General features: G+C 39.3%; 5 protein-coding genes and 2 pseudogenes across 11 annotated transcripts in view; 2 read left to right on the plus strand and 5 right to left on the minus strand.

Moving 5' to 3' along the window:
• The first annotated feature begins 1,274 nt into the window (after positions 1–1,274).
• Positions 1,275–27,376, plus strand: LOC149113899 (uncharacterized). 6 transcript variants are annotated; one of them, XM_089286540.1, is made up of 7 exons: positions 1,275–3,533; positions 9,453–9,545; positions 9,957–10,232; positions 13,773–13,865; positions 16,360–16,449; positions 20,503–20,595; positions 24,180–27,376. In XM_089286540.1, the coding sequence occupies exons 1-7, from the start codon at positions 2,273–2,275 to the stop codon at positions 25,574–25,576; spliced, it is 3,303 nt and encodes a 1,100-aa protein (XP_089142666.1). In that variant the 5' UTR covers positions 1,275–2,272; the 3' UTR covers positions 25,577–27,376. The 6 variants fall into 6 exon arrangements, with proteins under 6 accessions (XP_089142666.1, XP_089142667.1, XP_089142669.1 ...); XM_089286541.1 differs by lacking the exon at positions 16,360–16,449; XM_089286543.1 differs by lacking the exons at positions 16,360–16,449; positions 20,503–20,595.
• A 12,361-nt stretch (positions 27,377–39,737) lies between these two features.
• The window catches only part of LOC110041374 (uncharacterized), a 66,973-nt gene continuing 34,621 nt past the window's right edge, over positions 39,738–72,089 (minus strand). Inside the window, exons 2-3 of the mRNA XM_089286560.1 lie at positions 41,082–41,400; positions 39,738–40,681 (exon numbers count right to left, since the gene is read on the minus strand). Coding sequence (XP_089142686.1) covers positions 39,946–40,681; positions 41,082–41,137 — 792 coding nt within the window. The 5' untranslated portion in view covers positions 41,138–41,400 and the 3' untranslated portion in view covers positions 39,738–39,945. The remainder of the gene's footprint in view (positions 40,682–41,081; positions 41,401–72,089) is intronic.
• LOC149113900 (uncharacterized) lies at positions 46,564–47,820 on the minus strand (annotated as a pseudogene).
• On the minus strand, positions 47,751–49,023 carry LOC149113901 (uncharacterized). The gene has a single exon (XM_089286551.1). The coding sequence runs from the start codon at positions 48,714–48,716 to the stop codon at positions 47,895–47,897; it is 822 nt and encodes a 273-aa protein (XP_089142677.1). The 5' UTR covers positions 48,717–49,023; the 3' UTR covers positions 47,751–47,894.
• LOC149113902 (uncharacterized) lies at positions 49,625–51,322 on the plus strand. The gene is given in 2 exon segments (XM_089286552.1): positions 49,625–50,406; positions 50,408–51,322. Coding segments are annotated over 2 exon segments (555 nt in total). The 5' UTR covers positions 49,625–50,079; the 3' UTR covers positions 50,636–51,322.
• Positions 62,492–64,683, minus strand: LOC149113903 (histamine H2 receptor-like). The gene has a single exon (XM_089287702.1). It carries the CDS (start codon positions 64,510–64,512, stop codon positions 63,556–63,558), a length of 957 nt encoding a protein of 318 aa, XP_089143828.1. The 5' UTR covers positions 64,513–64,683; the 3' UTR covers positions 62,492–63,555.
• Positions 66,950–72,089, minus strand: part of LOC149113904 (cytochrome P450 4F1-like) — an 11,585-nt pseudogene continuing 6,445 nt past the window's right edge. The window contains exons 9-13 of the transcript XR_016206362.1: positions 71,502–71,604; positions 70,206–70,336; positions 69,590–69,703; positions 68,883–68,982; positions 66,950–68,025 (exon numbers count right to left, since the gene is read on the minus strand). The product of XR_016206362.1 is annotated as a cytochrome P450 4F1-like (transcript). The remainder of the gene's footprint in view (positions 68,026–68,882; positions 68,983–69,589; positions 69,704–70,205; positions 70,337–71,501; positions 71,605–72,089) is intronic.

Genomic DNA, 72,089 nt, shown 5'->3' on the forward strand with positions numbered 1-72,089 from the left:
GTCTATCGCGACCGAAAAGTAAAACAAAATAATTGCTAGTTTGAGTTTCGCTTGAATTGTAAGCAACACTTGATGTTTCACTGGCATCAAGGTCCAATAACTTTACGTTCGTAGATACTGCTAAGTTTTACTCGTGTAAAAATCCAGTAAATTCTCTGTTGTCGATGAATGAGAGCGCCCGCCGATGCGTGTTTTGTACAGTCAGTAAACATGACAAATTGTACTTCCGCCGCACTTTCGTGTGAAAGCGTACATCGAACTCAAACAATAACTCTATAGTTTTTAAATATGTTTAAGATTGATAAATGTTTGAAAACATATTAAAAGCTAAGCTAAAAATATGTGAATAAAGCAGAAATAATCAGCGAAGTTTCGATGACGCTTTCTTTAATCAACTTCGAATAACGATTTCGATTTTATTGATCGAGTTATCAAAAGTCGTTGTCTATTTTCATTTTTCGCAGTGTAAAACTTCACTATGCTTATGTTGAAGAACACACATGATGTTAGTAGCCTTTTTTGCGTTCGTGAAATTTGTCGAAGCATCTCAGCACAAAAGATAACGAAAGAAATCTTTGTCAAGATTTGTTGACAACTGAAAACACCGACTCGGACTTGAAGGTGCACGAGCTGCACTATGCAAATGAGCTAATTGTACGCGTCAGACTTTCCTTTCAAAAACTTTTGCAAACTCACCAAAAAAGCAGAAGTTAAACAATAAGAAACCATCAAAACAGGTTTTGGTTATGATTAACCATTGTCTGAGAAACTCACAAATTAACTCGATACCAGAGTAGAGAGTTTTCTTGCTATATTCTTAAGTCAAAACAAACGCAAAAGCATACGCGTAAGCTTACAACTAGCAGATAACTAGCAGATCTTATTATTCATTCCCAGCGCGAGATTGAAGTCTTGTTTTCGACCCTGAAAAAACCACCTTTTCCGTTAGCTCAGAGCATAAAACTACATATAAGCGCCCTGGTTCGCATTCGCTGCCTTATCCCCTGCCATCGCTGTGAAAAATACGCAAGATAATCTCTCAAGGTCTCTCAACTCTCACCATTTGATCACGCGACGTGACAGCATCCACACGAGAGCCCACGACATGTGCGTGGATCCGCGCGGATATATGACGTCAGGATGGCGCAATTTGTTCTAAAAATAGAAAAATTGTCCCATATCATAGGTACGCGCGAATCCCGAGACTTACGGTCTCCGTCCCCGATTATGGCTCCTGGTGATAACAATTGAGTTTTTAATTTCGAGGGGTCTGAGTTTTCGTGACACCCGTTTTCCCCGGCTTTCCCTAGACTACCTCCAAATTGTACGGCCCCTTGCGAAGACTGGTGACGATCATATCGAAGAAAGCACCGAATATAATGAAGTAAGCACCGAATATAATGAAGTAAGCACTGAATATAATGAAGTAAGCACCGAATATAATGAAGTAAGCACCAAACAAGGAAGTACCGAATATAATGGCCTTTGCACCGAATATAAGGAAGAGAGCACCGAATACAAGGAAGAGAGCACCGAATATAATAGTGTTAGTACCCGTAATAATGAAGAAAACACCAAACAAAGTTAGAACCGAATATAACGAAGAAAGCACCGAATATAATAAAGACAGCACCGAATATAATGAAAAAAGCACCGAATATAACGAAGAAAGCACCGAATATAACGAGGGAAGCACCGAATATAATGGAATAAGCACCGAATATAATGAAGACAGCACCGCATATAAAGACATAAGCACCGAGTATAATGGAATAAGCACCGAGTATAATGGAATAAGCACCGAGTATAATGAGTTAATCACCGAATATAATAACATAACTACTCAATATAATGACATAACCACCCAATATAATAAAAAAAAGTATCATAAGACAGTTCTGGCGTTCCATACTGGGATATGATACACATATCACTGTCGGTGACGAGAGCTAGTTTCCAATCCAGTCTCTTCACTATCCATGGGAGCATGCATGAGAAGCCGACAAAAGTATGCATTAGATAACCCTGGGGATACGGCTGATGTCTACAATAGTTCTTTCATTCTTTAAATCCTTCACACACGAATGGCGGTCAGGAATTGAACGAGACAAACAAACTGGATGCATAATGCATAGATTAAGAGGAGGAAACAACTCCCACATCTCCGAATATCAGAGTTTGTTATCGCAGAACAAGTTTAGATTACTCTTACACAACCGCATTGTGCCTGTAGAAGCTCGCGTAGAAGCTGTGAAGAAGTGTATTAGCCCAGATGATGGATTGTGGGCAATCATCAAGGAATGCTTGCCCAAGTAGTTATTCGGAAGAACAGAAAGTTGACAAAATCTGCAACGTCATGTTTCTGTGCAACGAGTGGAAGTCGTCAAAAGGTGGTTTGTCCACCTTCAACAGAGAGTTTGCTGTCAATTTGGCGAAAACATCGAGTGATAGCATCAAGGTTCACTGTTACGTCTCGCAGAGCGATGAGTTGGATAGAGAAGACGCCAAACAACACGGAGTTAATTTGATCACGGCTCAGAGTGTTCCTGGATCTTCCGATCCGTTGGACTGGTTGAAAATTCCACCTCCGGAACTTCCATGTCCTGACATCGTGATAGGCCATGGAAGAAAGTTTGGAACCCCTGCGTTCTTCATCGTCCGAGCGACAAAGTGCAAATGGGTACATTTCGTCCACGTTTTTTGTGAAGACCTAGGAAAATTCAAACGAACGGAAAGCGATGCAGTGGATACAATTGAAGAAAATGAGAAGAAACATAAAGATGAAATTGCTCTGTGCAAAGTAGCAGATGCAGTGGTCGCTGTGGGTTCACGACTACAACAGAAGTACAGCAGAAGTCTGCCAAATGTTAAAGTAGAGATGATTACTCCTGGGATTTTGGAAAAGTTCTGCAGTGAATCAACACCGCTGACTAAAGTGGTAAAGAAATTCAATGTTTTTATGTTTGGCCGAGCAAGCTTTGAGGATCTAACTCTCAAAGGTTGTGACATTGTTGCAAATGCCATTGGCTCCCTTGGAAAGAAGTTTGAGCTGACATTTGTTGGCTCATCTACAGGTGAACACCGAAATTTAGAACAGTGGTTTCTTGACAACTCATGTATAAGGCGCAACCAGTTAACAATCCGTAGTTATTGCAACGAGCAAGATGAGCTTAAAATGATGTTCCGTGAAGCAGACCTAGTAACATTACCATCTCGCACTGAGGGATTTGGATTGGTTGCCCTGGAAACCATTTCTGCTGCTGTCCCTGTTCTTGTGTCTGATGAGTCTGGAATAGCCGCTGCTTTAGAGGAGGTAGAGGGTGGAAATTCTGTTATTGTTGAAACAGATGATGTAGAGGAATGGGCTCAAAGGATCAAGCAGCTGTCCAGCCAAACACCTGAAGAGAGAGAGAACAACGCCAAGCTGCTCAGAGAGAACTACAGGAAGACCCACTCTTGGAGCACAGAATGCGAGAAGTTCAAAAGAGTGATTCATAATTTAGTGGAAGGGATACATGTTATTATTCCAGATGGTATGTATAATTTGCATTAAGATTTCCCTCCTTACACTGTCCTTACTAAATCTGTTTTGTCTGCTTATGCGCTGATCAGTTTGAAGCTTCAACATCCCCCCCACCCCCCCCCCCCCCCGCCCAATTTGAACCCCAATTTGAACCGGAAATGTCAAGTGTTTCCAGCGGAATACATATGGTTGTTCTAGGTATGGAGAAGTTTGAGGCAAAAGAAGTCGCTTTTGTTAGTGAAGGCTGACAAGCTGAGGGCAGCAAAAGCTTTACAGCATTTTAGAAGATTAATGTTTAAAAACTAGAGTGTATTTGAGTTGAAGCTTGAATAGTCAAGGCAATTGTTAGTCGATGTGCAGGGAGTCACGGGCGCTGATCTTGCCTTTTTCATTAGTTGTTGTCCACAGAACATGAACTGCTATTGAATAGTGAATGAACAAACTCTGTAAAATGTACAAAAACCTCTCTCAAACAATATTCAATATAACTCATTCAAGGGTATTGCATTCAGTTGCTAAATGTGTCTAGTATCTTAAATTTTTTACACTGTGGTATGATACTCTCAAGTGAAAAACGGTAACCCAACAGCAGCGCCAAAAACTAATACGTGACTTTGCGAAATTGGACACATTCATTGATCACACAAGGAATCCAGTTCAGTTAAAACTTGTTCAAAAGTAAATCTACAATCAAAATGGCGATTTACTTTCCTGTGGTGTCCACAGGACTGGTTGAAATATCTTCCTAAGAGGCTTGCACTGCTGCACTGTCCAGTTGTGATTCTTTGAGGAAAAACTACAATCCCTGTTTTCCTTTATGATCTTCAATTTACACTTTAATGTACCATCAAATCCGGCACTTAGGTAGGGCATTTGAACGCCATTTTGGCCCATGAGGACGGAATTTGAATGAGCCAATCTTCAAAAGTTCATATGTCCAGGGGTTGCCGGGGGGGGGGGGGGGGGGGATGTTGAAGCTTCAAAGTGATCCATGCATTATATATTTGAGATTAAGTTCTCCACTTGCCCATATTTTACACACCTATAATAGGGGTTCTGTTACCATTTTACAAAATAAGGCCTCCCAGGGTTGATTCATTTTTGTGCATAACTGTGACCTTGATGGTAACGCCATATTTTTTAGGAAATAAGGCTCTCAAGAGTCATTAGTGCACGGAAGAGCAGCGTAAGAACATATGATCAAGGGAGTGTGTATCAGCTAAGCATTGAGGACATACATTGAGGAAATTTTGGCTATAAAAAGAGACATTTTAGTAGCGAGAATGTTGTGTATAATCTTATATTGAAACATTGTTATGTGAACGTCTTGATCTGGAAAGGTAGTTCGTACACTTTTTGGTTTTAAGATTTTAGTTTCAGTGGTAGGTGGTATGAAGAATTTCTTCACCAACAAGATGTACACATATTTGGTGGAAATGATTTCTTCTTTTTCCTCACTTTGTGGGCATTGCAAAGGAGGATTTTCAGATACTAAATTCCAAGAAGTTGATATAGAATTAAGAAGACCGAAGTAGAGGGTGAAGGGTGTTTGAGCTTAAACTTATAACAAAAGTTTGTAAAGGACAGGAATTTACCGTCCTCTTAAAGGAGATCTTCGATTCGTATCATATTTTGGTCAAACCAACTTTTGCTACCATCAAATGTTAACCAGATAAACATTTATTCTTACTATTAGACACAATTCAATTACACAAACTAAACTTTAAAACAATGCCTCGACAATGAATCTACAACAGTCCAAATGTCCATGCCTAGACTATGGATCTACAGTAGTCCAAGTAGTGGTGTCCTTGATATTCAAAAATGTCCAAAAGAGAAAGAAATGATCTCTACCGTACAAGCGGAGGATTAAAATTCAACTTTTTTGAGCAAGCAAAAAAGTGCTAAGTTCTGATTTAATATTAGCGAAACACGTACAATAACAAATCTGACACAAATGAATTACGTAACACAGAAAAAGTCTATTCAAACACACTAATGAACTCAATTAATTTGCTGCCACACTTCTCATTTCTCTTCCCTCCCTTTCCAAATCCTTTTACGCTTCCAACTCACTCAAGGAAGGTTGCATTACTCCCTGTCTTATTAAGTGAGTGTGAAAGGGACAGTCCCTTTTAAAATAAGGACTGGGATTTTGGCGGAATCCAGCCGCAATCTTGGCGGGAATCCCACCAATATCCTGGTGAGATTTTGGCCGCCGGGATTTTGATTCCCGCCGGGATCCTGGCAAGATTCTCTCTGGGAAGTGAAATTCCTGGTGGCTAAAATCTCGCTGGCTGCCGCAAATCTCACCAAGATTCTCGCCGGGAAGCCAAAGTCCCGGTGGCCAAAATCTCGCCAGAATCCTACTGCAAATCTTGCCAAGACTCTCGCTGAGAAGAAAATTCACGGCAGCCAAAATCTTGGCGCGATCTTGCTGGGAATCTCGCCAAGATTTGCGGTGGGAAGCGAAATTCTTGGCGAGATTCACTGTGGGAATCTCAGCAAAATTTTGGACATGCTGCCACAAATTTCTTTTGGAGCCATTGTGTTTCATATAAAGGTTAAAACTTCCCAGTGTTTGTGTGCTTGATAGTAGTTAAAATACAGACAAAACTAACTTAATTAATTAAAAATGTAAGTAAGTAACAACTTAAGTATACATATAGTCATATGGCAGTTAGAATTAATACCACTTGAATACGTTTTAAAAATGTCAATGACAGAAAAACGGTGGCAATGATTTAAGAACTAGAAATTCTGGCAAAATTCATGGTGCAAAGTTTGAAGTTTACAAACAGCTGGATAGCGAGGAAAACAGACTGATAAATGACTCTACTCAAGACAACATGATTTAATTAATTAACTAACAGAAAATTTAGTCACAGTTGTTTAAAACACCCTAGCTCGTGTACAAAGATTGGTATGAGACACTTTACGCTGAAAAGAGATATACATACACAGTTCCATTGAGGCTAGCTTGAAGAAGTCTTCGTGAAATTTCTCGCACAAGCAATCACGTAATTTATAACAACTTCAACAAAACAGCTTTTCCCTGCAGAAAGGTCGTTGCTGAAGCCTTGAAGTAAACAAACCAGGCAAACAAACAATTTTCAGCTCTTCTGATGTGGATTTTTTAAGAGCACTCGAAGAAGCCCTCAAACTTTCTCAAAGCCTTTCCCTCCTACTCGCGGGATGGCGTGTGCTATGTCACACATGATTTTAGTCAGCCAGTTGTATTGCTGGGTTAACGACCTTGGTGGGAAGATTCCCCTGGCAAGTTTACGAGAAGATCTCCACTAAAGAGATTTGCCAAATGCTGTCACAAAGAAAATTTTCAAGGCCAAATGAGTGTTTATATTACAGACAATTTTCAGAGTTTGCCATTGGAAGATCATCACTAAGTGATGGTCACTGGAATGCTGAGAGCAGAGAGGTAATCCTATCTATGGACTTCTAAAATTAAAATCATGCAGAAATTTCAAAACAAAGAAGCTACCCACACAAAAGTTAACAAAGATCTTTTTAGAGCAGTCGGCTAGTCGTTGCCATTAAAAGCTCCAGTTTGTCTAGATGTGATTGGCATGTTTATAGATAAAACACGTGTGGGATTTCGTCTTTATGGCTTGCTTTCGACATGCTGAACTGTAAGATTGAGTCGTAGTAAGTATTAAAACTTTATCTAGATACGGCTCACGATAGTTTTAGGGCAGCACTTGCTTCCAGGGTCAAAATCTCAAGATCAGGCTTAACACACCCTCGCCGGGATTTGCAATTTTGCCACGAGAATGTGCCACTTCTCGGCAGGAATTTCTTTGCAAGATTTTTTTCTTGGCAAGAATTTAGTTGTCGCCGGGAATACCACCAAGATTTTGCTTCCTGGCAGGATTCTTGCCTGCATCCCCGGGGGGGATTTTTTCTTGGCGGGATCCTGTCAGTACAGATTTCTCCATGGGATTCTTGCTGAGATACACTGCGGGTATTTTTTTCCCCAGCAGGGATCCTGCCGGGAAAACGGGCCACCTCGGTGGGATCCCGGGACCTATTTTACAAGGGCAGTGTCACGAATAGTATGCTTTTCAAACTAATCTAGTTAATAATCCTCTTCATTTTATGCCTTTTCTTTGTTCCCACTTATGTAATTTATCATATTGCATCTAGATTTTTTATACCTTTCATATTACGCCTTTTTAGTGCAGAGTGCACTATTGGGATGGTTATGGGGGTTGCCTGCCACTAAGGAACTAAGTCGCTATGGCGCTATGGCGCTATGGCGCTATGGCGCTATGGCACTATGGCCCTATGGCGCTAAGGTGTAAACTTTAATGTTTGTTTAATTAATTAATTTCAATTAATTAATTAGTCTAGAGGCAAGGAAGTAATGGGAGTAGGGTGGGAAAGGTACATGTGTACTCTACGTAAAACACATTCCATTGCCGTCGCTTAACTTTAAACATCGCAGAGCTATATATTTGTTTCAGGTAACCCCTTGCTCTCCTTGTGGTACCATTCTCCTTAGAACAAAACTAATTCGCCCTAAATGCATGTGTAGATTAGTTAGGGTTCGTGGCTTCTATATTAGGTGAAGGATACATTGCATACGGAATCACGCACAAATGTTGAGTGGTTTTCCTTATGGTAGAGCTCAACATGTAAGACACATGCGTTCTAGCATTGTTAGTGTTATACACTATCTTTACATGCAGTATTTTATATATTGTGTCATGTGACCAAGGACGGCAGTTATTTTTCAGGTGGCGCCAGTTGTCCCTTTTTATTGCAAAAGTGAAACGTTACTGTGGCTGCGTAGCTTTTAGAATTACAAACAGGTCGGTTCAACAAATATCATCTGCTGTTTTCAATCTACAATAGTGTGCTTGTCAGAGTTCAAATATATTGCTTCTCCTTAGCGACTTGTTTATTTCTTGCCTTAATTGTGTCTGTAAGAGAGACCAAAAAGTTCTCAAGTTAGTGGTGTTAATACTCCTCAAATTGTGAATTTGTAACAAAAGAAACCAGGAAAATGCTCAAATATTGCTGCAGATGCCGTGGCACCTAATGAAAGGGCAAATTAATTTAATCAGTCTTTGAGGAGACTCATTCATATCAGCCAAGTAGTGCTGTTTATCTTCAATACTTTTTGTTGAAAAGCTTCTCAGCCATCAATATCGTTGTGTGTTAATTTTGAATTGTTTTATTGTTAACAACAAAGGTGGCAACAGAAAAAGAAAGTGGTATTTCGTGACTATCTGATAATTAAATTGGTTCTTGTTCATCAGTAAAAATTTGCATTTTTAGTAAAACATCGTCTCTGTTCCGTTTCTTCATCACTACATCAGATATTTAACTTTCTTTCAGTTATCTCCAAAAAACAAGGACATCTTCCGTATGTTTTGGAGAAAACAGGGGTTTCATATTACATGGCTTTGCGAGGAAAACAAAAGTATCAAGTTACAAAGTTGGCGTGAAGAGCTAAATTGTCACGTTTGTTGCTTCAGCATATTGTTGACTTTAAAATGAACGAAAATCAACTTAAAGCACCAGTAGTAATTAATTTGTGCGTAATGTTTGGACCTTGAATGAAAATACAACCTTGAAACATACACACTGCAAAGGGGAAAAGCCGTAGCAGACTACCAAGGTAGACACAAACCGGAAGTGAACCGAGTATGGGTGAGTACTTATGGGACTACTGTACCAGAGCTATCAATTGCGCTCTGCACTATCTGAGATTGTCTCACTAGTTTATAATTTATAAATTCAAATGGATGTTTTGAATTCTATTTTTAGTAATGACCATTATTTAATAAAGACCATTAATAGTTTTCTGCCCAAATGTCATACCCCATGTCATACATAAATCTCTGTTTTAAGTCTTCTTTCATGCCAATTCATGCAGCCATGTAATGAGGTGTCTCCTTCTCATCAGATGCAAATGGAGATACAGCTTCACCGTCTTCCTCAGATTACAAAGAAGCAGACAGTGACAGAAAAGGAGATTTAGCAACAGCTGGACCAAGAGGTTTGTGTTTCTCCATGTACAGTATTGCTGACTTCGTAACTGACATTTGTACTGATCATGGATTATACCTAACCTAGGTTAAAACAAATTAACCTAAGTTGAAATCATTCTGTGCTAAAATTCATTTTGGTAACTATGAGACATAAATAAATACCATTTTTTTTACCAGTTTGTCAAAGTTGTAAGCCGTTTGCACAGTGTTGTCATAACCACTAATATTTTGACATCACAAAGATATTTGTTGTCTTTGGTAAAATCCATGTATCGACAGGTTTTACTGAAAGTTATCTCCAAACATTACTGGGGTGTCTGTGATACAATATTTAAGAAAAGAGGCCCTCATTCTAAAGCATTTTGAGTGACAACAACAACAACAACAATTTATTTGTACTGAATTGTTTCTTTTTGTAGTAAAACATGGCACACCCACATTAGATGAATTAGAAGAATTGGGTGTGGAAATTGCAGAAAAGTGGATAAAGCTTGGGCGTCGCTTAGATGTCAGTGATGCAGAACTTCAAGAGATAAAGCAAGGTCATGACCAACTGTCTGAAAAGGGATACCACATGTTAAAGCACTGGAGACAAAAGAAAGGTTCTGCTGCGACCTACCAGGCTTTGTGTGATGGGTTAAAACATAGACTAGTTCAGCGCCAAGACTTGGCAGAGAAGTTCTGTTACACCAATGGTAATTATAGTCTACAATATTTAGCATGGGTGTACTGGTCTAATGGTTTTGAGTGTGCTAGAGTTTGGATCAAACAGACATTTATGCCCTGGTGTGGTCATTGTTTTATGTTTTTAGGCAATGCAGTTTACCCCAGTACCTCTCTTAATCCATGCAGATGTTACTATCAAACTTATAAAACCGTGAACACCAAAAATATGTCTGGGATGTTTATTGTGTTATAACCAATCACAAGCAAGATCCTCAGAGTACAGAAACCACAGAAAGCGGATGGATTCATGATCCATCTGTCATGGAACTATAAATTTAGTTTTTTGGTTTTCACTAATTGTCCCAAGAGACACCCTCAGCCTTCATACATGTATATTATGGAAGTTCTAAATAATCGCTATTCTTCGGTATCAAGTGCCACATATAGTACTTAGCTTGAGCAAACTTTAAAAAAGAATTGGCGAGCCAAAACGTACAGTTACTCACGCGAAGTGACAGTTGATTTGAAACAGCTATGAAATGGGGATGGTTAAAAATTTAAAGTTTTGCTCTTTTTGGTAACCTTGCTATCATCTTTGGCAACTTGATCTTTATACAATCACAATCCATAAGGTCAATGGGCCCGGTGATTTGGTGATCTAAAGACTCTGGAAAGATTGATGATGATAAAATGCAATTGTTTCCTAATTTTGGAATAAGTTATGTCTAACAGTAAACAACTTAATTGTTTACTGTTCCTTCCCAAATAAATTTGCATTAGATGTATACATATTGCAAAAATTTAATGAAAGACTTCCATTTTCATGAATATTACTCATGACTTTTTGTTGTTGTTAAAATAACGACCATAATTTGAATAACTGATTTGGATCATTTTGCTTGAGTGATTCAACTGCTGACCCTGCTGGTCATACAGTCACATCTGCTCAGCGCAATGCATAATGGTTTTTGAAAATAGTTTTTCACTTTAAAAATATCCCAAACCCTTGTTGCAAGTGTTTAAATATGATGTAACAGCAATTATTTAAATTCTTGATATCAAAAACAGAAAATTTTGAAACAAAACAAATTTGTTCCATGACTGACAGAAACTCACCTGTTTTATGTGGTTGAATGGAGGGTGTCTCTTGGGACAAAGTCAAAACCAAAAACTAAATTTATAGTTCCATGACAGATGGAATGCATCTGTTTTCTGTTGTTTCTGTGGTTTAAGATCTTGCTTGTGATTGGTTGTAACACGATAAACATTCCAGACATATTGTCATTCTCTGCAAAACAACAACATGAAATGACCAAATTCTGCATTGTCTGGAGAACGTGACCCATAACAGTTAATTTGTAAAATTCCGTTTCAAATTTATCGTTATGTTCCAAATTTAGTTTCAAGATAATTTTGACAGACTGTAAATGACTTAAGGTTTTTAATCGATGTTGTCATTGGCTTCGCCGTCGTGGTTACTTTAACTCCCAAACGTTCATGTGGTCATGTCGACGGCATTTACAGCTCCGTTATCTCTTCCCAAATCTTGTTATTCTTGGCATTTGTTATCATGTTTGTAAATTTGCTCTATGTCCATTTTTTCAACAAATTTTTTTGTTAAATCGGGAATTTCTGCAGGCAAAAAGTTTACTTTGCGCACTTTTTCACTGGGAAAGCCATATTAAAAAAAAAAAAAAACAGAGAGAGAGGATGTAAATTGGCTCAAAATACATTATAATTAATCAATATAATTCATTTTATGCTTACTTGTGGATTAGTAAATTGACTGGCTAATCTCCCTTAAAACAACCGTTTTTTAATCCGCAATTAAGTAACCCACAATTAAGAAACTTAATCGACAATTAGGCTTAATTGGTGATTAGTTTAATTGCAGTTTTGAACAACCGGGCCCTGGAGATCTTGCCACTAGACTGTGTGTAGAGTGAAGTTGACAATTGACATGTTCCAGTTCTCAGAGTTATAGACTGTTTGAATATTCCATTGACCTGAACTGAACTGAATTGAACTGGGGACCATTGTCTATGAACGGTGTTGCAAATACCATGCCTATTGTCAGACCTCTTTTCATTTTCAGGATAGTCTCAGCCTGGGTAATGTCAGCCACATGCTGCAGTTTTGCACCCTCTTCATGATGTCACTTTATAGCCCTAATCACCAAACAGAGAAATCCACATTTTCAGCCTTAATTGAATTAAAGAAAAGACACTTCTTGAGTTTCAAGTTTATCCCTTCTCACACCAGGCTATTTCCACCTGTTTCATGGTCTTTTCTCCTCCTCTCTTACTCAACGGGTTCCAGTGAAGAGAATTAGAACAATAGTGATGATGTTAATGATTGCATTAGCTCATATGATGATGCTGAACCTGTGAGTTATCTTCTCAGCAGGGGATCGGAGCATGTTGGTTTCTTTTTCCTTGGTGTTAAGGAACCAGTTTTCTTCTCCATATTAATTTGCAGTCATTTTCGAGATGGCACATAAGCAGTTACTTTTTACACACTCAATGTTGTGAAACTATTTAAGTGTGAAGTTTCGGTGATGTATGTATTGTTACTAGTCAAGAGTGCTGCTCTGACCGCTGTATTGGCTCCTCAACAAGGAAATTATAGACAATTCACATTTCAATATTCCTTAATCAATCATGCACGTGGAATATTTAAAGTTCACACAATCACGACTTCAGGATATCTGCTTTTCCTAGAGGTCTACAACATTAAGTATAGGCTTTCATGGATTGATGTTATGCTTAATGCTCCTCATCAAATGTATTTATTTCAGTTATAAGTTTCAAAATCCCTGAAAGATTGTAAGCTATCAGATGAGTATATTTAGCACATAGAATGGAGAAGTAACTGAAATTATCTCAATTCCATAGAACCCAGTTTATTTCCATGAAAAATGTTATTCAACAATTATTATGTTGTCAAATCATGTGGAATACTGTTTGATGCTTGGCTGACGAGGTTGTAGATAGAGTAGGCTAAACTGAAACTATATTCTACAAGATTGAGTGAGATACTGTTGTTTTATTATTCCACAAATTGTCAAAGAGATGCATTTTTGCAGCACAATGTAGACAATTCTTGGCTAATTGTATATCATAGGAAGGTAGAGAATTTATAATTGAAGAGTAAATATTTGAAGTACTGGATAATAAGCCCAAGTATTTCCCTCTGAACATAAATAGCTTGAAAGAAAGGAAATGAGGACCATTCGAGACGAAGGGATTTAATTTTTTGACATTGGTGGCCTCTGAATTTAAATTCGCATTACACAGCCGACTGATCAAGCTACCAGGCCAGATGGTCAAACCAGCCCCATACCCTTGAGTTAATTCTTCAATTCTAACCTTCTCTTTTCTTTTCTCTTCCCTAGTATTCAAAGTACCTTAATTAGGCAACTTAATTAGTCAGCGTGCAGTTAAAAGTTTGGTCCTGTGATGCAGGCGTTTTTGAAAAACCTCACTGAAACCCCTGCTTTAAATCATGTCAATTCCTATCCACTTTAATGAAACATGTAGCTCTGTAATAAGATCTCTTCTTCTCATCAGATGCAATTGGAGATACAGCTTCACCATCCTCTTCAGATTACATTGAAGCAGTCAGTGACAGAAAAGGAGACTTAGCAACAGCTGGACCAAGAGGTTTGTGTTTCTTCATGTACAATACATTGTTGACTTTGTAATGGACATGTGTACTGATCATGGTGCAGAAGAGCAACAAATTGTTTAGGGGAGTGTTTGATTGACCTTGCTCTGGAATGAGAAACTACTCCAGATTATTTCAGAGTAGCCATTCTGGCCATACCTCAATAAAATGATAATTCCATTTCTGGAATAATTTAATCCCTGGATGGATTCTCTTTCAGTGATGTATTGAGTTGTTTTCACCTTACGACTCATGATTTACAAGCTTTTATTGTGTTCTCCCAACATCCTGGGTGGTTTATTGTGCTGGTAAACCCATAGAAAGAGTGGTTTATTGCTTAAATCCATGAATGACTGACGAAAGGACTGTCTAGCTGTGGGTTTACGTATCAGTGTATAGTGTAAAGTTACCCAAAAAATGCACTAAATATTGATACATTGAAACAGTCTTTTATAGCCAATTATTACAAAGAACTTTAATATATATGGATTTTCTAACAAATTAACCAGTTTCGTTTCTAATCTTTGCATTTCAAGGAGATAACGAACCCATGGGTCCTACACGATTTAACACTTATTGAGTGGTTGAACAATCACAGCCCTGAAAATCTGAAAAATATACTAGGAACTTGTAAACCAAAAAGGCACCACATCATGAAAGTCTCAGTCAGATTTTGTGAAAGTTGGTTCTATTTTAACATTGTGTGATTTGGGGTATGGAGGTGAGTGTTAGGGCCTGTTCACAGGCTAGGTTACCCCCATTTAAAGAAGACACAGGCCAACAGGGGGTGGGGGGGGGGGGGGGAGGGGAGAGGCAGAGTCTATCACTCTTAAAACAACTTTGGATCGCTCAAGCAGAAAACAAACCTTGGAGAGCAGAACTGAGAAAATATCCTCCTGCCTACAGAAGCTAGCAGGGCTTGAAATGCTTTTCATGAAGGGATTGAACTATGATTTAACTACTCAAGAAGACTCAATTTGTGTCAAACTTTTTATCTGACTGTTTTAAATTTATATATAATTTTTTCTAATTTTCTATTTTATTCTTGTTGTTTCTTTGTTTTAAAGTCCCTAGTTAAGAATTCTCTTTTTATGTGTGTTTTTGCAATCATTAATTTTTGGGAAATGCGGGGGCTTAAATTGTTAGTGCAGTGGACTCAGAATTGAGCAACCCTGGCTAGGGTCATTGTGACTGTGTGGTGTTCTTGGGAAAGACTCTGTACTCTCACAGTCCTTCTCTCCAGTGGATAATATCAATGGGTACCCACAAATTGTTGAGGCAACCTGACAGGATAATTAACCTGACAGGATCTGAGATAGATGGCTATAAGCAACACTCCTATAGCTACTCCATGCTACAAAAGTCAGAGCTAAGGCCCTAGTTGGGCTTAAGAGGCTTTCCTTTTTTACCTTTCAAGACCAGTTTTAGTGATAATTTTGACCTAATAACATGAAAACTCTGTTGCAATTATAACTTTACCAAAATGTTTGTAAACTATGATTGATGGTGGAAACAGATTACGAACACTGCTTATTAAGTGATAATTTGGTAATTAAATAGTTCTTGCTTGTCATGCAATTATGAAAAAGCAGTTATTTTAAAAACTAATTTGTAACCAGGTGGTTCCATGATTAATATAAAAATGTTACAGTTGGTTAAGAAAAGCTATTAAAAATCTTAAAAACCCAACATTTTGGCTAACATAAGCCCTCTTCAGGGGTAATAAAAAATGTAATGAAGTGACAAGTTTATTTTTATTGCAAAGTTGCTAATAAAACCGAATATATTAGGAAATTAGTTCTTATCCAATAGAATCAAGGCTCTATACCCTTGGGAGAGGTACATGCTGTCATTGCAGTTGAGTGGAGTTTTGTGCATGTTAATTTACCAAGCCTCTAAGAGGCATCAGTTCCACCAACTTGTGCTGGTAGGTAATATTGTAGATGATTCCCACGAGATAGTGTGACCAGGTTGTAAAAGAAGTTAAATGCAATTTAACGGAGTTAACAAAGAGCACCTCTGTTCCTGTGGTAGACAGTGGTGTTTCTCCTATATGTGCATACACCAGGACTCCATGTGCTCTTGGACTTAGATGTGTTGGAAGCCTTCACAGCAATAGTGTTAACAATAAAAGTTGTTTTGCATGGGAGCACATCTTCAAGCATTCCCCCTCCCTTCCCTCAATCCCTCTTTCTACTGTTAATTCAGTTTGTCAGGTGCCTGTCTTCCCTCCCACGTGGGGTGTCATGGCTCGGTTTTCAGGATTTGCCAGCTATGGGAGCAGTCTCCATCTAGGAGCTGGCTGCCAATAGTGGAAGCCCCTGAATGTCTTGGGCACCCAATCTCCACTTAGCAATGCAGTTGTTAATGAATAAATCAGTGGTCATTTAGCTTGTTTAATGAAATGTTATTAACATTAAAAAAGTTGGTATACATTGCTCATGACATTAAGAATGACAGTCACACTATCTTAATTTTATATCCTCAAAGATTCTTGTAAAAATGGAGCTGTACTGGCAGAAAGACATGTGACCCACTTTGCTGACAAAAAGGACGAGAGTGGCAATGATGAAGCAACAGGTAATTTGTGCTATTTCTGTAACCGTGTGGAACCCCGCTTTATCCATGCTTTATACATGCTTTATCCATGCTTTATCCATGCTTTATCCATGCTTTATCCATGCTTTATCCATGCTTTATCCATGCTTTATCCATGCTTTATCCATGCTTTATCCATGCTTTATCCATGCTTTATCCATGCTTTATCCATGCTTTATCCATGCTTTATCCATGCTTTATTCATGCTTGATCCATGCTTAATCCATGCTTTATCTGTGCTTTATCCATTTTCATCCATGTTTTATCCATTTTGCTTAATCCATGCTTTATCCATGCTTTATTCATGCTTGATCCACATTTTATCCATGCTTTATCCATGCTTTATCTATGCTTGATCCACGCTTTATCCACGCTTTATCCATGCTTTATCCATGCTTTATCTATGCTTTATCCATGCTTTATCCATGCTTTATCCACGCTTTATCCATACCTTATCCACGCTTTATCCATGCCATTTTATCCATGCTTTATCCATGCTTTATCCATGCTTTAACCATGCTTGATCCATGCTTTATGTGTGCTTTATCCATGTTCATCAATGCTTTATCCATATTGCTTTCTCCATGCTTTAACCATGCTTTAACCATGCTTTATCCATGCTGTATCCATGCTTTATTCATGCTTTATCCATGCTTTATCCATCCTTTATCCACGCTTTATCTTTGCTTGATCCACGCTTTATCCATGCTTTATCCACGCTTTATCCACGCTTTATCCTCGCTTTATCCATGCTTTATCCATGCTTTATCCATGCTTTATCCACGCTTTATCCACGCTTTATCCATGCTTTATCCATGCTTTATCCATGCTTTAACCATGCTTGATCCATGCTTTATGTGTGCTTTATCCATGTTCATCAATGCTTTATCCATATTGCTTTCTCCATGCTTTAACCATGCTTTAACCATGCTTTAACCATGCTTTAACCATGCTTTATCCATGCTTTATCCATGCTTTATCCATGCTTTATCCATGCTTTATTCATGCTTTATCCATGCTTTATCCATCCTTTATCCACGCTTTATCTATGCTTGATCCACGCTTTATCCACGCTTTATCCACGCTTTATCCACGCTTTATCCATGCTTTATCCATGCTTTATCCATGCTTTATCCATGCTTATCCATGCTTTATCCACGCTTTATCCATGCTTTATCCATGCTTTATGCATGCTTGATACATGCTTGAGCCATGCTTTATCCGTGCTTTATCCATGTTCATCCGTGCTTTATCCATATTGCTTTCTCCATGCTTTCTCCATACTTTCTCCATGCTTTATTCATGCTTGATCCACGCTTTATCCGTGCTTTATCCATGCTTTATCTATGCTTTATCCATGCTTTATCCATGCGTTATCCATGCTTTATCCATGCTTTATCCATGCGTTATCCATGCTTTATCTATGCTTTTTCCATGCTTTATCCATGCTTTATCCATGCTTTATGCATGCTTGATACATGCTTGAGCCATGCTTTATCCGTGCTTTATCCATGTTCATCCGTGCTTTATCCATATTGCTTTCTCCATGCTTTCTCCATGCTTTCTCCATGCTTTCTCCATGCTTTATTCATGCTTGATCCACGCTTTATCCGTGCTTTATCCATGCTTTATCTATGCTTTATCCATGCTTTATCCATGCGTTATCCATGCTTTATCCATGCTTTTTCCATGCTTTATCCATGCTTTATCCATGCTTTAGTCATGCCTTATCCATGCTTTATCCATGCTTTCTCCATGCTTTATCCATGCGTTATTCATGCTTGATCCATGCTTTATCCATGCTTTATCCATGCTTTATTCATGCTTTATCCGTGCTTTATCCATGCCTTATTCATTCTTTATCCATGCTTTATCCATGCTTCATTCATGCTTTATCCATGCTTGCTTTATTCATTGTCTTATAATTTACAGGGTTGAGGTGGGGAGAAGAGGAAAGTTTTTACAAGAAGCAAAATGACCCATTTTCAAAAAGGCTAGTTCATGTTGAGAACAGCAGATAATGAAATCAGTATCAGTAAGCATATAGAAACACACCTGAGATAGAGGCAATGAACTTTCTTATAGACAAGAGAGCATATCTATCTTTGAAAAGCATGCATGGGTCCTCAAGGAAGAATATAATACTCACATGCAGTAAAATTGTTAGAGCTCCAGGTCATGTTGTCGTTCTACTGCATGTTAGGGACCAGCCAAATTTATGGGCTGTGAGGATGATTTTGCCCACCTGGTTTGACCATTAAGAGTAATGTTTTTCTTATAAAGACGTTCAGTTCAAAAATATTTGCCTGCCTGTGAAAACCAGTTGCCCTCCTGCTGAAACTATTAATGAAACCCCTGCAGAGCAGAGAGGGGTGGGTCATCAGTTTGTTAGCCCTTGGTAAGGGGTAGGTCATTCAGTTTTTTTCTTTTATAACCTTTATGAACTATACTTTACTCAGTTACATCAATAAATGTGTTATTATGTGTGCGTGGGTGTGTGCATGCATGCTTGTAGGGTCATTCAGTTTTTGGCTACCCATGGGGTGGGTCATCTTATTTTATAACACAAATTAGGACACATTTATACTTTTTTTACAATCAAAGTCTTGATGCTAATGGAACAGTTGGCCACACATAAATTTTGTACGCATCAAGCCGATATTAATATCAAATGATATTAAACCAAAACATCTTCATTCCTTCTTTATATTATGTAACTTACAAGATGTGAATCTGTACGAAAAGTAAGAAGTCTAACAGAATGAGCAAGCAGGAGTCCCTGTGCAGAAATTTTCCAACTGACTATGCTCCTTTAGCCATGTTAGTCTCCCAGGACTCCAAGCGGCCAACTTGTGTCTACATGCTATTTATCCACAAGGGTACAGGACTTATGTTCATGGATCTGAGACTCACACTCAAAGTTTGCTGGCAACCTCGTTCCCAGGGTCTTTGATCTTCCCAGCCCCTGGAGTGAGATGAGAGACCCTGAGTACGAGGTTGGTTTGTTGGTTGTGTGAGTCCCAGGACTCACTACAACCTTCTCTAGATGGATCACTATTCCATGTGAAGCGAGGCCAGAGGCAGAGAATGCAAGGGGTTGTTGTCAAGGTTTTTTGTACAGTTTACAAACATGACTTGAAAGTTGCAAGAGTAAAGGAGAACAATATTATTTTTAGATCCTTTAGTATTATTGTAAAGAAATATATCTAAAATCTAAAATTTCACCAAAAGTTAGCACACAAACATTTATGTGACTTTGTTGGATTATGCAACCAAAAATATCGTGTTTTATAGGGGGTGGGTCATGTAATTTTTCACCTTCATTGAGGGGTGGGTCACTCTGTTTTGTGCCAAATGGTAGGGGTGGGTCAAGTGTGTTCTATTCAGCACATTTTCAAATGCTCTAGCCCACCTTAGATTTTATTTAATAATCCTCTTCATTTTGTTTTATTTTCCTCTTCATTTTCATGTTTTGTATTCATATATAACTTAAACTATTTTAGACTTCCTTCATAACATAGAAATAGCGTTTTTCCTCTTCTTTTTTCTTCTTCTTGTGTGTGCATTTGTGCTCAAGTTTTCTTGCTGACCTGTATTTTATTTCTATTTAATGCTGATGTTAACTGGCTGCCTGGCTCCGCTAGCCCCTATGGTTATTCCAGGCAGCTAGTACTCTAATTTTTACTTTTAATATTTTCATTGAAATTGTAATTTTTTCTTTAGCAACAGAGAGTACAAATAAAGATTAATTATTATTATTATTTAAACCATTTCTTTGTTCCTACGTAGGTTGTATTTATACCCCATTTTTATTTACATCTTTTTATTGTTAATTGTAATGGATGTTTTGAATTCTATTTTTAATAAAGACCATAATTGAATAAAGACCATGTTAAGTAATTTTCTGCTCAAATGTCATACCCTGATGCCCTTCTGATAAAAAACCTCACTGAAACCCCTGCTTTAAGTCATGTCGATTCCTATCCACTTTAATGAAACATGCAGCCATGTAATAAGATCTCTCCTTCTCATCAGATGCAAATGGAGATACAGCTTCACCATCCTCTTCAGATTACACAGAAACAGACAGTGACAGGAAAGGAGATTTAACAACAGCTGGACCAAGAGGTTTGTGTTTCTTCATGTTCAATACATGCTGACTTTGTAATGATGTGTGCACTGATCATGGTGCAGAAGAGCAACAAAGCTGTTTAGGGGAGTGTTTGATTGACCTTGTTCTGGAATAAGAGTATATTTCGGATTATTCCAGAGTGGCCATTCTGACGTTAAATACCTCAATAAAACCCCTTAAACAATAATTCAATTTCTGGAATAATTTAATCCTTGGATGGATTCTCCTTCAGTGATGCACTGAGCTGTTTTCCTCTGTATAAAGGTTAGCAAAGGCGCAAACCTAGACCATTTGTGAGTACATGTATCAAACTCTACCAGTGGATCACAAAATTAAAATCAGTAATTTATATTAATGTAGGTTTAATTGGTCTGCATCTGATTTGCTTGAGGGCTTTCTGATATAAATTTCTTTTGATTGTCTGTACTGGGGTAACAACATGTTTAAAGATCAGGCACCTAGCTACCTCTTTTTCTACTGCACCTGTGTATATTTTTCTAGTATGACAAAGAAACCATATAAATATTGATTTTTTGATGTGACTAAAAAATACTACTTCCAGTGTTGTAATCACAAATAGAGATTTTCTAAGATTTTTTTGCCTACTTACTGTTGATTTAGAAAATCAATAACATGACAGCAAGTGGGGTTGTAGCGCGAGCAGTAATGAACTTTAACATTGCAACTCTGATGAAGGTGGACAGAAGCCATTGAAAATTTAGAACTGAAAAGAAAATTAACAGATCGCAAAAAAAATTCTTAGAGATTGAATTTTTGAATGACTGATTTCTTCTTTTGTATTTCCTTTCATCAATAAGTTCGTTTACATCATCTCGTTATGCCCATTGTTACATATGGTGCTGTAATAATAGCAAATACAGTATTTGAATTCTCCTCAATTCTCCAGTGCGTTTCCTGTCTTAAAAAAATTTCATTATCACCTTCGGGAAATGCTTTGTTAGCTTCTATTGTTCATATTTAAGACTTTTTGGAGACTTTCATGTGACAATCTTCTCAATGTAAATTATTTCTGCCGTCAGACATGCTTACCTTACTAGCTTCGAGATAATACAGCATTCCCTGTTGCATTCTTCCTCTGGGTGACATTTTAAAAGATGTTAAGAGATTTGTCCAGGATCGATTAACATTTTGGCTTTTAAGCATCATATTAGCTTAAAAGATTTTGATTTGAGCATCGTTGCTTTTAAGATTTCGATGTCCATATTTCCCAGGTTAAAAACTTTCCATTTTTTGACTCCACAAAGATATCCACAAAGGTATCTTTGTGTAAATCTTGACTGAAAACCATTATCATGCTGTGTTACTCTATGAAAACCTGCCAAATGTGTCCTTAAGAGTAGACTCTGAGAGAAAAACAATACTTGGTCCTTGAAAAGGGAGCAATTTTCTGAGTGAACCCTGTCTTGGATCATTCATCCTGATCTGGATCATTCTAAAAGAATATTGCGTCCCTTTTATCAAATGAAGCAGCCACCATTTTTATTTGTTGTTTTACAAAAGGCTGCAATTTGAAGAGGCAGTTTCATGATTATTCCGGATTGTTTCAATATTCAGCTCTCCTGTAAGATTCTTCCGAAAATTAGAAGTAGATTGAGAAAACTTCCAAGTAGCTGGTGAAGCTGAGTGGACGTCATATCCAGTGCACTTATGTCCAGGATTGAGCGCAAGTATTGTTTCATTAGTACTTCATATTTGGCAGGGTTGTTTGACATTTTCATATTACTTCATATTTTACAGAATTGTGTGTGTTTTTGAAAAACGCCCTCAACCCCCCCCCCCCCCCCCCCTTCCCTTGCTCAAGGTCTGGATCCGCCACTGATATGTGCAAAGCGTCTTTATACCCTTCATTTATACAATGCTAATCTTAAATTTAGAAAAGGTCAACGCTGGTTTAATAAAATGTGAAATGACCACAAAGAAAAGAGTTAAAAACCAGCAAGAAATTAACCACAAATCTTATACAGAACACAAATGAAAAACCACTTCTGTCCCGATAAATCAACAGAGGAAAGAAATTTCTGAACACCGGATAACGATTACAGATGTCATGCACCATATGGGGCACCCGCTGTATACCCGGATGTTTGGAATACATTCCGTTTATACCAGAATTGGATGATACATGTAGTAGCTGAATCAAACAGACAAACAGACACGGCGTAATTCCTTCACTTTTATTCCAGAATGAGGTCAATCAAAAATGAAATGCACACTAAGTACGGTTGTTAGGAATAAGCGCAATATTGTCCTGGCGATCGTTTCCTTTACATAGGCTGTAGACAGCAGCAGTCTACATGAATGGCAAACTACAGTAATGTTGTCCTTAAATTTGAACTTAACTTGCTCTTAGGAACAATATGCTAAATAAATCATTACAGTACAGTGTAATGCTACTTAATACAGTTACATACTTAAGGCATTTTCTAATTTTATTTTTCCCTTAACTGTCAAATTTCTTGCATGATCATTGGCTGATTTCTATTGTCAATTTACAATATATTCATGCTTTCGCTAGTCTAGTCCCTGAACTCTCTTTTAATTTCTACTCTCTACTGAACCCTGGTGCAAGAGGAGAGATTCAATGATACCTTGCATGCATATGTTCAGAATGCCACCATTTACGCCCCTGAAAAATAGAAATTAATATATAAGCGTGGAGCTAGTAAGATTTGTTGACACAATGGTGGGTCAGCAATAGGTGTTTTTCTGTGGTGAACCATATTTTAGCTGAGTCATCATGTCACATTACACCTAGTCTCGATTTCCGCCGTTCTCTCGGGTCTGGTCCTCGAGTGTCCTCCCCAAGGGGGAAGAGCCCGGGCTCCTTTCCCGAACAGCAACTGGTAATCGAGGCTACACATCAGGAGGAGCCCGAGAAGCCTTTTCGGGTACTGAACAAATCCTCATGCAAAAGTGGTGGACTTGTTTATTGAAAATTTTAAACGTGCATATATCACATAATCATACCTTGATTTAGGCTTGGCATGGTTTTAACACGCGTTTTCATTCTTGCACGCATAGCAACTATTTTTTGGCATGCCATCTCTCGAAAATTTAAGCACAACTGATTTCTCTACGGTCGAATTCAAATTTAGTCATGAAACATCAAACTAAAGTTGAGATTATCAAGAAGTCATGCCGTGAGAATTAAAGCGACTGTTTTGAATGCGGACCATTTCAACCTGAAGTCAGACTATTGAGAGCTGATTGACCGCACTCAAATCGTTTGAATTATATATCCCGTAAATTGGGAAACGTGCAATGTCCCCAGGAAATATAGCCTATTTCACAGTTTGACTGGTGTTTCAGCCGTTTAAATAGCATCTATTTTCCGCCATACACGTAACATGAATACGGGTGTAATCAGTAAAAATTTAGTTGTAAACATTTTGCAATGAATATCAACGCTAGGAAAAGTGATTTTGACATTATTATCAAGTAAGAAATAAAAAAATACTGGCGAGGTTCGTTTTTTATATAAATTATGTACAAGTGAGGTATGAATTTTAAACAGAGTTATATTTGTGACATTATTTGATATTTTGTAATAACCACCTAGATCCGTCTTTGAAAGGCAAGTATCAAAATGAAGAGACCGTACTACACTCTGCTTCAAAGGGTGGTAATGTGGCCATCATCGAGACAATGCTGTCACGGGGTCTTGATATCAATTCAAAAGATAGTGATGGTAACACTCCCTTGATGATCGCGGCTGTGTCTGGCAAGATGGAGGCCGTAAACTATCTTTTAGACAAGGGAACAGATGCGTCTTTGAAAGGCCAGTATGGAAGGAACTTACTGCACATGGCCTCCAATGGTGGTAATGTCGCCATCATCGAAACAATGCTGTCACGTGGTTTTGATATCAATTCAAAAGATAGTAATGGTGACACTCCCTTAATGATCGCGGCTGTGTTTGGCAAGATGGAGGCCGTAAACTATCTTTTAGACAAGGGAGCAGATGCGTCTTTGAAAGACCAGGATGGAAGGAACTTACTGTACATGGCCTCCAATGGTGGTAATGTCGCCATCATCGAATCAATGCTGTCACGTGGTCTTGATATCAATTCAAAAGATAGTAATGGTAACACTCCCTTGATGATCGCAGCTGTGTTTGGCAAGATGGAGGCCGTAAACTATCTTTTAGACAAGGGAGCAGATGCGTCTTTGAAAGGCCAGGATGGAAGGAACTTACTGCACAAGGCTTCCTATGGTGGTAATGTGGCCATCATCGAAACAATGCTGTCACGTGGTTTTGATATCAATTCAAAAGATAGTAATGGTAACACTCCCTTGATGATCGCAGCTGTGTTTGGCAAGATGGAGGCCGTAAACTATCTTTTAGACAAGGGAGCAGATGCGTCTTTGAAAGGCCAGTATGGAAGGAACTTACTGCACAAGGCTTCCTATGGTGGTAATGTCGCCATCATCGAAACAATGCTGTCACGTGGTCTTGATATCAATTCAAAAGATAGTGATGGTAACACTCCCTTGATGATCGCGGCTGTGTTTGGCAAGATGGAGGCCGTAAACTATCTTTTAGACAAGGGAGCAGATGCGTCTTTGAAAGGCCAGTATGGATGGAACTTACTGCACATGGCCTCCAATGGTGGTAATGTGGCCATCATCGAAACACTGCTGTCACGTGGTTTTGATATCAATTCAAAAGATAGTGATGGTAACACTCCCTTGATGATCGCGGCTGTGTTTGGCAAGATGGAGGCCGTAAACTATCTTTTAGACAAGGGAGCAGATGCGTCTTTGAAAGGCCAGTATGGAAGGAACTTACTGCACAAGGCTTCCTATGGTGGTAATGTCGCCATCATCGAAACAATGCTGTCACGTGGTTTTGATATCAATTCAAAAGATAGTAATGGTGAAACTCCATTGATGATCGCAGAAGGTCGTGGTAAAGCTAAAGCTGTGACGTATCTACTCAGCAGGGGAGCACGTTAGTCTTCTACTCTTCATATTTATATTGCCGCCATTTTTAAGACGGCACATTAGCAGTTAGTGGTTTCATGCTCAATGTTGTGATAAAATTAGTGAGAAATTTTGGTAACTTGTGTAGAGTTTGAACTCACATATTTAGGGTTATTAAGGCCATGACAGTAAAAACAATTCGTGTAAAAAGTAGGATATCCATGACAGTGCGGTGCTTTTTTATTCTTTAGTTAACTGTGTATATGGATATACATGAGATTATTAATTGTGACGATTTTTCATAGATATGTTTACCTTAACAGAGTTTCCGTAGATTTGTAAATGTTTAATCGATATGTTAGTGGATTTGTATTTTCTTAAAACGGAGTTTAATTTAGTGTATTCCTTTTTTACCAGAGTTTTAGTATATTTGTAATTTTTACACAAAGTATTTGTATTTGTATTTTTTCATGGATGTTATAGCAGACTGATTTGTATGTTTGTAAAACAGGTGAAAGTTTTAACGCGAAAAAAATCAGTGACCTCAAAGTTGTTGGCGAAGACTTTATTTTGTTTGTTATTACAACAGTAGTGTAGGATGGTCCTTTAACACGCTTATAGCACGCTAAGTAAGCTCGTATTTTATAAGCATTATCACGTTGTTATGGCACTGTATTTATAACTCCTTAGGGTCCTTTAGTGTAATATAATAATGATGTTCAAGACTTCACTTGGTATGTCACCACTACGACACTGATCTTTCAATGCAATAACTTAATACTTAACTGCAGTAGGACTCACGAGTATCAGTAGTTCATAGAGAGAGACCATCCGTGGGTAAAATTAGCTGCGAAAAGAACTGGTTTTTTTTTGAGATTTTATTAGTAGTTAACTTGACATTGACATTTACAGTTCAAAGTAGGCAGTAATTAAACAGTGTACATTAATCTGCTTAAAAGTTTGTAATTTTGAGCAACATATTGACAATAATTTTACTTAAGGAGACGCTACCGATTAGTAAAAATATGCGCACTAATAAGTTAACTAAGGCAAGGTAAAACGAAACTACAGGAATAGGAAGAAAAACAAAGGAAAAAAGTTTACAAAATATTACCATGTTTTATTAAACATTGTTATTTTGTTTACAATACCAATTTCGCGCGGTATATTAATTTTTTGTTTAGAAGTGCTAGAAACCTGCTAAAATAGACCACGTTTTTTCATGTAAGGAGCTATTTTGCAATAATTTGCGTATTATTCAGACTATATGTGTTCCATATTCTCAAGATTCCGTATAAGATCATGCTGTATGATAAAGTGACGGCTTCCTTAGTTTTACCAACCCGCTAGTTTTGAAATACGCTCCAAAAGGATGACATTAGAGAGCAGTGTAAACACGTGATTGATGGAGCCTGTCAGTCAAACATTGAGGGCTTACATCATGATTATGTATTTTGACTCTAAAGGGACTAACATTAGTTGGAATATAAGAATGTTGTGAGAATCTTGTATTGAAACATTGTTATTTTTATGTCATTCTTTATTTTGAATGGTAGTTGATAAACGCAATGAATGTTTTCCTGACTGAACCATGTCTTAAGATTGCTCTCTGCGGTGGGGGTGAAAAGACATATTGAACAGAGTATACATTTTGGTGGAAATTGTGTTTGCGCTATTTTTGGTTTTGTCGTTTAAAGTTTACGAAGAAAAAGTTCGTTTTTGTATTGCTCCATTTCTTGGGGTTGGGATAGACTTGATTGATCCAAAATAGAGTTTGAAAGGGTTGTGTTGAAATTGTTTGGAAATTGATTAAAGGATAAAACATAACCGTTATTATCAAGGAGGTCTTGAACGCGTGTAATGTTGCTTTCCAACCAATACTTACAGAAGAGTGGGGAGAGTGATAATTTCGAAAGGCGTATGTTGAACTTTGTCTCAACACTTCACGGAGAGACATAATGAGCCCATAATGCCCCGTCCGAGGAAAATACCCGTGATAGAACGATAGTAGATTTATACTAATTAACAATTAGATTATCACCTCATAGAAATCAAGAGCGAATAATCTAATTGTTTTAGTAGAATTCTAACTGAAATTTTGCATCAAATAACGATTCCAAATATTCCTGGTCTTAATATTAAACTTCTCGCTTTAGAGAATTCGCCCGGACTGAGTTGTCAATTTGACATTTTCAGTTGTGTGCGCGCTTATCAGTTTCTTTCAAAAAATCCGAGTTTTTTTAAATTCCAGAAACCGTGAATGTCCTTTTTCAGTCTTCTCAGGAATTTAATTATCCATTTGGTTTTAAATGTTCTTTCAAAACTTCGGAGAAACGAGAAAACGTTGAAATTTTATCGACCACACCAAGCCACTGAACACTAATGGCTGATAGTGTGCAATGGCTCAGCCAATCAGGTTGCAGCATTTGCATTAGTGTTCAAGTAGAATTCTACCTGTTAGTATAAATCTACTAGCGTTCTATATAGCGTTCTATCTGCGGGACTATAGATTGTGAGTAGCGTAGCCAGTCAGAGAACAGCATTCGTGATAGAACGCTAGCAGATTTATACTAATTAACAATTAGATTATGAGCTCGAGATTTCTATGAGGTGATAGTTGATGAGGCCGAAGGCCGAATTAACTATCGCCTCATAGAAAACGAGAGCGAATAATCTAAATGTTTTAGTAGAATTCTAACCGAAATTTCCTTCAAACAACGTTCCAACTATTTCTGGTCTTAGTATTAAACTTCACGCTTCAAAGAATTCGCGCAGACTGAATTGATTGTCAATTTAACATTTTCAGTTTTGTAAGCGCGGTTATCGGTTTCTTTGAAAATTTCAAGCTTTTTTAATCCAAGAAACCGTAACTGCCCTCCTTTTAGTTTTCTCAGGAATTTTGTTTATTCGTTTGTTTTCAAGTGTTCTTTCAAAACTTCGGAGAAACGAGGAAACGTTGAAATTTTGTTGACCACACCAAGCCACTGCACACTAATACATACACTGCACACCTCATAGAAATCAAGAGCGAATAATCTAATTGTTTTAGTAGAATTCTAAATGAAATTAACTTCAAATAATGGTTTCTAGTTATTTCTCGACGTATTATTAAACTTCGCGCCCTGGAAAGATCGCTTTGACTGAATTGTCAGTTGTGTTCGCGCGCGCGTCATCTTTTTTTTAATAATGACAAGATTTGTAAAGTCGAGAAACCATAAATGAACTGCTTTTAGGCTTCTCGGAAATTTAATTATCCATTTGCATCAAAATGTTATTTAAAACTTTGGAAAATCGAAAAAGGCGTCGCCATTTCGTGGACGCCCTCCAGCCACTGTACATTAATGGCTGATAGTGTACGGTCACTCAGCCAATCAGATTGCGGCATTTGCATTAGTGTACTAGAAAAATTCTACTAATCTGTGATAGATAATGAGTAGCGTAGCAGTGTACCCTTGCTAACAAAATAATAAATAATAATAAAAGCTTTATTTAAAACTGAAAGATCGATCAGCGAAGTCCGGGAGGAAGACGCTGTTATAAACCGATGATCAGTATCTATAAATTACATGGTAAAAAACGATAATCAATTAAACAATACTAAAAAATAATAATAATAATAATAATAATAATAATAATAATAATAATAATAATCTAAACACTACATTTATGATCAGTCTTGTCTAAATCACTAAAAAAAATTTAAAAAGTTTAGTTTTAAAAATTTTCAGACTACTGCAGTTTCGATGGTCGTTTGGGAGGTCATTCCATTCCTTGGTAGCAGCGTACATGAATGTGGACTGGCCCATGGCAGTTTTAGTTCTAGAGAGATGAAGTTCTCTATTGTCTCTCAAGACCTTACCACGGAGGTTGGATCGTAATACAAAATAGCCTTGTAGTTGCCTGGGACAGTTATAATCGTTCACGATTCTATAAACTAACTGTCGACGCATAGTACGTCGCCTATTGAATAAGGTTAACAGACCAAGCTTCTCTCTCATAAACTTTGTGCACGTTAAGTGATTTGTTCTCAAAATTATTCTCATCGCCTGATTTTGCAGCCTTTCTAAAAAATCAGAGTTCTTCTTGCTGCAAAATCCCCATACGGTGCAACCGTGGCCTAAAACAGGTAGAATTGTTACTTTATAAATCTTCAATAAAATAGCAGGGCTAAGAAAAGATGAAATTCTGTTTAAAAGTTTCAGTTTGGGATAAACCCTGGAGGCAACGTAAGACACATGATTGTTCCATGATAACGACTCATCTACCACTACGCCAAGATGCTTAAAATGCTTTTGTTGTTTTAAAATTGAATTTTCATAATCAATCAATCAATCAATCAATCAATCAATCAATCAATCAATCAATCAATCAATCAATCAATCAATCTTTATTTGTACTCATTCTGGCTAAAGAAAAAATTACAATTTCAATGAAAATATTAAAAGTAATAATTTGAGTACTAGCTGCCTGGAATAACCATAGGGGCTAGCGGAGCCAGGCAGCCATAGAATATGTTAATGTCCCTGGTGGTTTTAAGTGCATTCTGGGACGCAATAACCATGGTTTCCGTCTTTTTTGTGTTACAAATAAGGCCATTTCTGCGGAACCAGTGTCGTACGTTCCTGAGGTCCTGAGGTCCTCGTTGACGGCCGCTTCTTGGCGTTTTCGAAGTGTCTGTGAAGAGGATTTCGATAAAGTTTTGAAAGACTAGTAGATTTATACTAAAACAATTAGATAGTGATTATTCGCTCTCGATTTCTATGCGTGATAATTGACTTGGGCTGTGCCCTCATCAACTATCACTGGTCCGACTACCGCCGAGCGGGCGGTAATGAAATCAAATCGTCGAGCACAGTTCAGACAACATAGTCGGAAGCTGGGAGGAGCCGCCGAAAATTTGATTGACGGTAGCGAAAAACGCATTTGGCGGTTGAGCTTTGAATTTTAGAGTCCGCATGTTATTGAAGGACGCAGTAAGGTCCCAGAGTAGGTCTTTTCGTGCAGCGTGAAACATGCTTAAACAGATGAATAAGTGAATTGCAATTCATTGTAATTGGAATGTTAACGAGTCAAGTAAAATAAAAATGATTTTCCAAGGGGTAATTCTCAACTGAACTTCGCAGTGTAGTGGTATAGAAGAGAGACTGGTGAGCGAGAGGTATGCTAAAGGTAAGTGGTTCGAGACCGGCAGGGGCACAAGAGAAAAAAGAAAAAAAAAATGCACAAGGAGCCTGGGTAATATGGAGAAGAAAAAGAGAGAGGAATGGAGCTAAATGAAGAAGAGAATCGGCGAAAAGACAACGCGCAACAGCGCGCAATGAAATCCTCTTTTATCCATACACTAAGTAGTAATTATCAATGTATATCTTCAATACCTTAGGGAGTTGCTATTGTCTTCAAAAACAATCGAGCGCATACATAATTAATCATTATGCATGCATATTAAATGTATAAATGTATGTATTGCGACTGACCTCCTTTAACTTGTGGTATCCTAGAAACCTTACACTTTACGGCTGCATAACATTTTCAAAATCCTTAGCGATTTCCACGCTCGTTTATAACACATCTGCCCTAACTTTTCCACCAAAATTCACTGCCGTGGTAAATCAAGCAATAACACAATTTGTATGGACTGAAGAAAGCTAAAATTAAGTACAGAACAATGATAGGACCGAAAGAGCAAGGGGGCCTAGACATGCCTGATTTTCGAATAATTAATGATGCTCTTAAAGTTGTTTGGGTAAGAAGATTAAGTGACAGCAATGGAACCTCAAGTTGGATTCATATCCCTCTTTGCTATCTGCAACCAGTTGGTGGGCTCTTTCTCTTGCAGTGTAATATGTATTTCTTTTAGGTGTTTAATTAGGTTGCCTTGTATAAGTTCCCAATCAGGCCTTTATATACCACTCCTTGTGAATATCACACCACTTGACGCCGACCACTATTTGTTGCATTTTGTTGTATTTTTTGTCTCCTCTACTTGTAATAGAAATGTTCTCTATTCGGCTGAGCGAAGCGAAATAGAATAGAATTTGACTTAAAGCTACTTAAAGTTGATATACCGATTGATTTTAAAAAGAAGCTCTGTGCGCCTGGCGAAGAATGAATTGCAGTAGTCCTCATACCTTAAAGCAGGTATTAAATGAAATTGTTTGGAACAACCAACACATGCAAATAGAAGGATGTTGCATTTATTGAAAAAATGGCACGACGCTGAACCTTTAGAAAAACGTTCTGAAAAGGATAAGGATAAATAATCTTTCTCGCAAATCGGCAACTAAATTCTTTGTTAAAAGTAAATTCGTTACGCCTACAGCTGAACGAAGGATGAAAGAAGCCAATCTAAAAGGAGATACAATACAACTCATTTATAGTCTTCTGTTTAATGTTCATTACCAAAGACACTAGACTCGCCATTTTCCAATACAAGATAATTCATCACATTCTACACACGAATTCGACCCTTTTTAGAGATTCAATCAAGGAACATGATAGATGTAACCTCTGTAGCGAAAGACAATCGTTAACCCATCTTTTTGTTACCTGTTCTGAAACTCGGCTTTTTTGGTCTCTCTTAACTAATTGGTAGAACTCCAAAAACGGAGATACGATCAATCTCGTTAAAAATGAAATAATCTATAGCGTGACTGATAACTTCGCTCGTCGTCTTGGCTTAAACCTCTGCATGATTATAGCCAAATACTATTTATATACTGCTCCAAGAAAAGAAGAAGAGTTTTATTTAGATGCCTTGCTAGCGATCCTGACAAATAAAATTAAAACTGAGAAACACTGGGATAAATCTAGGTCACAAATAAATATGTAAAAAAGCCACCTATTGTAGCTACCGTCCTACATGAAAGAAATGTAAGATATTAATAAATTCTAAATGATTTTAGTATTGTAAGTTGTTAGTATTGTTAAATGATAATTTATCGGTTAACACTGTAAGTAGAGTAGGCAATTTATGTATGTAATCAAAAGAGTATAATCATATTCTCTGGATGTAATGTAATGTTACTGTTGCAATAAAAAAAGGCTTTAGTAGTGGTTTGAGCCCAGGAGTATCAGTAGTTCGTATTGTGTAATCGTCCGGGTGAGGGTAGTTCTGAAAAGAACTGTTCTTGGTGAGTCACCAACAGCAGTTCTTTTCAGAACTACCCTCACCCGGACAATCACACAATACGAACTAAAAAAAGGCTTTAAACAGAAGCAAAGCTGTACTTTCAAATCTTCCATTTTCAAATGTATATTATTCTGTTATTATGCGAACTACTTCTGTTGTATGGTAAAGAACAGCCAGTTATTTTTACATCACCTATGAGGCTCAATTAAGTACTTGGTTGGTGTAAAATAGCACTAGACAGGAAGCTTAACCTGTCCTGGACTAAGTGTGGCACCTGAACACCCCCTTCCCACCCCTGATGAGTAAAGTCATTACTCTGGATTGTGGAGAGTTGAAGTTCCAGACTGTTACTTAAAAAGTAGTAACAGCCTGCCCGCTTGCTTATTGTCAAAACAAATCTGTACTATGGGGCTATGTCAAGACTGCAGCGAACCGGTCACCCTCTCAGACACAATCATCGACGGCAGAAACCAAAGTAGAAACTTTGTAGCGAAATATGGTAGGTCACTAGACGGAGCGCCATTCCATTCATGGTCAGACATGACGCTTGCTGATCAAAACCTCCAGTGTTGCAGTTGTCAGTAAGCTGCATAGAATTTGGTTCACATGGTTTATCACAACATATTTGTTATACGTTGTAAGTGACAATACATTGTAAATCATTTTAGACCAGGCGTAGTTGCCCTGTTTTCCTCATCGATCCTACACGTAAACGCAGTAATGCTGCTTGCCCCTCATTGTTCACTTTCGCTTTCTTAACCTGTGCAAGAAAACTAATTAAAAAAAAAAGAGTACTACATGATCTTTCTTGGTCCTCGTTTTCTAGACTTCCGAAATTGTGCAAGTTCTCCATTCAATGAGATACCTTGGACATTCCATAGTGGGAAAATTGCTTGGCCAAATTGGAGTATAATTGAAATTTGTAATTTTTAATTGTAAATTTAACCAATATTATTGTCACGTACAATGATTTCCCTCATTTTGAGCTATAATAGCGAAGTGTGGGGTGTCTAAATAAGATTAGATTTTATGTCTTGGACATTTCACCAATTGAAAAAGAACCCTTACAGTTTTGTAAACGTTACTTATAAGTTAATAAGACGGCATCTAATATTGTATGCCGGTCTGAAATTGGTCGATTTCCTCTAAATCTTTGAAATAAATAAAAACATTCTCAAGAACATAAGTTATCTTCAAAATGAGCATCAAAACTGTCTCGTCATGCAGTCGCAGATAACAAACAATTATTGGATGAGGTTTTTGTGATATCCGGAATAATGTAGGTCGAGGTAAGTGTTATCAGCCGAAGCCGAAGGCTGAGGCTGATAACACTAACCGAACCTTGATTATTTCGGATATCACAAAAACCGAATCTCATAGCTGTTTAATTATACATTGTTTTAAAGGAAATAACGACAAACGCATTATCGCACTGAACACAGTTTATTTTCGACAAGCCATGTTCCTACGTGAACTTGACATTGCTCTTGGAAATCAAGCATTGCGCGCGAAACCTGCGGATTATTTACTAATCTGCTAGCAGATTAGTGAATAATCTGTAGACTGCGCTGTTTCCCAGAATTAAATGTAGGCTTTTAGCCAATGAGAAGACAGATAGTGACTACAATGAATAATAATGTCAGTTGTGGATTTTCGCCGTCATGGTAACAACAGTTTTTATTCAATTCCAATCTTAGGAAGCGATTAAATTATTATATCACCTTTAACTTTAATCATGACACGTAAGCTGACGTTCAGGTCACGCATCTTGAAGAAGACATGAAAATGAAATATATCGTTCAGTAGAAACATCCCTTTGTAATTCGCAAAAACTGCAATTTTATTTTATTTTTATCTGCAGTTATACACCCTCGATTTATTTATATTTGACCACACGGAGCATACGATCTTATTGAGTAGGAAGAGAGTATATAAATGAATGAATGAAAAGAACGAATAGTTTACCTTTGCCTCCTGTTGTCATCTCTTACGCGACCTTACAAGGAAAACCGCTAGCTACATGTTCTGCGTAACACTGTAGCGCTAAACTCGTACCTAGGCCTTTTAGCGCCGTGCAAAAAATATTTTGGTTGATATATAATTGACAATAGCCTGATTCTCAGACGTCCGAGGTTGATCGCGGCCCTTTTGCTTCACCTCTCTCCCTAGAGGGGGAGAGAGAGAGCCCAAACATTTTGAACCCAATCCGCCCGAGGGGGACTCCCATATAAAAAGTACAGGAGTGCCCGTCAGAAATTTTGAAAAGAACCCCTAGGAGGTACCAAGGTCCTGTTTTGTGGGCGAAGAAAAAAAGCCTTCAAAACACTGTTTTCAGAGGTTTGTCACCAGGATGAACTTAATTCCATGCTTCTCGAACCATTCATAAGTACGTTCGAACACCACTTTTTTACACTTAGGGGCCAGTTATTCATTAACTATTGTGGCATGTGGCCTCGAAAAGCTCATTTTGGAAGTCAAACTGCGAAGTCCTTTCACGTGGTACTAAAACTGTCCCACAGAGTTGTTTTACATAAAAATGAATTATTTTGATGGTATTAAGAAATCGACAGCGAATAATCTAATTGTTTTAGTATAAATCTACTAGTCGTTCAAAACTGTCATCTAAATCCTCTTCACAAACACTTCGAAAACACAAAGAAGCGGCCCCCAGCGCACGCTGCTAAACTACTCACTATCTATCACGGAAATAGAACGTGAGTAGCGTAGCCAATCAGAGAACGGCATTCGTGATAGAACGCTAGTAGATTTATACTAATTAACAAATGGTAAACGCTATAGCGTGCACTATTGAGTTATGGATGCACGCGGGAGGTTGCTAAGCACGAGAGAAGCGTAAGAGTCGCACGAGGCGATAGCCGAGTGCGACTCTAGCTTCTTGAGTGCTTAGCAAACCTCCCAAGTTTATAACATAACATTGAGACATTGGAACAACAGAAGTCCTTTTATTGAGCTACATCACCAAAAAATGTTCGTGTAGTCTTACATGACAAGAGAAAACAAGCGCGCGAAAATTCATTCATGAAAACCGACTGCACACCAGTAACTCGATTAAGTTTCATCTTCAGACAACGGTGAAGACAATTTCGCATTTCTGGCAGAAGAACGTCGGCCATTACTTTGGAAACAATGTCTGTCAAAAGATTTGCTTTGTAAACATTAGCACACACGTCAGCAGCGTACACCCATGGGCAAATAGTAGACGCTAAATTAACCAATCAGAGCGGGCGCTTTGCTTTAGTTATGTTATAAAACTCGATAGAAACACAGAACTGGCACGAGCTGTGGACGTAATGATGGCGCGAGCAAAGAGGATTCACATTTTGATAATCAAAGTTAACGAGCCTGACAAGAAATAGAAAACATGTTCTCCGTGTTTCTATCGAGTTACAGAAACACTTGTCAAAGTTTGAAAGAACTCGAAGAAGCTGTGGAAACACTTGCATGTGGCTCGTGTTCCCACAGCATTTCTCGTTCTCCCAAACTTCCACGTCCACTCGTGTTTCTTTAACTCGTTAAATATCATTTTCTCAGCTAATCCGGTGAGAAGTTACGAAGAGCTTATTCGCGGGGGGTGTAAAGTTTTAACAGTCCCACAAGCCACTGCGACATGAGACTTGCTTCCGGTGTCACAGTGATATGTGTATCTCCATGATATGTGTATCCCCGCACACATATCACTAGTGATATGTGTATCCCCCGTGGGGATACACAAAACACTGATACGCGCCTGGGCATTCAACGAACAAAATGGCGACTCGGTTGCGAGGTTCCAACGAGCGCTGTAAAGAGTAGAAGAAACCAGAAATGAATTCGCGCCCAACGGAGCAGATTAGGATTTCTTGAGTTTGGTTGAGTTCCAACCGACTCGATTGTATATCTGACTAAAACTTCGAACAGCGGATACACATATCACTAATTATTTCATGGCGCAGTGATCTCAGTGTGTATCCCCTAAACACAGCCGTTAGATTGGCTATCTACCTGATCGAAGATAATGGCCAATTATTGCCGAAACGTGCTGGCTGCTTACTCGCTACGACATTTATACCCAGGTTGAGGTTTGCGGAGTTTTCAACTCGAATGTCTAAATATCTAAACTGAAATCGCGTGCAGGGGATACACATATCACTAATTATTTCATGGCGCAGTGATATGTGTATCCCCAGAAACACAACTGTTATAATATAGCGCATCAACCTTGTCAAAACTGCAGGCAATATTAGCACCCGACGTTTTTACACGGCTTGGATTCACTGAAGTTTGAAACTCGATAATTCCACTAAAAACGCGTGCACGCGCGCACGGGATAATAAGGGATACACATATCACTGATTATTTGATGAACTAGTGATATGTGTATCCCCATGGACACAGCTGTTATATTGGCTTTCTACCCAAGAAGAAAAATGCCCATAACATTTGCATTGTCAAAACTGGCTTGCTAGAAATATTCACACCCGGCATTTATTCATAGCTTGGGATTTCTGGAGTTTCACTGACCTCGGTTGTACACCGTCGCCGACCGCATGGAGGGGATACACATATCACTAATTATTACATGGCGCAGTGATATGTGTATCCCCTGAAGACAGCCGTTATCTAGGCTAACTGCCGAAGAATAAACGTCGAATATTATGAAACATGCTAGCAATATTCGCAGTATAGCAATGTATACAGCTTGAGACTTAACATATCTTACAAAAAGTCGAACTGAAAAGCGGGTGCAGGGGATACACGAGTGCCACTAATCATTTTATGGCGAGCGGGTCGAAGCAGTGATATGTGTTTCACTCCAAGAATAATTCAGATGCAAACAAGGCGATGAACAGTGGAGAATATGTGTTACCCGAGGGGTGAGAATGCACCGCGCAATTAATATCGTCCTAGAAATCCGGTGCCGTGAAACTCAAATTGAAATATATCTAGATCCATTTGGTGTTCAACTTTAAATTCACTATATCCTGCTCGCAGAAAACCAGTTAGGATAAGAACACAATTCCAGCAGCAGATACGTAAACTTTTTCAACTACAAAAATTGAGATTTGTGTTTTAAGCCTGTTTGGGTTAGTCGTTCGTCCATATCACTGTGACACCGCCTTCGAAAGTCAGCTCAGCGGGGTTACCACTCGGCGGCTCATGAACTCATCTAGCAAGGTATCATGGGAGTTGTTCAACTGACGCGGGCTGGAAAGTAAAAAAAACTGTGTTTTTTTTTTTGCGAGTGTTTGTGCAAATGCAAAGTTTAAGGTTCTTCTTAACAATAAAATTCACCATTTAGCACTTTAGAACGCTCCAAAATAGCTTTCCTCTAAATACCGCCTTCAGCAACCCCTTAGCAACTACTCTAAATCTGCAGTTAAGATAGCGCCCCCTAAAAGGAATGAAAACAGGGTCAGGCTAGGAGCGGCTCCTGGTCAAGCCAAAATGGCGGCTGCCAAGGTTGGTTTCCGCCTGTTTGGCTTTTATGTGCAGCCATAGCATAGCCTGTAGATTCCGGTAGATAAATATAACTGCAGCTTTAATGGTACAAGACTTGTTTTACATGTGACGAAAGGAAGAACGAGGCAACATGGAAAGCACCATCAATGCCTTGTGTGTGTGTGTGTGGGGGGGGGGGGGGGGGGGAGAGGGAGGGGGCACTCCCAGAAAAATTGGGTGGAAGTGTGAGGCCCGCTTCCAAAATCCCTTACCCTATTTATGACCAAAATCTGCGATTTTCCCTACTCTATTTATGACTTGACCAAAATTTCAATACTTTTTCTATGATCATTGCGGCTCGCACAGTTGCCCTAAACATAATTTATGAAGGGATTTTGTTGAAAAGCTGCTCCGATTTCTCAGAAATGATAGGTAAACTAGAAACTGCTCAGAATACAAAAAGTTGCTCAAAACAAAAAAAAAAAAAAGTAGCTCGAAATAGAAGAAGTTGCGAAAAAGTTGCCGAGCAACTTGTGGAAAGCCCTCTCCCCCGGGCATCAATAAGCACTTAATGACTGGCCCCGAGGGAAACAGTGAGTTTGTTTCCCCAAGACCCTCAATGGAACATTGAGATCGAGGGGAAACAAAACTCACTGTTTCCTGCGGAGCAAGCCATTAAGTGTTTTGTTATACCTCTCAACTCAAAAATAGAAAAAAATGCGAAGAAATCGTTTGCTTGACGCCGGCTGGCTCACAAATTTGCGGTGGTTTCAAGGAGCACGACCTGATCACGTGCGAGTCGAAAGTTAAAGTTGTTGTTTCTCTAGGGAGTTAATGAGTTTTGTTCGCCCTAGAGAGTTAGTCAGTTTTGACCCACGACACGTGACACGCTCTCCTTCAATCGGAAAACCTACTTGAGTTGGGAGAGATAACAATGGTTCTTTCTAATGCTTGCGTGCGACAATATGGCAAGCTTTATATTACTACTTGATAAGTTGGCGAAATGGTAGAAATTTGCTTTGTCATTGAAATACCGTATACTGGGAGTAACAGGTTACTACGGCTTATCGACGATATTCAGCAAAACTATCATTTTCACAGATGTTGTTTCAGTTTAGTTGGTGTTTTGTAGAGGTAAATTTGTTTGAACTATGTTTCAGCAGAGTGTTCGAATCTTTTGTCTGAAATTTGTCCAAAACTTGTCCGAAATGGGATAAAAAGTGTCCGAAATTTTTAACGTCTGAAAATTTTTGCAAGTAATGAATTGTCATCATCGGGGTTTTAATAATTTTTCAAGTTTTTAGCTTTGTATGTATAGGTCGAAGCCAAATTTGTTGAAAACTTCAGTCCTCAATAACTATGTGGAAAGGACCGTTGTAAGGGGAGGATGGAGGCCGCTACTAAAAAAAGTCATCAGGGAAATTATATTTTTTTCAGGTAAAAGTCAGGGAAATTTGGAAACTAATGTCTAGCAAACATCAAGGCGATTTTCTTTCTTTTAGCTAGTATGAACTTGGCAAAACTAAAGGGGAAAAAATTGCGTTCAAATACTTGGCCTATTTAGCGAATCTGCCAAGTAACATTTTTTAGAAAGATAGAAATAAAAAAGAAAAGCGTAAACTCAAATTGATCTTCATTTTCCCCTTTATTATTCAGTGATTATTACATCATACGAGGGAAGAAAAACTTGTTTTCATCCATCGGCCCTTACATTTCATCCCATGGTTTAAACTAAGTTTTAATCCTACAGTTGGAAGTAATCAGGAATGGTCCTGCTGTGCGACAACAATGTCTCCAGTTCAGCGGACTTCTTTGTTACCATGACGACTGTACCTCACTTCAGAGGAGCCACCAGGAATTTAAATATGGACCAGCCACCTGAGCCAATCACATCTGCTTCGCTCAGCCAGTCTTCATAGGGAACGGTTGGAGGGGGATCCCTGTAAAGCTTTCCCCCATGAACGCCATACAGCTGACCATCCGCCATGAAGAAGAGGTGCTGAAAACCGCTCCATCCTGCCGTGCCAATGAGCTGGGAATCAACAATCCAGTTGACCCTTTTATCTGTGGGAGGATTTCCCTTTCTAAACTTGTCGTTATGGACGCCATGCAGAATCCCATGTGGATCGAAGAAAAGAAATTTGAATTCGTCCCAACCACCAGATCCCACCTCAAGGGCAGTCGACTGAATCCAGTTGGTTAAGTGGTGTGTTGGGGGAGCTCCCCTGTACAGCTTTCCCTTTTGTACCCCATACAGAAGCCCATTGGGATGAAAGAAGAGGAATTGGTAGGCGTCCCACCCTCCGGAGCCGATAAGCGTTGCTGCAGTGAGCCAGTCATCAGAGGCGCTGGTTGGAAGTGATCCTTTGTAAAGCCTGCCATCCCAGACACCGTACAAGGTGCCGTCTGGGTGGAAGAACAGATGTTGAAAGTGGTTCCAGCCGGATGACCCGATCTTTTTAGCCGATCCAAGCCACGAGTCGGATTTGTCCCGAGGAGGATTTCGCCTGTAGAATTTGCCATCATCCGTAACTCCAAAGAGATCGTTTCCCGGGGAGGGGTCCTGGGCGCTGAAAGAATGAATATTATCGATTAAAACGTAGGGAATTAGAACTTATGCCCGCTTTGCAGTTTTTCGTACGGGGTATTAACTTTAAGGATGTGTAGTTTCGTGCGAACTAAAGGCTGTAAGAAATCTCAAGCCTGGCCTGGCTCAGGAATCTAAAGTAGAATGATGGTTGGGCTGTTATATTTCTTGTTACATTTGTTTCACAAAGCTGAAATTTACCTGGTAGCGGAATTTTTCTTTCTTTTTCTTACAAGTAAACCATAATACCACTGTGGGGTGTTGAAGTGTGGGTAGCGTTTTTAATCAAGACGGCTATGGGCGACTAACTTTCCTTTAACCAAAGGAGGCATGTATAAGACACTGGTGTAAAATGTTATTGAACTCGTCAGTAATGTACCTACCTGGCAATGGTCGCGAAAACACTCAGCAAAATGAACACATGAAACGTGATGCCCATCACTGACCTGCAAGAAATTTATTCTACGTTATAGGCCGCCTCCACACTACGCCGGAGGAATTTGAAAACGGCGATTTCACTCTAAAAACGCATCAAATCTTTTCCGTCCACACTACGCCGGAGAAATTTGAAAACGCATAGATCACCAGTCATTTTCGGATTTGTGTTCGAGGAAAACTCGGTCAGGGAAATCATATGGCTATCGTGATGTCGTCGTTTTCGAAAAGTTCCGTTTTCAAAATGTTTTCCGTCCACACTAAAACCTAAAACTCCTCGAGTTAACAGAGCGTTTTCGCAATTCTCCGTTTTCGTGGCGGATTAGTGTGGACTGTAGGCCTAACCGTAGAAGTAAAGTTGCGGTTTCAAATTTCTCCGTCGTATTGTGGACGGGGTCCATAGAGTGTTTTGTAATGATACGGTTTGAGAAAATGCTGCTGGTGCTTTGATTGTTAGTGAATAGTAAGGTAAAAGTAAGGAGATGGGTGTATAAAATGGTCTAGATAGGCCTTTCCACAAATATCCGGATAGTTTTTGGGAGTTTCCGAGATATTTAGAAAATATTGAGATACTTAGAGAATTTAGGGATAGGAGAAATATTCATCGCTTTTTTGGCTGAGCGTTGTGTTTTCCGCAAAAACCTATTTTCTGCAGAAACCTTTGAAATTTTTTTTGCCTAAGTAATTCAAAATCGGTTCATCAGATAAAAACTTGAATACCTTGTAATTCCGAAAGTAATGGCTCTCGTTACTTTCAGATTTAGCAGGCAAAAGGGGTCGCTACTTTCGGGTAGCCGTTACTTTCGGATGGTTACAAAAACGTTTGTAATACGAAGTTAACAATTCCGTTATGCGCATGTGTGTTCCTAACCACCCTCAAAAACAAAGCAGACTGTATAAAGAAAAAAGGCCTCAAATGTTGGCACTGAAGGGCAAAAGTAACTGATGGTCGCATTATACATCTGTGATAATAGGTTTTTGGCCTGGGAAAGCACTTCTGTAAAAACCTGGGAAATTCTCTTGCTGCGGGGATCAGTACCGGATCTGTTACAGGGAATTACCTTGGGAGACGTCAACAGCACTCAGAACTCAGATCCAACGATACCGTTTTAATCCAAGAACACAACCAAAATGCAACCGGAACATAACCGGAATGCAGCCAGAATGTAACCAAAGAATATTTCACAACGCACGACTATTTAAGCCGAAAGCGCAATTCTAAAGGATTACGTAAAGCTATTAAAAATTCTTAACAAAATATTATCTAATACATCACAGAAAGCTCGATTGGCTCTAACGGAATTCAACGTTTACAAGATTAATAACTTTCAAAACAACACAGGTAGATAACAGTTTAACAAAAGACTATCGCAGGTCGCAATTACAGTTGAACGCTTATTACAGTTATGATCCCACAACAAACTAGCAGGTGTCCATTACGGTCAATGAACTGGAAAAGTAACCTGTAACTCAGAAATGCAAAACGAACTAAAACAAGTATATCTATGTTGGATTTCTATATTTTCCGACAGCGAAAGCGAATATGTAAAACGTACTTAATTATCTAATTCTCTCTCCTCACATTCGATCTAAAGTACGGCTTGAACGTTTTATCACATACAGAACGGTTTTTTATTGTAGTTGAGCAGTAATCTTCAAAGAGCCGTTAATTTCGGGTGGGTCGTTACTTTCGGGGGAACCGTTACTTTCGGGATTCAATAGGAAAATAAAATATTAACGTTACTTTCGGGCAGCCGTTATTTCTGGGGGACCGTTACTTTAGGAATTCTACTGTAAGGGATATTTAGAGGTTTTTTCAAGAAATTTAGAAATTTTTTGTGATATTTAGATATTTTTTTGAGAATTTCCGAAAAGATATTTATATTAAGCCGATTGTATGTGATATTGGTGGAAAGGCCTAAGTCTTGATAGAGGAGTTCCAATCGAGTGTCGTAAAATCAAATTCAAAGTAATTACTCTGGTCGATCACAAGTTACTAAGATCATCCAGTGAACCAATTTAAAACTCAAAGCAAGAACATCGAGCTGCCTGAAGCAAAGCGCGGAATATTTGTTAGGAGGGGGGCGAGTCGCTATTATTTTTTTGTATGACACAAAAAGAGTTTACATCAGGTCATTCATAATTGCCAACAAAAGAAAATTGGAAAATGTTGACAAAGAACTTGGTGAAATTAGCAAAAAAAAATCTCATGCGAAATTTTCTAAAGGCGAAACATATGGAAAACCTGGCTTCAGTTTCAGAGAGCATGCCAAATATTTTGCTGCCTATGAGATATTCAAAGATATTTAAGAAAAGTCTTACCTTTGTTGAACTGTGAAGCGGAAAACAGTGAAAATTCAATGTGAAGTTCCAAAGCTTGCTTGAAGTGGTCGGTAATTCACATCAACTGCACGTAGTTAATAGCTTGATGTTTGTGTAGTAATCATGGAATATTGACAGATGCAAGACGTGTGGATCATGAGTGAACAACTGTCTAAACAGCAGTATACTCCACTCATATTGCAGTTGAAACGTTGGCAAATTGCCTTCAACTTCCAGAGGTTGTTTCGATCAGTACTCGCTGACTTCATTTATTCAGCTTTAGTGAGATTTGCATGTATTTTACTTAATCCCAGGTGTGTCAGTAACAGCCTCAACTGGCGTGTGATCAACTATCCAAATAATTGTATAATCTTCTCTTATTCCAATGGAAAAATTGGCCTATTGCTTTAGAATAGAATTTAACCATATGTGCTACAATGTGTTATTGCAGGGAAACCAACCCTAACCCTAACCTTAACCCTAAACCCTAAACTCTAAACCCTAACCCTAAGTCAGACAAAGTATGAAAAGAAGCTTTAAATTCGTTTTTAAAGGCATTTCGAAATCGTTAATGGAAAAAGAAATATTCAAGATTCGTTTTTCAAGGCATTTCGAAATTGTAAATGGGAAAAATAAATATTTCAACCTCCAGAGATTGACTCGATTAGTATTGTACATTCAGCTTAAGGAACATCTGTACATATTTTCCTTAATCCCTTAACTAGTAAAATTAACGTAGAAATTAGGGTGACCGAAATAGAATTATTGTTATATGTTTTTTCTATGATCTTTTGTTTCTATACTAAATAGCACATTTTAAACTGAACAAAAAGATGAAATTCACAGTTCTTCTCCTAAGTAGTTGATATGCCTAAACTTTTTTAGACATAACTCAACTTGATTTTCATAAACATTGTTTTAGTGTTAAAGTTAAATCTTTCTAACATGCATGCATGCATACTTTATTGACTCGTCCCCACGGAGCTTTTCAGAGTCAGTGCATGTTACATTACAAAATGAAACAAAAACGCAGAAAGCTAAACACATGACAATGAAAGCGTAAAAAGAAGACAAAAGGCTGAATAAAATGAAATATAACATTCATGAAGAAGTTTTCGCCCAGAGTAGGCGCTTGAAATCCGTCACGGATGGGCTAAGTTTGAGCTCATTCCACAGAGAGATCGCTCTAAATAGAAAGGTCCTTTAATTTGGACGTTAGCAGTGCGGAAGAGTGGTATGTTCAAAAGTTGATAGTTCCTGGTAGTCTTTGTCGAGAAGGCGGATCTTCTGAGTAGCTTAGCTAACGAGGTTTTTTATTGCCATGTTTCATTAAATACGTGGATGGGAGAGAAAAAGGTACATGGAGTGCAGTATCAGATTCTTTCAATTTAACTTTTTGAGTTATTTTGAATCGATTTTGAAATGCAAGTAGGAAACGAAACCGTTTCAGTTTTCACTTTCTTTGAGCTAAAGAAACATTTATCATTTACAGAGCTTTTTTTAATCAGTTTTAACTAAATTTATCATCCATTTTACATCGAGTTTCTTCATTCTCGTGGTTGCCATGGGTCAGGAAATGGTACGGAAATATATTAGTAGTAATGGACGCTCATATGTGCGGTAACCAATCAGGAGCCGAGAAAGACAATAGGCTATTGTTTGGAGAACAATGGACGCTATTGTTTTCCACATCCAAGATGGCCGCCACAAATTTCAGCCAATCAGGAGCCGAATTAAGAACAATGGATGCTATTGTTTTCCAAATCCAAGATGGCCCCCACAAATTTCAGCCAATCAGGAGCCGAATTAAGAATTCAAGATGGCGGCGCCCACGAAAGTCCGCCATGTTGGAAAACAGCCCACCAGCCTCGACGGAGGACTGGGATCGGTCTCACGGATTTCCATGGCGACACAAATCACGCCAGGGTCACGCAAAAAATGTCATGCAACTTCAAAATCGATACTTACAGTGTCCTGTGGTCCTAAACGACAGAGGTCCATCCAACAAGCGGCCATGATGGAGACTGAGAGACTTGTGTCCGAGGCACTTATATACCTTTCTATTCGTTCCAAAGCATCCTGGGACGCTGACCTCATCGGGAACCAATCCTAGACTTGCCCCACTCCCTTCACAGTCGAAGGGGTAAAAATAGGGGTAAGGGGGTACTCCCCGTTCCAAAGCATCCTGGGCTGATGACCTCATCGGGAACCAATCTTAGACTTGTCCCACTCCCTTCGCAGTCGAAGGGGTAAAAATTGGGGTGAGGGGGTACTCCCCATTCCAAATCCTAGATTTGTCCCACTCCCTTCTCGCCCAAAGGGGTAAAATAGGGATAAGGGGGTACTCCCTCTTAGTCTACTATTTAAAACCTTCACACGTTTTGAAAAGGACCAAAACAAAGTTTGTTGACTCACGAAATGGAAGTTAGAAGAAGTCGAAGACTACTAGGATTGACCCCGAAGTAGATGAGTTCAAGGACAAATGTTTCATCTGTCAAGGCGACCTTGTCATTGACTCCTTGACTCGATGTAGTGGAAAACTTATTGCTGTGGAAAATTTTTGCACAAGAGATGTTTGCAACAGGAGTTACAATACTCAGATAAGTGCGGACATTGCAAAACCTCAAATCCTCGGGGGAATGAAGATGAGGCACAACTTGCACCTTGGGAGGAGGTGGTACGAGAGAGGATTACCAACGCAACGAATGCCATCAATAGGTATCGGCGAGGGGGACGGCCTTATCGTATTCACAATCGTAATATTGTTTCGTGGAGGACCTTGCCGTACCATGCGAGTCTTTCCATCTGGTTTGAATTTTATACAAGACTCACCATCTTCGTGCAGCAAAGGGGAAACGCTACCCTGTACATCCATGCCTATGTCAACTTGCCGTGGATGACCATTACTCAATCAATAAGACAGACGGTGTATGAAATGTTCAGTAGAAACATCCCAACGGAAGTAATGCTCTGCGTACGCGAAGTAAAGTTTAGGTTATTGTTCCTATCGTGGCTGCACTACGACGCTGAGGATCAAGTGATTATCAACAGATTAACTCTTCAGTCATCTTTTTCACCCCCCATTTACCCTGAAGACACAGCTTGGGTGTAACGTGTAACTTTTATTGTAACTCAAAAAACTCGTAAAACAAAACAAAAACAAAAACAAAGAGTCTGAGTCTTTATAACGTTTATTGAATAATGATAATAAAAATAATAACATGAGCTCCGAAAGAGAATTGGTTACAATTTTTAACTCTTTAACTCTTGACCGTCGGTATTCCACAAAGTGTTGGGAACTAAACTCGTTTCCAGTTTCACAGACTCTTGGTCCCTGGCCCCAGAACGCACGATATTCTGCCCTAGTTTTCTTGCTTTTGGTCATGAAGTCTTTGCCTGATCCGTTCCTTATTCTTGGCATAGTAACTTCTCCAATACTCGTTGATCCGTTCCCTGTTGTTTTTACAGTATTGTCTTCGATAATTTCTGATGTGCTCCTTGTTCTGTTGACAATAGGCTCTCTGGCTGCTGGCGAGTCGTTCCTTGTTGTTTTCATACCATCTTCTACGACGGGTTTTGAGAATCCCGACGTTCTTTGCACGATATCTCTTTTGTTGGGCCAGGATTCGCTGTTTGTTCTTGGCATAATATTTTTTGTGGTAGGCCTTTTTACAGACAACCCTCTGGTCATTCCCTGACAGTTGATTGGAGCAATTCATCTTGCATGTGTGGCGTCTTACAAATAATGACTAAAACCCTGGAATCACACACTCTTATAAGAGTCACATGGCTAATTCAGGTCTTAACCTCTTCTTCTACTTCCTCTTCGTCATCATCGTCGGGGAGTAACTTCTTCCGCATTAGTCTGTTTAGCAGGAATTTTCGTTTTGCCACTGCCGACTCGGCCGCTTCGTCAAAATCCATGTCGTCTTCCTCAATAAAGCGTCGAAGAGTCTTCATGACTTTACGGTGTATTGCGTCGTGTTTGATACGGTGAGTCCATTTTAGACGCTCTAAGTATTAAAGTCCTTCGTAGCCTTCTTCTACTTACAGGTAATAGGACGTTGAAAGCAGCATTTTCGGCATAGTTCTGGGATTTTCCCTTATCCAGGAACTGCTGGACTTCCTTCCGGTAGGTTTCTTTGACGTCTTCCCCGACGTTTTGACGTAGCGGACTCCACGGATCTGGTTCATCGTCGTCCGCTTCTTCTTCCTCTTCGGAGCTGCTACTATCTTCATCTTCTTCCTGTTCCTCTTCAGGCTCCTCTTCATCCACCTCTTCTTCCTCTTCAACGTTCTCATCATTGTTATCTTCCACGGGGCCAAAAATATCTGTTGAACGATCATCCATGATTCTCGTCGACCTTCACCCAAGACAACGTACTTCAAACGAACCGAGTCGATTAAACTGATGTTTAATATACCATTTTGGGCAATGATCAGACATCCTCTCTCTTTCTTCGATGCCAGCGTGGGTATCCTTCGTGCGTCATGAGGTGACTAAACACGCGTTTCCTGTCATCACCGCCGGGATGTAAATCCAGGACCGTGTACCCAAACGATCGTTCCGTCACTTTTTGATACGCGTCCATCATGTCTTGCCAGCAAGTGGGAAAAGTTTGAAGCAGTAAATTCTTCATCCCTAATTGATCTCTCGGATTTTTGAAGGCTACGATGTAGTGGGCGTTCCTGGAAATACTCTTGGCGTATTTCCCTGGTGGAAACATGTCTTGGCACAAGTACAACACGGTGATATTTTGATGATGAGAGTGTTTAGTGAATAAGTCTAGCAACGCTTTGTCCTCACCTCCCTCTGCCATCAGATCGTCCAGTACGAGTAATCCACCCTTCGGAAACCATGACTTGAGATGGTCTGACTCTGGAATCCCTTCGTGAAATTGCACACCAGCGTCTTCCATGTCTCTAAATCCGTCTTGCCACGCCCCGTAGCAATAATGAATCGTAGTGGGAGGGTTTACAAACAATTCTTCCAAGTGATCCAAGAGTAACGATTCGGTAAAACAAGTCTTGCCACAACCAGAAGGGCCCACGATCAAAATACTGGAGGGTGTCTTGAACCGAAACGCTTCTCCCATTTCTATTCTACCAGGGATCCCATGGTGCTTTTCGGTAGGAAATGTGATATTTGGGACATCTCGTGTCTTTTCTGATCCACTGCTTTCACAACTATGTTTTTCGTGACGAATTCTATTGTCTGCACGGGAGAATAGTCTATGACAACATCGACAATAAAGGGACATGACTCCTTGCTAGTTTGACTCAAAATGAATTGAGGCAGTTAATGCCTTAGTTTTATACATGATTAATGATCGAGTTGACGAGTGTGGTGGAGGCGGTGGCGGTGGTGGTGGTGGTGGTGGTGGTGGTGAATGTGATGGTGGTGCAGGTAATGGATGTGGTGGTGGTGGTGAATGTGGTGAATGTGGTGGTGGTGGTGGATGTGGAGGTGGTGGATTCGGTGGTGGTGGTGTAGGTAATGGATGTGGCTGTGGTGGTAAATGTGGTGGATGTGGCGGTGGTGGCGGTGGTGGTGAATGTGGTTTTGGTGGCGGTGGTAAATGTGGTGGTGGTGGTGGATGTGGTGGTGGATGCGGTGGTGTTGGCGGTGGTAAATGTGGTGGTGGTGGTAAGTGTGGTGGTGGTGTAGGTGGTGGATGCAGTGGTGGTGGTGTAGGTGGTGGATGTAGTGGTGGTGGTGAATGTGGTGGATGTGGTGGTGGTGGTAAATGTGGTGGATGTGGCAGTGGTGGTGGTGAATGTGGTGGTGGTGGCGGTGGAGGTGGATGTGGTGGGAAATTTGGTGGTGGTGGTAAATGTGGTGGTGGTGTAGGTGGTGGTGGTGGTGGTGTAGGTGGTGGATGTGGCTGTGGTGATGAATGTGGTGGATGCGGCGGTGGTGGTACATGTGGTGGTGATATAGGAGGTGGTGGTGGTGAATATGGTGGTTGTAATGGTGCATGTGGTGGTGGTGGTGAATGTGGTGGTGGTAGTGAATGTGGTGGTGGTGGTAAATGTGGTGGTGGTGGCGGTGGTGGCGGTGGTGGCGGTGGTGGCGGTGGTGGCGGTGGTGGCGGTGGTGGTGAATGTGGTGGTGGTGGATGTGGTGGTGGTGGTAAATGTGGTGGTGGTGGTGGTGGTGGTGGATGTGGTGGTGGTAAATGTGGTGGTGGTGTAGGTGGTGGTGGTGGTGGTCGTGGTAAATGTGGGGGTAGTGGATGAGGTAGTGGTGGTGTCGTAAAAGACGGTATGAAAACAACAAGGAACGACTCGCCAGCAGCCAGAGAGCCTATTGTCAACAGAACAAGGAGCACATCAGAAATTATCGAAGACAATACTGTAAAAACAACAGGGAACGGATCAACGAGTATTGGAGAAGTTACTATGCCAAGAATAAGGATGGGTACACGGTCCTGGATTTACATCCCGGCGGTGATGACAGGAAACGCGTGTTTAGTCACCTCATGACGCACGAAGGATACCCACGCTGGCATCGAAGAAAGAGAGAGGATGTCTGATCATTGCCCAAAATGGTATATTAAACATCAGTTTAATCGACTCGGTTCGTTTGAAGTACGTTGTCTTGGGTGAAGGTCGACGAGAATCATGGATGATCGTTCAACAGATATTTTTGGCCCCGTGGAAGATAACAATGATGAGAACGTTGAAGAGGAAGAAGAGGTGGATGAAGAGGAGCCTGAAGAGGAACAGGAAGAAGATGAAGATAGTAGCAGCTCCGAAGAGGAAGAAGAAGCGGACGACGATGAACCAGATCCGTGGAGTCCGCTACGTCAAAACGTCGGGGAAGACGTCAAAGAAACCTACCGGAAGGAAGTCCAGCAGTTCCTGGATAAGGGAAAATCCCAGAACTATGCCGAAAATGCTGCTTTCAACGTCCTATTACCTGTAAGTAGAAGAAGGCTACGAAGGACTTTAATACTTAGAGCGTCTAAAATGGACTCACCGTATCAAACACGACGCAATACACCGTAAAGTCATGAAGACTCTTCGACGCTTTATTGAGGAAGACGACATGGATTTTGACGAAGCGGCCGAGTCGGCAGTGGCAAAACGAAAATTCCTGCTAAACAGACTAATGCGGAAGAAGTTACTCCCCGACGATGATGACGAAGAGGAAGTAGAAGAAGAGGTTAAGACCTGAATTAGCCATGTGACTCTTATAAGAGTGTGTGATTCCAGGGTTTTAGTCATTATTTGTAAGACGCCACACATGCAAGATGAATTGCTCCAATCAACTGTCAGGGAATGACCAGAGGGTTGTCTGTAAAAAGGCCTACCACAAAAAATATTATGCCAAGAACAAACAGCGAATCCTGGCCCAACAAAAGAGATATCGTGCAAAGAACGTCGGGATTCTCAAAACCCGTCGTAGAAGATGGTATGAAAACAACAAGGAACGACTCGCCAGCAGCCAGAGAGCCTATTGTCAACAGAACAAGGAGCACATCAGAAATTATCGAAGACAATACTGTAAAAACAACAGGGAACGGATCAACGAGTATTGGAGAAGTTACTATGCCAAGAATAAGGAACGGATCAGGCAAAGACTTCATGACCAAAAGCAAGAAAACTAGGGCAGAATATCGTGCGTTCTGGGGCCAGGGACCAAGAGTCTGTGAAACTGGAAACGAGTTTAGTTCCCAACACTTTGTGGAATACCGACGGTCAAGAGTTAAAGAGTTAAAAATTGTAACCAATTCTCTTTCGGAGCTCATGTTATTATTTTTATTATCATTATTCAATAAACGTTATAAAGACTCAGACTCTTTGTTTTTGTTTTTGTTTTGTTTTACGAGTTTTTTGAGTTACAATAAAAGTTACACGTTACACCCAAGCTGTGTCTTCAGGGTAAATGGGGGGTGAAAAAGATGACTGAAGAGTTAATCTGTTGATAATCACTTGATCCTCAGCGTCGTAGTGCAGCCACGATAGGAACAATAACCTAAACTTTACTTCGCGTACGCAGAGCATTACTTCCGTTGGGATGTTTCTACTGAACATTTCATACACCGTCTGTCTTATTGATTGAGTAATGGTCATCCACGGCAAGTTGACATAGGCATGGATGTACAGGGTAGCGTTTCCCCTTTGCTGCACGAAGATGGTGAGTCTTGTATAAAATTCAAACCAGATGGAAAGACTCGCATGGTACGGCAAGGTCCTCCACGAAACAATATTACGATTGTGAATACGATAAGGCCGTCCCCCTCGCCGATACCTATTGATGGCATTCGTTGCGTTGGTAATCCTCTCTCGTACCACCTCCTCCCAAGGTGCAAGTTGTGCCTCATCTTCATTCCCCCGAGGATTTGAGGTTTTGCAATGTCCGCACTTATCTGAGTATTGTAACTCCTGTTGCAAACATCTCTTGTGCAAAAATTTTCCACAGCAATAAGTTTTCCACTACATCGAGTCAAGGAGTCAATGACAAGGTCGCCTTGACAGATGAAACATTTGTCCTTGAACTCATCTACTTCGGGGTCAATCCTAGTAGTCTTCGACTTCTTCTAACTTCCATTTCGTGAGTCAACAAACTTTGTTTTGGTCCTTTTCAAAACGTGTGAAGGTTTTAAATAGTAGACTAAGAGGGAGTACCCCCTTATCCCTATTTTACCCCTTTGGGCGAGAAGGGAGTGGGACAAATCTAGGATTTGGAATGGGGAGTACCCCCTCACCCCAATTTTTACCCCTTCGACTGCGAAGGGAGTGGGACAAGTCTAAGATTGGTTCCCGATGAGGTCATCAGCCCAGGATGCTTTGGAACGGGGAGTACCCCCTTACCCCTATTTTTACCCCTTCGACTGTGAAGGGAGTGGGGCAAGTCTAGGATTGGTTCCCGATGAGGTCAGCGTCCCAGGATGCTTTGGAACGAATAGAAAGGTATATAAGTGCCTCGGACACAAGTCTCTCAGTCTCCATCATGGCCGCTTGTTGGATGGACCTCTGTCGTTTAGGACCACAGGACACTGTAAGTATCGATTTTGAAGTTGCATGACATTTTTTGCGTGACCCTGGCGTGATTTGTGTCGCCATGGAAATCCGTGAGACCGATCCCAGTCCTCCGTCGAGGCTGGTGGGCTGTTTTCCAACATGGCGGACTTTCGTGGGCGCCGCCATCTTGAATTCTTAATTCGGCTCCTGATTGGCTGAAATTTGTGGGGGCCATCTTGGATTTGGAAAACAATAGCATCCATTGTTCTTAATTCGGCTCCTGATTGGCTGAAATTTGTGGCGGCCATCTTGGATGTGGAAAACAATAGCGTCCATTGTTCTCCAAACAATAGCCTATTGTCTTTCTCGGCTCCTGATTGGTTACCGCACATATGAGCGTCCATTACTACTTATATTAAGATCACGGATCGAAATTAGAAAAAATTGACATTTTGAAAAAAAATTTCGGGAAAAAAATTAAATTATAACACTGCTGATTTAATAACTTTGAAGGCTGGAAAAAACATTTCAGGATACTATGATGACAATGATGGCACGTTGTCCTCAATGAAAAGTCAAATTTGCATGTTACAAATGTATCAGTCCAAATAAATGGGTTGAAAGGATGGCTGTAAAGGGGGAGATCGAGGCGCTAATTTATCTGATATTTTTTAGTTATTTAGTCTGGGAAATATTGTTTTTAAGAAGAAAATGTTAGAGAATTTTGAAAACCGATGGCTGTAGTAACTATGGATACGCCCAAACAGGTTTAAACGTTTTTTATTTTTTATTGTTAGCTCGTTTCATTTCTAACGGCAGAATTTAAGTAATAGTAATAACATTTTTTAATATATACACGTACAAGCTAAGGCGTTTTTAGAGCGTTTTTCAATTGAGTGTCGTAAAACCAAAACCAAACCATTACTTACCAATTAGACTACTCAGTCAATCTCAAACCAAAGTAAAATTGAAACCAAAACCAAAGTAATTGCCCGATTACTCTCGACACTCAATTGAAAGCCGCTCTATCGATCGTCTATATAATGATTTCTGGAGGTATTTTGAATCGTATTAGAAATTCAAATGGAAGAAGAAAAGTGTGTTTAACTTTGAGAGACTCGAAGACTCATTTAGCATTCACAGAGTTTGTATAATCAACTTTAATTGAACTACTGTTTTACATCGAGTTGCTCTTTCTATAGAAAACATATTGCGGCAATGAAATTTAAATTCCATATTTCTATCTTCTACATTCAATTCTGAGCAACGAAAAACAGCAATTTTCATAACTCCCGGCTTTCGCTTTTACCGGCTTTCTTTGTGATTAGAGAGCTTAAGCAAACCAGGCTGGCAACGGCAATGAGAACACCATCATACAAAAGGTTAAAGGAGTAGAACAATAGCTGTACACGTGCGTTATAAATCCTTTACATTTCCTTGCCGTACCCTGCACAACAACAACAACAACAGCAACGTGTAATGACTAAGTTCTGCGTATTTTACAGAACGTGAACGACGGCGGCTAATTTTGTAATTTCTAAATTCGTATTTTGATTTGGAATTTAATGCTGGCGCTACATATTTTACATGTAGCTGGAACAGATCTAGAAAATTGCAAACTTCGAAGGTAAAATATAAATTCATTTTTTGGGGGGGGCGTTGTCATCGCAGTGACTGCGTAACGTGTAACGTGTTCTAAACAATACAGAGATAGAAAACTTGGGTGTAAATTGCACCACTGTTCGCTGAGATTAGAGCTTGGAATCGCTCGTAAATCTAGCCTGAATTTTTCTGGGCTTACTCTAAAACAAACCCATACAAGCTTACTTTGGCATAGACTGCCGAAAAACTTGAAACCTAAAATAAACCATCCACGTCCCTGATAATCCCCTAATGTCGTTATAACATTGTTGCTGTATTCGATACAAAAAGGAGAATTGAGAAGATTTGCCAATCGTTTTCTGCTCCTCCCCCAAATTTTCATGCAAAGAGGGGGTGAATAGGGGTATGTAAATCCGCCGATCCCTGCCTTTTTTTCTCACCAAATCCGTCGATCCGTCAGTATTTTTTGTTTAAATCCGAAACCACGACCACATGTGGAATTAGAAGTGTAAAAGTTCAAAGGTAAACTGGTAAATGTTAATGCCATTGTTAATTTCGCACAAATAGTATAAAGAAGGCAACATGCTTGATGGCTATAACACAGTACAATTTCAATAACAGTCTCACACCTGAGTTTAAATGAGCTTCGTTCGAAAACCGAAATAATTTGGATGAACTCATTACCATACCGTGCAAGGTTGAAGAAGGATCTATGATCAAAATTTCGTTTAGGATCCAAGTTCCGAACATCAAGACAGGCACAATCCGGAATCCGCGCCAAAATTCACACTTTTTCTGTATAAGGTCGAATAACAGTGAAAACAGAACCTAAAGTTCTCTTGCTTGCGAAATGGTAAATAATAAAATCAAGTAAACACGCCAGTCACTGCATGTGACTGGCGTGTGAAATGCATCGAGTGATCAGCTGTCAGTGAGTGATCAGCTGGCCAAACAAAACTGCTGTTTATGTCATACTAGTTTTTTTTCCAAGAGATTTTGCTTATTTCTTAAAAATTAAGCAAGAATTAATCTCTTGTTGCAGAAGCTTACAAGACGTTTCTTAAGCATTTTGAGATGAAAGAAAAATATATATATTTAGACGATTCCATTGGAATATATGGGGCATCCTTGTTGGGCATAGTTTCTCGTGCAATTAACACGTGCGAATGCGCGCGCACAAACACAACATTGTTGATTTACGATGTGAAGTTTATATGAAATATATGAGCATCGCACCGGTATCGCGGAGGTCACGGGTTCGAATCCCGTTGAAGCCCTGATTTTTTTTTTCAGGCTTCTTCTTTCCAATTGCTTAAATTGGAAAATTAACTGCGATGATCATTCTTCACTTTCATTGTTGATTTACTTCACATGAAGTAATCTCAACAAGAAAATACATGGTTGTTTTTCGCTAAACGAGTACGGTGACCCCAAGTTTAAATGTATAAATTTAAATGGAATGCCCTTGACTACTGGTGAAAAACTCACCTTTCAGGTGTTTTTATTTGAATGCTTTGATTTAAAACTAGAACGATATCACACATCTTGAGGATATGCTGAGTTGAGCGAATTCTTTATTGTGTTTCATAATCCCCCATTTCCTTACAATTAAAATAGCTATTGTTAGATTAAAGTCTATTTTATTGAACTGCTCCAATATTTTACTGCGGGAAATGTTTTTCTAAGGAATATGTTAAAGTTCCCCTTTCTGATATTGAGAATGCTCATCTATTTTGCCAACAAAAGACCATTATGACCTCTGTTTTTTTATTTTGTATTTGTATTTTGTATAACGCATTTACTAAGGAGAGCAAGTTTTAGATTAATTGTAAATACACCTTTTTCTTTGGAATCATCTTAAATAATGAAATGAAAATAAAGTGTTTGGTTAACTCGAAGAAATCGCTAATATCAACCGTCGCAAAATGTTCTTCTCCTTGTGACACCAACCCAAAAACTTACACTATTATATCATTCATGAATGTTAAATGTGCGGAGTTGATTTTTTTACTTCCTCTTGGAAAGCAGTGAATATTAAGCCTACAAATATCTTTTTTAATGATAGCCTTTAACTGTTTGCGTTGTTCTAAAAAGTGAGAGTAGTATACAACAGTCCTGTAGACCATGTCATAGCTACCTGTAACCAGACAACGTTTCTTTTTTAATCCATAGCTGTATTTAAACGCATTTTGTTATCTCCTGATCTTTTTTGATCTTAAGGAGCTTTCCTCCTCAAACTTTATTTGGATTCGAATCTCACACAAATGTAAATTGGATTGCAAAACGTAATGCTCGACTACAGTTTTGTTTTGTCCAACCAGAGTATTGAATTAATTGGACAGCGGCCTTCATATGGCCTTCCAAGTGAAACTGATCTAAAATTTTATATGAGACTTATGCGGTTGCCAATGGGACTGCCAACTATCTTATTCCTAATAATACAAATGTACTAAAATTGAACTATGCATGTCGCTATCTATATGGGCCATTAAATCCAAGTAGTTATCTCTAGGTGAAGTTGAACCAGCAGATACGCCTGAAGGAAATGATGAGTCACCTAATGATACAGGAACTGCCATTAAAAGTCCTGCATCCCGAGAACCAAACCCTCAGTTAAGAGGACCGATTAAGAAGAGGTACGAGTACTAACTACAGTGCTGGAAATAAATTTCGTTACGTAGAAGGACGCACGTCCTTTCAAATTAATACTTCGGCCGGACACAGCAGGGACATTTTCTTTTGCCTGACCTAAAACTGAGTTGAAACTTTCATGAAGCAAGGGTGATGACGCTGAGACGATTTGTAATTCACGTTACGTGAGATAACTTTTAACACAATACGTTTGCAGAATTATAAATAGTGTATTACGACGGGAGGTGAGGTGAAGCAAGGCGATGCGAAAATTTGCATGCATTGCCAAAAGAAGATACTAAAATCATTTAGGGCGCTGCATTAACTTCATCAGTGTAGAATTTTAACGCCACAAACATGCTATCTGCCCGAAGCTGTGTGTATGGTTTTAATTTCCTTTTCAATTAAATGCTGTTTTGGAACAGTTATAACTTAGTAGGTTTGTCATTTACAAATGGCAAATCACAAAATGAAGCAGAAAATAATCCAGATCCCTCCAGGTTGGTTCTTACTTGTGATAAAGTAACTCAGATCACGCAGCTTAAACTTTAAGCCGAAGTGTTTAAATAAATGTCTTCAGTGTAGCGCTACGTAGTAAAAGCTCAAATAAGATACTAATGTGGCACACAACAAAATACATAGCACTAAGGCTATATGGCTTGTGCAACCGTCTGATGCAAAAAACCCAAAAAACCCAGAGGGGAAAATGGGAACGTATTCCCCAACCAAATGCAGGCGTACTAATCTCTGAGAGATAGAAGTGATTACAAAATTTCTAGACCTTCAAATATGAATTAGTCCTAAAGTAAAATTTGAAAGTTCGGGAGCTGACATAAATATATTAAAATATACTTTACAGTTTGGTTATTCCGAACGTAAGGCCCAGCCCACACTGCGTCGGAGAAATTTGAAAACGGCGGTTTTACTCCGGAAACGCATCAAATGTTTACCGTCCATAATACACCGGAGAAATTTGAAAACGCAACAATTACTGGCTGCAGAAAAGTTTGAGTGCACCCTTGAGGGTTAGGGTTAATCGCATGATTATAAAGACGTCAACGTTTTCGAAAACCCCCATTGTCAAAATGTTTTCCGTCCACACTGAAACGCAAAGCAGGCGTTTTCAAATTCCTCCGGTTTAAAGAGCGTTTTTGAAAAGCTCAGTTTTCGTGCCGTATTAGTGTGGAAGGTAGGCCTAACCGTAGAAATAAAGCTGCGTTTTCAAATTTCTCCGGCGTAGTGTAGACGAGGGGGCCTAAACGCCGAAAGTCTATTATTGGTTTTGTTTAGTTCCTAATTGGGTAAAGCGGGCCTCACGTTTATTTGAACCAACAGTAATTCACCAAACGCGATTAACTTGGCCCGATCATGAATTGTCTTGCTTTAGATATACTTCATACCCCGGTATATTAATCTTAGGCAGCGTTCACAATACGCCGGAGACATTTAAAAACGCAGCTTTATTGCTACGGTTAGGCCTACCGTCTACACTAATACGTCATGAAAACGGAGGTTTTCCAAAACGCTCTTCAAACCAAAGGAATTTGAAAACGCCGGCTTTGCGTTTTCATGTGAACGGAAAACATTCAAGTTTTAAAAACTGAACTTTCCGAAAACAATGGCGCTACGATAATCATGTGATTTCCGTTTTTAAATTACTTGATGTCGATTACCCACGAAGGTACATACTGAAGCTAAGTACACATGTACAAGAGGCTCAAACAGGTCAGTTACATTCGTAACCAGCCCCGAGAGACCCTAAGAGCGTGTGCGTGGAAGGCTAGTCGATTACAAGCCTAAAATTTACCACTTAGCCAACGTGCATCTGGATGACTTATTAACTGACCCATTGACTGACTGAATGAATGAACTACTGGCTGACTGACTGACTGACTGACTGACGGACGGACTGACGGACTGACGGACGGACTGATGGACTGACGGACGGACTGACGGACGGACTGACGGACGGACTGACGGACTGACGGACTGACGACTGACGGACTGACGGACTGACGGACGGACGGACTGACGGACTGACGGACTGACTGACTGACTGACGGACGGACGCACTGACTGACTGCCAGGACTGACTGACGGACGGACTGACTGACTGACCAACTGACTGACTGAATTAACGATTGACTCGCTGATTGCTTGACTAACTGACCGACTGATTGAGTCTCTCGCCTGAAAACTCAGTCTCAGCTTATCTCGGAACCCTGAACAAAACTTGTAATACATGATCTCATTCCTTGTCTCGTCTGAAAACTCAATCTCAACCTACATCGCAAACCTGAACAAAACCAGTATTACAGGATCTTATTTCCTGATACATGCACTGAAGGAGGCATTTTAAAAACTTGTAACACGTGTAACGTATGCTAGGTATGCCATTTTCTGCGACATTGTAGTACAGCAATGATCAATGAACTACTGTACACCAGATTAGCAAAGGCGACAAATATTAACGCAAATGTAGACAGAAAACTACAAAAGGGCGTATTAAAGCGTTCAGGAAGATATTACATCTTGATGAAATCTATCAAACACGAAAGACAGTGTTTCACAACATTTCCAAACACCGAGAAGAGCCTGAGTTGAAAATACGACGCGCAGCGGAGTATTTTTGACGAACTTCGGGGTGTTTGGAAATGCGGTCAAACACTGTCTTGAGTGTTTGATATATCTTCTCAATCGAAACACAAATTAAGGAGAAAACGGAGAAGTAAAATCGTAAAAAATTATGGGATCAGATATCCTGGCACCGTCACGGTCATGATTACCTCTGTTTAAACTTGATGCATTGTTAATGAGTTTTAGAAGAAGGACGTTAATGCATTTTTTTTTAAAGTACAATAAAAACCCGCGTATAAGAACCTACAATTTTTTGAAATCTGACAAAATAGGTTCTTGTATTTTGGGCTAGTTATTGGCAATTTAGGCTAGGTAGGTTCATAATTTCTATAACGGAGATTAAGTTGTTGATTACCAGAAAAATATATAAACTTGGGTTTGGTCCTTAAATATGCAGTATTTATTGACAACTGTATTATATAGTAAGGCTAACACAACCGCTTACAGAATGTATATGTAGTTGCAACCCCTCGATTATCAAAATGGCGGCTCGTCGGGAGAAGACCCTTGCAAAGGCTGGGTCACGTGGTACAAAATCTCCAAAAAATTTTGGCGATTTTTATCACGTGACATTTTGAGAAGACCAAAACAAAATGGCAGCCAAAGTTGAGTTCGAAATTTACCTTAGGAAGCGGAAACGTTATGGACGAGGCAGTGATGGCTTCCTAGAGAGGTAACACATTATTTTCGCTGGGTTTTTGGAAGCAGGTCGCCTATTCAAAGAATCTAGGGAGCTAGGGTTACGTAAATGATATCCAGAAATGTAAGTTGCCTGTTTGTACTTTTCCCCCTGTTGGGTGATAACCTTGCAAGTGTTTGTGTTTGTAAAGTTTTTTTGTGTGTGCAAAAGCAATAAAAATGTGAAAAAAAAAGAAGAAAAAGAAAAACTTTGCATGGAAGACTGTCTGTATCGACGCCCTGTTTGGTATTTGCAATCCTTGTGCGCGCGCTGAATCGCATTAGCAGGAACACGCGGGAAAACTGTGTTAAAAGTAGTGGAAAGTACACGATTGTTCCAACATTATATTGACCCGTCACATGCAGTAGTTTTTTTGTGCGTGTTTCTCCAACCAGGAGAAGGGCAGCCTCTCCTTTGTTATGGATGAAAATAAAGGAATTATAGAATTGATACTGCCTTCACCTTAGACAAAGGACTCAGAGATCCATTAGCATTGAGTTAACAATGGTCTTGATTTTTTATAAACTAATAGACCATACTGAAATCTGTGCTTGACCTTGATTGAGCATGTCTTTTCTTACTGTCCAATTATGAGAAGATAAAGATTGAGATTACCATTCTAGTAATTATGTATAATGAAAAATAATAATTATCTTCTGATTGTGTCGAGAAATCATATCAATTATCCTTTACTGATTAGTGATATGCAAGATTCTTACAATTGCGTTCAGTTGTGACAAACAATTCAAGTCCAGTGATTGTCTTATCATACAAAAGGATGCTTGCTTCTGAAGTTCTAAGGCTCTCACAAATTCGTTCCTGAATAAAAAGCTTTTAACACGAGATAGCGAGCGAGATTTAAAGTTTGCAAAACTCACAACAAACATTGCGGCGCGAGGTCTGCCTCGTAAAACTTTGTTTCCGTTAAGTTTAGTGAGCTGTTTGCGATATCTCTTATTTTTACCTTCGAAAGCATCCATACTTCAAGCAATTTCAAAGGAAAAAACATTTTTTAACCGCTGTGCTGGAACGTAAATGAATATTATGATGATGTTGCGATCGATCGCGCCGGCTATCATTCCAAAAAACAGCTGGAAAAGACTAATCTTCAGGTTTTCTTTGTTCTTTTGTTGTGCCAGTCTCACCTTCGGGTGTTTATGGTACTCTTCTTCTACCGCTTATGCTGCTAACGACAACAGAGAAAAAGAAAACACTGTTGCTATGCAACAGAACAGTTCACCCTTAATTCATGACTTAAACACAATGAAAGGTACAGTGAAAAGTTACCTTTAAAAAAATAGCACAGCCATTCAAAACAGTACAGTTCCAAGCCTGAAAAATCGCATCTAGTTCTAAAAGTCTCACAAACAACAGAAAACTGTTTTGAGCCACCTTAACTGCAACCCACAAAAGAACCTGTTTGATCTTGCTTGGCTAACAGGTTCTTTTATTTTTTTGGTATTAAAATGGGACATTTCTACCCGCAGGTTCTTAATCCACTAGCAGTTCTTATTACACGCGGATTTTACTGTAAAACATTACCTAACTTTTGCGACTAACATTAACGCAAATGCAAACAGGATCTTTAAAATTACAAAAGGAACATACTAAAGCGTTCAGGAAGATATCGCATCTTGATGAAAGAAGTTAATGCATTTTGTTAAAAAATCGCACAACATTCGAAATCCAGTATCTGAGAGCTGGCATGAAATGTGTGAATCGTCTACGATAAAATTTAGGACAAAATTTGTCCTTTTGAATCTGAAATTAAGACGCTTACTTATTAAGGATGCAAAAATTAACGATCCTTGAAATCAGTAACACGACAACTTAGCTCGTATTGTATTTAATTTACACCATTGCATCACAAAGCGTTTATTTCCTGTTAAAGTTATTGTTAACAAAAGGCTTTCTACTGATCTGTCACGATTGATTTTTTGCATTAATTACCCTTCATCTCTCACAAAAAGTCCCATTGATATTGAGAACAGTTTAACCATTGCGGGAACAACACTGACAACATTTGTTTATAAAGTAAACATATGGCAAATACCGCTGAAATCAAATATAGCTTTTTTTTTAGCTACGATTGTAACGTACCTAGAAACAGAATATTTTTTAACATTTTTATTTTAATATGTGAAGCCGATTAGATCACTATTGATCCAACGTATACCAGCACGATCATCGTTCCGGTTGCTCGCTTAAACATTTTCTAACTCAGACATAATAAGCTACTTCACTGATATTTAATCTTTTTTAGTTTTGAATCTGAGACGAAATGTGATTCTAATGTGCCTTCCTCGCGGGACTGAATAGGAAAAAAAATTACCAAATAATGTCTTTGTTGCCTAAAGTCAATTTTTGACCACCTTACAGACACAGGAAATGTCAAAATGTCTGCCATAATGTCTATCTTATGTTCCTTACATTAAAGTTCACCACGTTCACTTGTTTAAAGTTCTACATATGCTTACTTTCCTGTTTACTAGGTGTATGGCATTGAAACACATCAAGGAGATGAAACGAGTTTTTATACTAATCAACTTGTGTTGTCAAAAAAGATCTTTAATCAATGTAAAGTTACATCTGCCGTTCAAAATAGGCCCTTTGCACGATCCGGTCACAAGGTACGGAATTAATTATGCTGGAACGCAAGTTACACAGTGGGACTTTCAAAACAAAGGAAAGAGTCGGGCTGGACTGGTGCGGGCAATTTCCGCGTTGATGTAACCTCTGTTTCAAAATGAATGTTGGTGCAGAACCTTATTTACTGAATTTACTGAAATGAGATTTTCTCGCACGTTCATTGTCTTGCAAATCAAACATCATTTCCATATGAAAGGTTGTGCACCAGAACTCGTTTTAAAACAGAGGGAAAAGGCAACTCCGAAATGGTTTATTGTTGTTTCAGCCCGAAATTGTCTCGCATGCAGTGTGAATTACATTGTAATGCAAATGAGAAAAACTAAACGTAAAAAGGTCTATTGTTTAACTCAAGACAACGAACATGTAACACCTTAAACAAGTATCATCATCAGAAGAGAATAGGTCTTTGTATTTTACAAGCCCTCAGAGAATTTTAGCCTTAATGGTGTCGTCTGATCGCTCTGCAACTACCTGTGATACGTCGTACAGTTCTCCAAATCCTCGCACAATGTTTATACACAATCGAGGGGCACCAACGACACTTTTCTGTTTTAGGCTATCTGGAGCTCTGCAGGTTAATTTTAGGCTGTGCTATAAGCTTATTACCTATTTGGTCATTCTAGGAGGATTTGCGTTTTGGCCAATTTATTGGGGCTTTTTTGCCCATTTCTCGAAAACCTTCGGTCTTTGCGATAATCATAACTAAGGTACTCCAAACGATATTTTTATCAACCTGAAAATAACAGACATTAAATTTCTCATATCACGATATCACGTTTGAGGTGAAAATTCTCGTAAGAAAATCGAAAAAGACCGGAGGCCTTCCAAACAGACGATTTACCAAAACGATCTGTCGGGTGCCCCTGAACATTCCCCTAAAGTACACCACTACCAAATCTCTTAATTAAGGTGCGACTAACTGCAGAAGCTTTTTACCAATTTTGGTCATTATGACAAACTTTAAGACTCTTTAAAGAGTTCCAAGCAGCACGTCGCAGATGTGTTACCCTCCAAAAGTAAATAATGGGGTTTAAAGAACTGTTCACAAAGACGACTGTTTCCAAAATGGAATATTCCGCAATGTCGATAAAATCGTGTCCCCCTCGAGCCAGTCTCGCGATTTCAAAACACAGATAAGGAAAGTAGCATAAAGCAAACAGTTCTAAAATCATCAGTGAGGTATAGGTCTTTGCTTTGTATTTTAACATGTTCAGAGCATTTTGACCTGATCGCCGATCGCTGATCTGATCGCTTTGTATCCGGTTGTGATGTCGTCTTACAATTCTCCAAATACTGATGTAAATGTAACATATCACCAAGATACAGCAGAACGCGCCTGTGACCGACAGAGCTACTAGAATGGAATAGCTGCCGATAGCAAACCAAATGATTGTATTCATTACAAATTGAAACACCCAGAGTTGAATTACAGTAACAGCGACTTTCTTTTTAGTGACTATCTCGTAATAACGCAGGTGCCAGTGCAATGCGATGGACCTCTCAATGGACAGGTAAGTCAGCGTTCCTAGCGATAATGCTGTGAACAGATAAGCAAGGAACATGTGAAATTGGAACACGACGCAGAAAGCGTGGGTAGAGACATGGCGAGCGGCGAGATTTATGAAAACTAGCGTGGGCTGTAAAAATAATCCGACGCAAAGATCTGCGAGGGCTAACGATGCGACGAGAATATTTGATGCCGATTGTAGTGACAATGTTTTCCACAACGCTAGCAGGATTAGCAAGTTGGTGAGAACAGCCACAGGAGATAGAAAGCCATTGACAATACTAATCCCTGTTCCAAGAATTTGATAGTTTTTTGCATTTAACATGGAAGAGTTTGTTTGTACAGTTGCCCCAAGGACGGAACAGGAGTTGTAGCGGGACATGCTGTCGTCTCCAAAAACTTCTTGAGAGGTTTAATTTTTCGACTCGTTTGATTTCTTGTCGCTTCAGTTTGGACGGAAATCTGTTTGCAATTCTAGAAAGCGAATCGCAGAATCAAAACACTTAGCTTTGTTAGCTTTGATGTTATCACTCAATTGGTTGATATAATACATGCAGCAAAGGTGTAAATGTTGATTGATTTGCATATTTAGATACCTTGATGTACTTAATGATGTACTAATTAACATAAATTTACCAGAAACTGAAGTAATGTTACAAGCGAATGAATGTTTATCTTATTTCGAAATGTCAGACTAAGCATTAGACCAGACAAGATAGCTGGGCAGGTCAGTGGGATTTTGGGGGGTGTGTGAATGAGTCTGTGGGTGACAAGTCTGCCGCGGCAAGAGCTGGTCGATGGTTAATCCCGACCTAAAAGTTTTTGATCCCGAAAAACGGAGGAAAAGAAAGGCATCATTGAAAAGCAAATGTTTATTTTAAAATTATAATTTTTGTTTAATCCAGTATGCAATTTCCTTTTTCAAGCAAAGATCTGTAATATAATGTAGCGACGAATATCAAAATCAGGCAAGTCTTGTAGGATGTTACTAAAACTGGTTACGGGGAACGGGGAACCGGGAACGGGAGTCTAGGAACGAGTGTACAGCGGTAATCCGCCTGAGAATTCAACATGGCGGACAAAGGAAAAGAAAAGGAAACAATTTGGGGAAATGTGAGGAAGTGCTACGGTTGTAAACGTGACTTTCTACCGGCTGTGCCCCCAGATCATGAGCCCAGAACGTTCTTGTTAGAGTAGAGTCCGATTGGCACTGTGATAAACAAGGCATGAAAAGGCGCCTGGGGGAAAAATCGAATCAGTATTGTCACAAGCTACGTCCCCAACCGGTCAGGCCACAGTCGTTCTTAAATAGAATTTCAAGCCTTCATAGTCTTCTCATGTCTTCTCACTTTATGCGCTAGCTGTCATATCAATATTTAAAAATAGCAACATGCAATATGATTTCGAGGACAAGTGACATAACACATGACTGTCTTTGAACGTGGGTCGTCCGCTGTCTTCGCATTCGGCGGCGTGGCGGCCTTTCGGAGATCGGTAAGTCAGGTGGCAAATCAGGTGAGCAGCAGATAAATAACCTGTGGCCTGGCCGCTTTGTTAAAGACAAAATATATGAAGAAACAATCAAGGAATATTCCACAACAATGCTAATGTTGGTGAAAGATGACCGCGAAAAAGCGACTGCGTGACACTCGGTATGTTTTCAGATGACATGTCACGTATCAGACGAAAAACAGTCTTTATTCTTTGTCTGCGTTTTGTACCCAGTCTGCAGTCTACATTTTGTACCTGTCTACAATTTGCACCCGGTCTGCAGTCTGCATTTTGTACTGACCTATTAGGAAAGCATGTGATAATACCGATTCGATTTTCTTCCCAGGCGCCATTTCATCCATTGTTTAACCCAGTATCATATTGGACTCTGGGGCACAGCCAGTAGAAGCCCACGTTTACAACCTGACACTTCCTCACACTTCTGTTCCCTTTTCTTTTCATTTGTCCGCCATGTTGAATTCTTAGGCGGATTACCGCTGTACACTCGTTCCCAGACTCCCGTACCCGGTTCTCCGTTATCAGTTTTAGTAACGTCCAAGTCTTGTAATGTTGGCTTCGAATTCTCGCAGTTAACAGTCTTATTTGAGCCAAGAAATTGAAGTTGGAAACATTGTAGGTGTTATTAATTTTAGCCACTGATGGTCCAAAACTATGATCTATAATGAAACAAGACAGAAAAGGGAGGGGTGGTGTGAAGAACCTTAGCTTCTTCACGTACGAATTTTAAATGCGGCTCTGTACGAAAAAAACCTCTAACACCAATTATCCTCAAATACGGACCGCGCTTTGTTTCAATAACATCTATTTTCTGTTTTTCGTGGTCGAAAATGCAATTACACAAAAGAAAGAAAATGCTTTGCAGTTATGCAACTACGCTCCATACACGTTAGAATAACCGCCTCTAGCTTTGCAACAGCACACGGCAGCTGACAAGATGTCTAGAATTATCTGTGACTTCCAGAATAGGTACTGTGATGTAAGTCTTTTCATACAAAGTGATCCAGTTAAAAACATGTTTTGTTGATAATACATAAAACCTGACCAATTCCATTACTTCCGCTCTCCACACTCTTTGCAAGTCCTCATGTTCGAAACGAACAACCGCGGGTCCATAAGAAAAAGTTAAATGACGGAAATGCGAAAGGTGAAAGTTAAAGTAACTTCGAGTGCAAGCGAGAGTAGTTGAAGACTGTACAATTCTTTTCCCCTTCTTTCCTGACTGAAGAGGAATGTTACGTTACGACCAAAATATGGTTTGTAAAGGAGACTTAAAACCAACATGACTCCATTTACGGGAGAAAAATCCATAAATCAAAGAATTTTTTATTGAATCACCAAATACATTTCAACTTATTTTTAAATCGTGAAAAATTATAAATTCAAACATCACCCGGCAGTTGGCTAATTTCGCTGCTGTCAATCATAATCACTAAGGCAACCGACTGCAAAGTGATTGGAGAGAAATTTGAGCGACTCAAAAACAGGCCAGGTGACGTCACTCGATAAGCAATTACGTCGCCTTGGTAACAATGATTGAATTTTTGACATTTTTACTTCGCGTATTCATCCTCCATTTCACTCCCCACGGATATACAAGGCAGGAGGGATGGATGCCAGCTCTTCGAGTTTTTTCCCGGTTTTGAAAATCGGATTTACCCTGTGATGCTACAACGTTTAGTAGCTCCAGGAGCATATCACCTAGAATGGGCGATGTACCTCTGGTAGCTCTTAATAATGATAATGATAACGATAACGATAACGATAACGTTAAGGTTACTAATAATAATAAGTGATAACGATAATGATAATGATAACGATAGTTATAACGATAATGATAACGATAACAATAATGATAATGATGAGCTCTTCATCCATTCATCGTGTACAGCAAGTTGAAGGTTTTCAATAAAACGCAAAAAAAAATTTGATGTGTCTTCTTGGAATTTACAGAAATCTAGGGGAAGGGAGGTTCAAATCATATCGCCCACCCCCTTAGTTTTAATAAGCCACGGAGCGTATTAGTTTGCTTTCACCTTCGAAGGTTAAAACTACTTTCTAATAAAGTAAAGCCTGGGAATAAACCAGAAATCTATGATTTAACGTATAAATGATTAGTTTACAGTTTACTCTCATAATCGATGTTTGTGAAGGAACTTTGGTTGAAAAATTAACCCTGAGTAAAGTAAGCGTAACTTAGATTCTCTTGAATGTCAACATTGATTGATCTGGTAACTATGGTGAGCAATTAATAACATATCAACTAAGTATGAATTAAGCCCGAGGGCAAATATTAACCCGGATTCCATTCTTAGCTCGTAAAATAAGCTCCGGAATGAGGTCATCAACTGGCACGATGTTGTCAGGACCAACTGATAACTTGAACCTGTGCAAATATAAAAAAAATCAATGACTGAATGACTGAATGAATGAATGAAACAATCAATCAATCAATTACTCAATCAATCAGTCGATCGGTCGGTCGGTCAGTCAGTCAACCAATCAGTCAGTCATAAAATCAATCAATCAATCAATCAATCAATCAATTAATCAATCAATCAGTCAGTCAGTCAATCAATCAATCAATCAAGCAAGCAAGCAAGCAAGCAAGCAAGCAAGCAAGCAAGCAAGCAACTAATCAGGAGAGGATGATGGGTTAGACAGTTAATTCCCATGTGGCCTTATTTCTTAAGTAATCCGTCATAGGTTATTTTTGGACATGGCACCCAGTTCCTCCTCTGAAAATGTATTAAGATCGTTGCGTGGATGTTTTCGTGGATAGTAAAATTACGTGTAAAGTCGCTTAGGATGTCCACGTGAGTACAATCCCGCCAATGGGATTGGCTACTCAAAGACCCTACTGGGATTACGAAACCGAGAGTAACCTATAACTTGAGAAGGATAAACTTGGGAATGAGGCCTACATGTGGGACTAACTGTCTTACGTTTTATCTTCTCTTGAACAATGTATCAAGCGTATAAAAACCAAAGTGGCGCTGCTTAGGGAATTTTAAATGTCTCTTAGCGTTTCAGGTGAACATCTGTAGCCAAGATTTTCAAGCATATACCTCAGTAATTTTCAAAAAATCTTAATCTTAGACCATTCCTCCAGGAATCTAGGACCATTTTTGCAGCAAGGGAGAATTCCTTTAAAGTGCTCGCCATGTTTTGAACTTTTTTGAAAGCGCTTTCATTTCCGGTTGATCATGAACGAACAAAATCAAGAAAATACATAATACTCACTTGCGAAGGATCATTGCCAAGGAGACTTTGATTTGCGACAAGGCAAAGTTTTGTCCAATGCAGTTCCTGTGCAAGAAAGAGATAAATGTTTGTTTTTGTACTTTTTTAATTCTGTTTTTAACGTTTCCCGCAATAGTTGCTATACATAGCAATACACGCACACTCCAAGTACAAGGGAACCTTTTCTAGATTCTGCACATGTTCCTGTTCAGATTTATATTGACAAGCGCATTACAAGATTACAATTGTATAAATAACCAGTAGAGGGCATTTGGCGCAAAAAATATATACACAAATATTTCTTCGCAAACATTATCTGCTCCGAGAAGCAAGTAATTTTCTGAGAGCGACACTCGAGGAAAACTGTGAGCTTCGACCTAGGAACAGCGTGTTTTACATATATGCGTCTGGAAAGTTTAAACGACTTAAATCAGGAGAAAAAATTCGCATCCAGTTTTTGAAATCAAATAACATTTTCTTCATATCTTAGACCAGTTCTTGTGAGATTCAGTCACTTGAAACCTAACTGTCAGGAACATCAAATTTTTCAACTAGTTTACCCGCGAAACTCATGACGGAATAACTGAGCCATGTGTAATTTAAAGACTGATGAATCGTGGGCTTTCATCAAAGTTCAACCAAAAAGGAGCAAGGATTGTTAAGCCTGATAAACACTGAGGCAGATTTCAGAAGACCAACTTGAAAACTTTGAGCTACATTTTCAAGAAGCGCTATTTGTGCCCTATAAATACAAACCTCTGGATCCTTCCAGACATGTGGATTATGGTGTAAAGCGTATACATTGGTCATCACCCACGATCCTAAAAAAAGAGAAACTGAACCTATTCAGGTCGTTGTTTTCACAGTGGAATACGAAGTAAGAAAAAAACTAAGTACTCTACAATTTCAATTTGCAATCTAGTTGGTAACGTAAATTTCCGAAGAAATTTTTTTAGCGCTATCAAGAGTTTTTTTTTTGAAGAGTTTTTTTGGCGCTAAGAAAACTGAAAGCTTAGAAGGAGCCACGAAGAAAGTGACTAAGGGTCAAAATTATAAAATTCCTTGTTTAAACTAAGTTTCTGATTGGTCATTTACAAGAATCTATCGACTAAGACTGCAATTTGGAAATTTTAGTGCGATGTTCCGGGAGGGGGGGGGGGGGGGGGGAGGAAATTGAAGTACTGGGAAATTTTGGTTTTTCAAGAGAGAGAAAAACTGGAGTACTGCAGAAAACCCCCGGAGCGAGGAGAGAACCAACAGCAAACTCAACCCACATATGGCACCAGAGTAAGGGTTCCGGTTAGGTTAGGGGAAGGTTAGTACCTTCTGGTACAAGATGGCCGTCAATTTCGTACGTCTTGTTCAATGTGCGACTGATGATGGGGACAGGAGCAAAGATCCTTGTTGTCTCTTTGATACACATGTGTAGATACTTCAGCTTGCCAAGTTGCTTCCTGTGAAAACAAAACAGAGCTTAAGTATCCTGAAGAACTACCAACACATGCCTTCATCCAATCTCTTGCGACGGGATTAACTGACTGGGAAACAGATGGCTAACGCTGAAAACAGTTTCTGTTTTATGAGTAGTTTACAATCTACACGTATATTAAAACTCAAGTGAAAACTATTTGTATATAATAGCACCTTAGTGAGGTACAGTTTATTATTATATAGACACGAGTATTTTACTGGAAAACACACCACTCGTAAAATACAGACGAAACTACAACCGGAAAAAGATTGTCGTATTTTCCATATCCTCACTACTCGCGACAGTTCCTATCACGTTCGCTGAGTAAGAGATGGAGAAATGCGCCCGCGCTTGAGGGCGTTGGAAGTGTAAAAGTATATGAGGGAAAGGAAGAGAGGGGAAATAAGAAGCGCGGTAACGTGAAGACGCACGTTACCGCGCAAGTGGAGGCGGCGTGGCCGAGTGGTTTAGGGCGCTGGATTTGAAATCTGGAGGTCCCTGGTTCAAATCCTCCACCAAACCGCTATCAGTGGATTTGTTCTCGGTAGCCCCGAGTTCAACTCCTCCACCGCGTTGTGTAACCAGCCAACTGGTCAGCCTCCAACCAGTTGGGATTCTTATTAGTTTATGTTATATTTGAAATATTTATTTATTTACAGTGTCCCCAATTAGCACATTTAAAAGTGCTAAATACATTTGACACTTAAATAAAGTTATTATTATGTTATTATTAAGCAAGCGAGAAAGAGAGACAACATGTTGCAGTTGCCAAGAGCCATAGGAGTCTCACACGAACTGGACTGAAATGAGAAACGGAGCTCTTAGTTACACTCGCTTAGTAAGGGACTGGTACGAATAGTAATTTCAAGTGGTGTAGTTAACTATGCTGTACAAGACTCTTATATTGCTAAGCCTGTACAGTCTGACCTCCACTGAAGGCCACCTCTTTACAAAGGCCACTTTCCTCTGTCTCCAAGGTGGCCGTTGTGGCGAGGTTCGTCTGCAGTATATACAAAACTTCAGTTTATGATCATTCAAACGAAAGCTATTTTCCCAATACTTTCATGTGATGGTCTTTTTTTTTATTAAGAAACCCGAGTTTGAAACTTTTTCCTTAACTATGAATAACCTCTAGTTCCCGGCCTTACCAGTCCAATTCCTCTTTGTGCCCAAACACTTCATCAATCTCTTGTTGACACTTTTCTTGATGTTCTGGAAACCTTGCCAGGTTGTATAGAGTCCACGAAATAACTGAGAAACGTAATAAAAAATGAAGCGTCTTATTGACCAGAGAGGCTGAAGAATAAGAGAGTTAATCTCTCACGCAGGCCATATTCCCAAGGTAAATCACTTAAGTTAATTTCAGATTAATCCCGGCTTCAAAATCCCAGGAAGGTCTCTGCCACATTTAACGCTGCCGTGGGCTGAACCTGAACCCTACTATGGTAAATAAGAGGTGGGACTTTGTTGTTGTTGTTGTTGTTGTTCATGTTGTTCACCATAGTTGGGGGATGTTTTAAAAATTTCGCTTAATTGTTTAGAGCGTGTTCAGTATTGAAAAAATCAAAACAACAACAACGACAAACTAGCCAAAAATTGCGTTTTAATCGTAATTGAAAAAAAGGAAATCATCACTCTTCATAAAAACTCTATAAGTACATGTAACACTGTCGAGTCCCACATAAAAGAGATGATCAAATTTCAGTTTCATTTCCCACCGAGCAGTTTTCAGTGTT

The sequence above is a fragment of the Orbicella faveolata genome, unplaced genomic scaffold (genome assembly GCF_042242905.1).
Source record: "Orbicella faveolata isolate gen_17 unplaced genomic scaffold, um_ofav_v1 contig_14, whole genome shotgun sequence".
NCBI lineage: Eukaryota > Metazoa > Cnidaria > Anthozoa > Scleractinia > Merulinidae > Orbicella > Orbicella faveolata.

What these genes read in the sequence shown, in the direction of transcription:
- LOC149113903 (XM_089287702.1), bottom strand. Translation starts at nt 64,512, where the DNA reads ATGTCCCGCTACAACTCCTGTTCCGTCCTTGGGGCAACTGTACAAACA.
- LOC149113901 (XM_089286551.1), bottom strand. Translation starts at nt 48,716, where the DNA reads ATGTCCCTTTATTGTCGATGTTGTCATAGACTATTCTCCCGTGCAGAC.
- LOC149113899 (XM_089286540.1), top strand. Translation starts at nt 2,273, where the DNA reads ATGATGGATTGTGGGCAATCATCAAGGAATGCTTGCCCAAGTAGTTAT. An exon ending in GAAGTTCTGTTACACCAATG is followed by an intron (nt 10,233 to 13,772) that starts GTAATTATAGTC and finishes TCTTCTCATCAG; the next exon opens with ATGCAATTGGAGATACAGCT. An exon ending in TGGCAATGATGAAGCAACAG is followed by an intron (nt 16,450 to 20,502) that starts GTAATTTGTGCT and finishes CCTTCTCATCAG; the next exon opens with ATGCAAATGGAGATACAGCT.